Below are 72089 nucleotides of genomic sequence, written 5' to 3'. Positions count from 1 at the left end.
GGCTCTGCAAAGGCACTTCTTCTCTGATGTTAAAGGAAACAATGTAAAAATATGCCCACTAAATAAATCATCAGGGATTTTCAGAATAAATCACATCCTTCTGTCTTAAAACTTGTAATACAGCTCAAAATGTTCACCTTAACTCAGTTTCTTTTGTTCAACAATTTTTCCATACAAGGAGGCATATGTAAAGAAGGCAAGTCAGGAGGAGACACTCTATCAGAAGAAATTCCAGTGAACAGAGGTAAGAAGCTTGTATTTTGACTTTTGACATGGCACTTTCAGAATGTTAATCTTCATTTCAGAAAGGCATTTGGCCATTATCCACAGCATTCTGCTGGAGAAGCTGCTGGCTCATGGCCTAGACAGGTGAACTCTTGACTGGGTTAAAAAATGTACTGTGTCCAGCTCTGGAGCCCCCAGCACAAGAAGGACATAGATCTGTTGGAACGTGTCCAGAGGAGAGCCACAAAAATGCTCCGAGGGCTGGAGCAGCTCTGCTGTGAGGACAGGCTGAGAGAGTTGGGGTTGTTCAGCCTGGAGAAGAGGAGGCTCCAGGGGGACCTTACAGCAACCTTCCAGTATCTGAGAGGGGCCTGCAAGAAATCAGGGAAAGGTCTCTTATTCACAAGGGTTTGTAATGACAGGACGAGGGGTAATGGCTTCAAGCTAGAAAAGGGCAGATTTAGGTTAGACGTTAGGAAAAAGTTCTTCAATATGAGGGTGACAGATCACTGGAATAGGTTGCCCAGAGAGGTGGTGGAGGCCCCATCCCTGGAGACATTCAAGATCAGGATGGATGAAGCTTTAGGTAGCGTGATCTGGTTGGAGATGTCCCTGCTTGTGGCAGTGGGGTTGGACTAAATAAACTTTGGAGGTCCCTTCCAGCCCAGACATTTTATGATTCTATGATCAAAAAACTCAAAGTCCTGTGAGTGACACCAGGCTTGGAGCCAGGTATTGATCTGCTGGCTCCTCCTGTTTTTCCTCTCATCATACCCTGTAGCTGGGAGGATAAAGAGCAGCAACAGCTATGCTCCTGGTCCCTTGACCAGTTGTCCCAGGGTCCTGAGGCCTCTCTTCATTTCTTCTTACTTGTTGTGAGTTCATCGCTGCCTAGCTGAAATAATGGACAATAATCTGGGGCTGTACCAGACTGGAGGCAGTGTGCTGATTTGGCTTCTCTTCTAGGATGAATTTTCAGTAACATTTGCCTTCAGCTTACACGCACGTGAGCACACAGCAGTGGAGGGAAGCAGAAGCTGTCAAAACAGGCTCTTAAGGATCACGTCTGAAGTTAGAACTTGCAGCAAGTTGCATTTGTAGAAAATGAAAACGCCCCAAACTCAAGAACTCCCGACAAGTTCATCTACTGTACTAAACTCTAAGGTTGAAATGCATCCTACCAAATAGCAGTCACTGAAGTCATAGCTGTGGGCTCTAGGCCCCTGCTGCAGTAAGTGGAGAGGGAAAGCGACACCTCCAGAGACTAGTTTATGGCTGAGGCAGGATGAATCACCCACTCTTGTCTCAGAACCAAAGGGTGACAGCTCTTTTAGCTTCCTGATTAGTCCAATGCCCGTAGTTAGAAGACTTTAATCTAGGCTATAAACATTTGTGGCATGTAGCTATAATAAGACACAAGTCCTCAAATAGAACCAGCATGGCATAGACTCCTTAACAGTTTGCATAGCCACTGCTGTGAGGAGGACACTTCTTATCCCCAGATGACTCCTCCAGCCATCCCCTTATGTGCAAATGTAAGGAGGAGTGTCAGTTTCTCCAAAGTGAGAGTGTTTTCAAATGTCAAGAAACTTTATTTTTTAACGTGTTAAACTGTATAAAATCCCCAGATGATATACCTCATAAATGAAATGACACTCATTAGTAGGAAGGTAATGAGAGAGCATTTACAGAGGTTATATCCCAAGGTCCAGGCACTGCTATCGAAAATGTGAGAGAGGGGTAAAACCTGCAGTCTGCTTTGTTCTGCGAGCCCTGGCATGCATAGTTGTCAATTAACTCTAGCAAGGGCAACTGCAGATTGTCAAAATGAGGAGAAACATGTTAAGGGAATATGAACTTTGTCTTTCCTTTCAGTCCCCTTTGCCTACAGTCAGTGTCCCTGGGCTGGCACAAACTCAATACTACTACACCAACCTGCCCTTGCAGTGCCGTGGCTCCAACCAGCTTTCCCTGTGTTATGGCCACACACACTGGCAAACTCTGATTCAAGTGCTTTTTCCAGGGGAAAAAAAAAAAATCTGCAAAAGCAGAGAATAGCACTTCTTGACCTTACAGTACTGGAAATGTAAGTCTGTTATGGGCTTTTTGAGCACCTGCTTGCAAAGGCGTGGAGAGCTGTGTAAGGACGTAAAACAGACTGTTGAACCAGAATGCTGACTGTGACAGCAGGAGTGGAAGCTATTGTACTGACTTCACCGTAAAGGATCCAAAAGGCAAATTGGTGTTCTAGGTTACTTAAGCTTGAATAGAAGTATACAAGAAGAATATACTCTAAACTCATCTGTGTTGATAAAGTCCTTCCCTTGACTTTAATAAGCATCTATATTGCGCTGGAAGTTGAACCTTGAACTGAAACCTTGGCATGCAAGCAGCTGAGACATCAAAAGCATGAATTTACAGTTTGTCACAATATCAAGGAAATACTACTGATGAAACTATGCTGTGTACTAAATAATAATGTACTTAGTGAAACACAGATGTCTCTTGAAAGAAAAGACCTATTGAAAACCAGCAACACGTTGAACAAGGGTCATCCATTTGCACAGCTTTTAAGAGCTGGCACTTACACCTAACAGCTCCAGGCTCTCTTGGAACATGACAGAATTCAAAATGCTTGAGGCAAATCCAACTGAAGGCACATACAGTCAAATCAGTGCTCACTGCAAGAGAAACATCTGTGTCTATATACTGATTGAAGGAGCTGGATAGAGAGTGAACAAGGTGACTAGCTGAGGAGATGTGGTGACTGAAATAAAACTGATGAGAAGTCAAAAAAGATTAAAAAAGAATACAATAGCACTGATGTCAGCTGTCACAAAAGGAAAAAAAAAACAAACAAAAACATGAACAAGTGTGTGTAATGAAAACCAATTATGTTGCAAGTAATAGAATTTGAACATTCTGCCTGTTTGAAGCTGATCAGACCATTGTAGAGAAAAATAACAGACAGGGTGGCAGGAAGGACTTTCTTCTTTGTTTCCTCACCAAACTTAAATTTTACTGATCTGCTCTTTTCCTAGTTTTATTTTTTTGTCCAGTGTTCTTAAATATGTGCATAAATTGTACATCAGCTACCCTTGAATTTTCCACTAGCCTAATTACTCTTAGATTTTTGCTCATGTTTAGCCTAAACTTTTCCTTCCTTTGCTTATGGCCATTACTTCTTTTTCTGTTCTGTTCCGAGACTTGGCGTCATTTCCTTCCTTCATTTACATTGTTACCTTGAAGATATTTACAAACTATGTTCATTTTACTCCTGAGGTTTCTCTTTTACCCCGTCTTGCTCTTTTCTGTTCCTTTCTTTTTTCTTCTCTTTCACTAATTTGTATGCTCATCATCTCTTTTTATTACCAGTACAGTTAAGAATTTTGACTATTTTTACATGTGATCTTCTTCTCACATGCATAAGACTAATAGTTTAGTAGCAGAACAGAACTTAAATGCTGTGAGGGACATTTCCACTAAAATTCCACACAATATTCTCTCTTTTGTCACACTGTTTTGTGCTTTTAATGTCCATCAGCAGCAAATTTCTCGTATTGGTAAGCCAGCTGCCACAGTTATGCAAAAAAACCCAAAAAAGCAAACAAACCGAAACACCTAAACCTAAACTGTAGTCTTCTAGTCTTCCTTTTTGTCAAGTAGGAATTTATATTCCCAATTCTTTAATTTCTCACTGGTGCCTACCTCATTTGCAGGCTGTCCAGACTTGCGCAGGATCTGTAGATGGTGTGCTATGTAAGTGAGTCTGGTGTGTGCATTTGAGCAAGCAGGCAGAGACTGTGCTCCACAATTAAAGTGCAAGAATGGCATTCAGTGTGCATGCCCTGCGTGTCCTGCTCTGGGTGCTTTGCCATTTCAGAAGTGCCAGGCTAGGTTACAGCTCTGTGCAAGCACATTGCCCTGCGTGTGGATGTCTAACAGGATTTTCAGAAGTGACGAGGTGGGCAGAGCTCCTAATCCTTAATTTCCTGATTTTACCAGTTTACACCTGAATTCCTTTGGAGATCTGCTACTTGTTCCTGGTAAGTTTGCTCGGGTGGAAACTGCCATTTTCTGCATACAGTGCTGAGAACAGCAGAGCTTTGCCCTTGCCATTTTCTCAGCAGTACCAACCTGGAAATGCCTAACAGCAGCAAATCAAAACCAGAGCCATGCCAAGGTGCCATGCAGTGAGAATTAAGATGAAGTAGAAGGAGCCAAGAAAAAGACACCATGCAATCAGTTCATCTGATGACAAGGGAATGAAGAACCGGCAATCAAAACCATCTTCCTTAGCAGTTCAAGGTGAGACATTGTCTTTCCTTTCTGTGCAAAGAGAATGATTAAAAATATTCCTAAATAAAGAAATAGGCTGGATTTATGAAAAGTGTAAGAATATACTTCTTGCAATCTCTGGCCTTGTATTTGTTTATAAATATTATCATATCTAAATATTATCACACAGCAGGGCCAGATGCAATGTGAGAACGTGCCTGTGCTGGCAATACGGTGCCAGGGAAGGGGAATCTCGAATCTGTCAGAACAAGTGATGTGTACAGGAATCTGCAAGCTTGAGAAGATACAGCTCCTTCATCCTGAGCCCCCTGTTGTCACTGGCTGCTGTCAACCAGAGGATTTGGTTTCAGTGTTGCCAGAAACCCTAGGCAATCTCACAGAAGGCGGGTGAGAAGATGACAGCCCTCCGATGGTGCAGCCGGTCCCCCGACCCGCACGGCTGTGTGAGAGCGCTGGACTTGCTTCCATCGATTTGTCTCTGAGAGCTCTTTCTGCCACATAAATCTCATCGAAAATCTTTAAAGATCTTGCCCCAGAGGGCCACTGTGTTTTCTTTCTCAGTAGAAAGGAGAGCCAGGAATTCATTTCTCAAAGTTTTAACTAGAGTGGTCCATTTATGAGGCAGGCTTGGCTGCATCTCTATTTTACATTTCGAAACGTTTTAAAACAGTGCTGCACTTCATGATTCACCTTCACATCTAAGCAGCACCACAAAGAGCTCTCCCTGTCTCCTCTCCCTTTCTTAGTTTGAGAGGCTTGAATAAAGAAAACCACTTTTCCTTTATGTCATTTTAGATGGGGGAATTTGAAGGAGCATTGTGTTTGTTGCAGCTCAAGCCTTAAGTACAATAGGCACAGCATTATAAAGATACTATATGTGCCACTCTAGTTAGAAAGTGATTGACAGTGCTTCCCTGATGAAATTTTTCTTTTAGAGTAACTAAAATTATTTTTGAAATAAATATTTTAAGTGAAGAATTGTCTTTCAACTGAGTCAGAGCTAAGGGAGCTCAAAATACAAATTCATCCTAATTTTCTATAGAATTATCAACAAGTCTGAGTCATAAATTGTGTCTTTATGCCTGCTAGACTAATTTCTTCTATCATATATAGAGGTAAATATGAGTAAACACAAGAAGATTGACATTTGTTTCCCAGAAAAAAAATATTTTTTTAAAAGCTTCATTTCCTTCTTCTCTTTTTTACTTCTAAACAAACTAAATACGAGACCTCTTACAATCAATGTATGCCAAAGTGTCATTTATTGATTTAAACTGTGTGGCCCAGTCCAACTTAAATATAATTACCGCACAGCAGAACAAAGCTAACTTCATAAAACCATGACTTGGCAAGCAACATCTGATTAGACAAGTACCCTCCCACTGTTGCAGAACGATTGGCAACAAAGGAGGGTGTCGCATTAATCCAGGACGTAACAGGAAATTAAACAGGCCATTATTTTGTCATTTACTGTGGAGGGATACACCAGGACATTTGAATGGAGCCAATTTCAAAGAAGCGAGCGCTGCAGCCGTCCTCAAGTGGAAGTAACTTTGTGAACGTGGCATTAATCGTGTTAATGAACCCTGGCCTAGAGTATATTCACATGTTCATCAGTTCTTTCCGAAGGTTCTTTGTCTAAGTATTCTTATTCTGACTTTATAGTACATTACTTGGGGTTGCTACAGCAAATGAATGAGAAATCCAGTAAAGCAGGAGGGTTTCTGAGGTCCTGGAACACATGGTGTCCAACAGTACTTGTGATAATTTTGTCATGAGTATAAACTTATACCTGTAGCATACCAGCATGTCTTGACAAGTGTGGAAGTGTTTTTTCAAGTAACAGTTCAGACTGATGAGAATTTGAATCCCTGTCCCAGACTTGAAGGAAATAAACTACCAGCCTTGCCCAGATTTCTGCATATTTTTCATTTTCTGCACCAGAACTAGTGCACTTAGTTTCAGTGAACCGACAGATTGAATAATCATAAAATATAAAAAAATTCCAAGTCAGTTTCTGAGCCCCTGTCAGGTTCTAGAAACCAACTCCATGTTTGGGTTTTTTTGAAAAGTTTTTAGATTTCTGAATTCCCCTTGCTCACCATTTGCATACTATCAGTATTAAAGGTTCTGGTTTATGGGAGAGATGTAAATACATCCACTAACCCTCTCTGACAGTCCAAGTTGTATTTCTGTCAGGAACATCTCTCCAGCTGACCCATAGTACTCCTTTACATTTCCTTCAGTGTCAACCCCTTTTGTCCTTAGATGAGACAAATACAGATGCTTGTCTCCCTTTTCCATGGCTGGTACTATGGGGATGGAAGGGCTGGCCTGTGTTTTCACAGGAAAAAGGTCTTCCTAAAGCTGGTTCCTAGTCCTTCCTTTCAGTGTTGGAGGAATGACATTCGTGTCTCCCTATCCCATACTCAACATCCCTCACATCAAATAAACAATGTGCCTGTTTGCCAAGGAGCATTGGAAGAGTTCTGGTGGCCTCTAACTCACTGTTATGCCAGAGATTGGGCAGTGGGAAGGCAATCTAAGCAGAACATATTTTTCCTGGAGCAATTAAAATATCTTCTGGAGTTAGCATTTTCTCCCTTCATCACAATACTAGCTCCAGTGATGCCAGGAGTAGTGCTTGTGCTGGCAGTACTGCCCATACAGGAAAGGTCTTTGGGATTGTACCAGTCATTGAAAGGTATCTAGGGAGTGCCCAGAGCTATGTGCACCAGTGAAATGTGAGTAGTCCACTCAAACTTGTTCTGCCAATGACCAGGCCCAACAAAAATGATACCTCCAGCAGGAAGACGAACCAATACACAGACTGTATTGTATACAAGAAGGACAGTCCATGAATGACCGCTGGGGGTACAAACAGATCAATCAGCTGGTACATAATCGATGCCATCCCCAACAATCTCACAAAGGACATAACTCAACCCACAACAGGTGGTACAAACAGAGACCTGAGGTTGCCCACAGTTGGCATGGGAAACAGCCAGACCAGCAGGCTGAACACATAAGAGAAAGATGACCACATAGTGACTCTCACCCGATCGACCCACGTTCACAAAGGTCTTGAGCAGACCGGGGCCCAGCTCCAGGGAGAGTCAGGAGGTCTGCCCTGAACCAGACAGCTCTGTGGAGTGCACTCCACACACAGACACTCCTGACTCCCTGCAAGTGGTCCCAGCTTTTATCCCCCAGCAGACACCTGACCTTTGTCAACTCAGTGCAGGACCCCTGGGGCTCATTTCCCTTCTGGCTCTCCCTGCAGGGCCGGCCGCACCCTGGGGGGAAGCTCTAAGGCAAACTCACCCCCTCTGTATGAAGGGCTGTGGGAACCACCCATATGTCAACTTTAATTTGCGGCTTGGGGTTCAGACCCCAGCATTTCAGTAGCGTAAATGTTTATGAACGTATTTGGGCTATGCAGTGCATAAACGTGAGGAGGTGGAAGAACAAGACCTGAATGAAATAAAAGTTTGCAGTTCATCTTTGGTTCAGGTGGTCTAGAGAATGGGTATGCAGGAAGGGTGGCCAGAGCTGGCACAAGAGAAGCACTGTCTACAGCAGAGACATGACCTTCCAGTTGAGAAGAACTGAAAGAGAGAAAGGAGACAGCTGACAGGATTTGATGATGTCTCAGCTGACATGCAGTGAGAGGTCTTTTAGTTTTGCAAGGTAATTGTTAATGGGCAATAAAATGAAATGCTGACGTCTTGGCATAAAGTTTTATATATTGTGATCCTCCTGCCAGAGATATTTGTTCAAATGTGGTTCTTTTATTTCATAGTCCTCAGGAGCAACATCTGTAATCTGAGTCCCTTTGTCCTCTGCTGCACTTCATGCTGGTCATCAAACAGTTAATCTGCATTGTCTTTCAGGAGTCCTGTTTCACTCCTGCCAGAATCAATGATAAAATTCTGACTGCGCAAGTGAGTGAGCCCATGGGCCAGATGGATATTTGGTAACAAAACATTTTAAAGGCTCTTTCTGCAATAAAGAGCTGTATGAAGTATTTGCTCTACAGACAAGTACCAGTCTCTTGTCTCAAGGGTGTTTGCAATCAATATTATATTACAGGTTTATTAAATACCAAGATATTAGAATGGTGAATCTCAAAGTGTCGTTTAGGCTCTTCTTTGTTACCCAAAAACAACTGTAAAAATTGTGTAGAGAAATGTTGACAACACCACAAAACCACCAAATCAAAATAGTATCATAATTACTATTTCTGAACGTGCAAGCTTGGTAAGGGGGAAACATTCATCCTTGCATCATACCTGACAGATGCTGTAGGTGGGCAGATTATTATAATCTTGTGAGCTAAATATTTTGCCCACTTATCCTGCACTCTTTGCAAATAGACAGTAGAACGTGTGGAATAATTTCTATGTGTAGCCCCTTAGACTAGCATCCAGAGTGTGCATAAAAGGTGGGCGCCATTCAAAAAGCTGGTGGCATCCATAGGAAGCCAAATAGAAAATCTGAAATCTGTTCTCTTCATAGATATGTAATAAGGGATGCTTGATAGGGGAAACTCTGGATTTGATGGATTTGACACCGTGACAAAAAAATGGATGAGCAAGTGGATGAAGGCCATGTGAAGAGGCATGGCTAACTCAGCCATAATTTGGAGCAGTAGCAGGTAGCTAGGCCCTCTTGTCACTGGATTCCTTTCATCCCTTTAGGCTTTCTGTCTTGGACAATGGGTATTAGGTTCGTGTCCACATGAACATGAAAGTTAAAGTCTGGGACTGGTGTGAGAAGGAGAAGGCAGGGAGAACCTGGCTCTCTGCTCTTAACTATAAAAGTGCTGAGCCATCAAAATGCCCAGCAGTAGCAAAACAAAGGTGCTCCTAGGTCTGGTTTTTTTTTGGTTCTGACAAGGACAACTTGGTACGTGGAGGGAGAAACATACATGAAATGTGTACCAGGGTGAAAAATACACCCCCTGTGAGCCAACAATGGGCAGATTTATAGAAATGCTGTCCCAGGATGAGCTGTTTGGACCCTCACTTTCTCCTTCTGCCTCTAAACTGGCTTCCTCACTCTTTCACTTACTAGAGCTCTTTTATTCAGTCCTCTTTTCAATGTCTTACTACCAAAGTTTAGGTTTGTTCTTTGGGAGTGTTTTTTTATTATTATTATTTTTTATTTTATTTTATGAAAGGAGGTTTGAGAGTTTTGTTTGTTCTAGAAAGCTGGAGCTATAATTGGGAAATGGGTTAAGCTTGCTTCCAATTAAGATAATTGACGTGAAATACCCAATTGCATCCTGAGAGAGAGAGAGAGAAATAAGTTCCCCAGCTGAGCTGTAGATGAGAGCAGCGTTGTCTAACAATATAGGTAGAAGCAGATGTTTAGAAAAACATGTAAAGCAATCAGGAGGGGATTTATTAATTTGTTTATTAATTAAGATGCATGCATGAGCAGACAGACAGCAAAGTTCTGAGTTAAGAAAGGCAAAGTTCCAGCAGGAGGTACAAGGAAAGCTGTATAAAGTTGATCCTTAGAATTTTTTCTCTGCGTGTGGTGTTTTTTTTTTTTTTTTTCTCTTGTTGTTGTTTTTGATTTTGTTTATTGTTTGTGTAGTTTTGTTGTTTTGTTTTGTTTTGTTTTGTTTTGTTTTGTTTTGTTTTGTTTTGTTTTGTTTTGTTTTGTTTTGTTTTGTTTTGTTTTGTTTTGTTTTGTTTTGTTTTTTAAATAAAAGAGGAACCACCCCAAAACTTTTTGGAATCAGACAGAATCACAGAATCACTAGGGTTGGAAAGGACCTTGAAGTCCAAGCATTATGTAACTCTACCAGGTCACTTCTACACCAGGTCCCTGAGCACCGTAGATGGCTTTTAAATACATCCAGGGATGATGATTCAACCACTTCCTTGGGAAGCCTGTTCCAGTCCTTGATAATCCTTTTAGTGTGGCTTTTCCTAATGTCTAACCTAAACCTCTCCTGGCATAACTTAATACCATTTCCTCCTGTCCTGTCAGTTGTGGCAGGTAAGAAAATGCCAAAACCTGCCTCCCTACAATCTCCTGTCAGGTAGAAGGCTTATTCTCAAGACCCTTCACCAGCTTTGTTGCCCTTCTCTGCACCCTCTCCAAAACCTCAATGTCCTCCTTGTCCTGTGGTGCCCCAAACCGAACGCAGTGCTCAAGGTGCAGAGTACAGTGGGCAGTGGGATGGTCACTTCTCCAGTCCTGCTGACTCCACTGTTCCTAAAATAAGCCAAGATGCCATTGGCCTTCTTGGCCCCCTGGGCTCACTGCTGGCTCATGGTCAGTCTCTGTCCGTCAACACCCCCAGGTCCCTTTCTGCCCAGCAGCTTTCCAGCCACTCTTCCCCAAGTCTATAGCTTAGCATGGGGTAATATACAGCTCAGCACGTCCCCTTGCACACAGCCTTCCTGGCTCTGTTCCCCTGATCCTGGTAAGTTTTTTTTCTCTTGTTTTATCAAGGTTTAGGGTCAGGGCTGTCCACTAGACCTGTAACAGACACTCTCCCTTAACCCCTCTCCCTTCACAATGGGGAAGAGAAAGGGAATAAAGGAGAGAGATTTATGGATTAGAAAACAAAACTAAAACAAATTTCATGAAATTAATAGTAATGAAATTGAATATATACAAATATATAAAAAACTGATATCAAAACCAAGCCCCTTGATGGCAATTGCATCACCATCACCACTGATGCTGTGGAGCAGGCAGTGGTGAAGTCCCAGACTGGACCCAGGGGCAGACAGGAACTGGATTCAGGAACACACAGATTGGAATTGAAGGCAGAACAGACTGAGTCCTCTTCAGACACCAGCCACTGAAGGAGAGGCTTGACCCTTTTGATCCCTCAGCTTTATACTGAATATGACAGATATGGGATGGAACCCCTCATTGGTCAGTTCAGGGTCACCTGCCTTGTCTGCTCCTCCCAGCAGGTGTGAGCTTTGACTTTCTGCACCCCCAACTTGCTATGCATGTTTTAGCAGTGCCCTTTGTCAGCAGACCAATCCCTGGTGGTAACTCTAAGCATGGAGCATCATCACTGCTAGAAGCAGACATGGTCTGTGAAAACATGCTACTAACTTCAGAAAGTGCAGTTAGTTAGAAGAGACTGAGCTGAAAAGTAAAATCACTGAAAAGAATATGTTCTGTCCTAACTCAAACCAGGACATGCTTAAATAAAGTAAGATATATGGTAAGGTCCTATTAGGCCATGAGTATCTCCACAGCTAGCAAAAATATACCTGGTTTTGTTCACCCTCTGGTTTGCCAAGGTTAAAAACTGCATCATGAGTGTTAGGGGAATTCTGAAATAGTGACTGACAATGCTTATATTTGCTTGCTAAATTGTGGAGAATAAGGAAAGTGCAATCAGCTTTTCTGACTGGAGGGGCAGAGATGCTGGGGGGTCTGTTGTGGGGACAGCCAGCTGCTGAGAACCTGTTAGCTGGTGCAGTCTGTTTGTAGAAAAGAAAGCGCAGACTGTGTATCTGCTAGATAGCTGTCAGTGCTAAAAAGAGGGAAAGATGTACTAGTGCTGTTAAGAAAGGGGCAACACTTCAAAAACTTTGGGTAAGAATATGTACTTCTATGGGGTTTTTTTTAGATGTCTGTACCTTATCCAACAAATTTGTATTTCATTTACAGCATCAAAAGTGACATTATCTGAGATTAGAACTCGAAAGACCAACACTGAATTCACTTGAACGCTCATGGAAGTGATCATTCCTGCAATTTTTATGTAAGTACTAAAGAACATATTTGTATTACTCTTTTCTTTGGTTTCCTTGTTTTAGCTGTCCCTGAAATTCAACAAGGACTAGTTGAACTTCTTTAAAATAAGAGATTGTAGGCTTTAATGGCTTGCCTAGCTAACTTGTCTCTGTGATGACTCTGGTAGTATTAATGAGAGATGAATATTGGGGGAGGGGTTGTGGTTTCTGTGTCGCTTGTTGAAGCAGAGTTATTTTACACAGATAAACCTGGTAAGTTCATATCTGAGAATCAAATACCTTTTCTGGCTGAAATGTTAGCCATGAGCTGACTGTTCCTTGTGATTGAGGTGGTCTTTGATATAGTAAATCAAACCAGAAGATAAGAAATATGGCAGGTTCCTCTTTCTCAGAATCACAGAGACACAGAATGTTAGGGGTTGGAAGGGACTTTCACATAATTAAAAGTGGTAGAGTTCTTCTGTTCCGCTTCTGGCACTCAGAGTCTCAGTACTCATGAAGGTTGCAGAGCCTGGGCCATCTCTCAGCACGTGGACAACCAGCGTCCCTGCTGCTGCTACTGTCTTTTTTCCGGAAGATGAAAAGCTCAAGTTGATGTTTTGTGAAATCTTGTAGGGCTGCTCTAATGCAGAAAGTATCAGAACCAAAAGATGGGGTAACTGCAGCCCCTCTGTGCTTGCACCTGCAAGTGTGTGTCCTTACTGGAGGGTGTGGAGGGGAAGTAGGTACGTCTTCCATGTGTAGTGCTTAGTTTCTGTGATCTGGTATTCAGATAATGAGATGGTTAAAAATAAACACTTGTAATTACTATGTAGACCTATGTATTTATAGCCTTTTAGATATTGAATATCTAAAAAACAGTGGTTTCTTGGTCTATTCTTACAGAAGTTTTCTTCTTGAGGTCCACTAAAGGCTGCAGGTGGATGTTAAGGCTAATTCCTCTCACTGGTTACAGAAGTTACTCAGTTCTTTTGTAAACCACATATGGGTTTCAGTGTTAAACTGGTTGCTTTTTGTGGTTCATTCTAATGCTTTTAATGAAGCACAGCTTTGCTGTGACCTTTCCTACTCTTTTCTTTGTCACTCTATTTAGGAGAAATTTAGACAGAATGGAATTTCTGGACATGCAGACAGATCTTTTTTTACGGAAGTGTTAAAATGAATAATTTTCTCTCGAGGTTGTTCTCCTTCTGTAAAAAGGTATTGCAAGTGACATTTGGACTCTCCAGAAGCGAACTGAGATTTTAAGTCTTTTTTGGACCTGATACAATGAAAGGCAAATAACTGGACAATGCTGTTATAAATTATATGATCCTGATATGCTTCCAGGAAGGTATTCTGCATGCTTTACTTCAACAAAGCTCCTGCTGACTTCCTGGGAAACCCTGGTTAGTCCAAATCATGCTTGTGATCACAGACTAGTATCCTCATAGTAAGCATCACTAAATGATGCCTTCTGAAATTACAACATTCTTTTGGGAAGCCTTACTGATCACAGAGTAGTGACCCTACTGCCTTTACAGCATGTTGCAAGACAGACACTTATAAATGACATTTGAGTGACTGAGTCAATTTACTCCTGTGTCTTAAAGTGATCGCAGAATCTTTTTGAAGCCTTATCTTTATGCTAGTGTTGTAAATACAAAACACAGATTGAGAGAATTAGGGGGAAAAAAAAAAAAACAACTTAGAAAAAAACAATTTATTGAGTAGTGTCATATAAATAACTTGTTACAAAAAGCAATTTGCAAAAAGGCAAATTTACTCGGTGAGAAATCGTTGTTCAAATTGGTTTTGCATTAAATCCTTAAATTTCATTTCCCACTGCCCCCCACCCCCCAAAAAGAAGCCAGTACAGTGAACAGGAAATATAAAGGAGAGAGTGCACACTTGCCATCTGACCATAACCAACTGCCCATCCACGCTGCAGAAGAGAGAATCATTCCAGCACGGGTCCCTTTGCAACACAAGGAAGCTCCTAGGTGTAAGCCTTGTGGGTGACAAAGATCTTCTCGCTCACAAATGTCTTTCTGTGCTGAGTAGTGACCAGCTCCATCCAGTGCTGAGGCTCCGGCACGAGAGATGTGTGGCTAGAACGTGCCAGCAAGTAAATCTTCCCAGGTGGTGGCATCAATTTCAATTTATGCTTGGAAGTATTTTTAATTTTTTTTTTTTAAAAAAAAGCAATAATGAAAAGCATTTATTTTAAGGGTTTAAAAATCACAAATTGCAATAGGCGTTTGCCAACTGATTTTGCTCAGTAACACAGTTAAGATGCACATAGCATTTATTATAAGGCCTTTCATTTAATTTTTCAAAGCAATGGAAGTAAGCACAGAATTCAAACAGTACAGTGATTCTGAAGAGTTTTTCGTGTGTCAAAATCCAGAACAAGTTTGCGTTTGCAGTGTTGTTTCTTTGTTGTGTTCACCTGAATGCTTAATAATTCTATACATTTATTTCTTTAATAAACACTAGTAATCTAATGTAAGAGATCATAGAAAACTAAAAGCTTGTAGAAAGTGTCTCCAGGTATATTTACATAAGTAGTGCAGTCTCATAGGAAAGGTCAAAAGCCCATGGGAGTGGAAAGGATTTCTCCATATGCTGGACTTACCCCTTACTTGTCAAATCAACTTTGTGAGAAATTTGAGCAGCTCCTTTTATTTTTTCTTTTCCTTCTGTTTGTTGGTTTTTTTTTTTTGTTGGTTTGGTGCTTTTTTAAAAAAAAGCAAAAGACACATGCATAAAAAAAAATAAAATAAGAGCAAGTCCTATAAAAACTCCTTTGAAATGCAGTAACTGTATGAAGAATATGACAGCTTTGTGGTTTTAAGTGCCACAGGCCTGCCCTGCATGTGACTGATTAACTCTCCCCTATCCCCATGCAATTCACTTTCTGTTCTTCCTGGAACTCCCAGTTCTCTGCCTTTCGTACTCCCTGTGACCTCAGCCATGGCTTTTGGATGCCTACTGATGAATTTTATGAACTGTTTGGTAAAGTGTTTAGTGTATGACAAAGGCAGGTCTGGGCTGAAAAGCATAATATTGCAAAATCATGGGCATGATCCAGATTGTTTCAGCTGTGCCTAAATAAAACTACTGAGGGGAGAGATTGGCATTAATCCATTGCGTTAGCTGCTGATGTTTTTTCCCTCCTTCTGGAGCAATACATCAGGGTGTAGACGTTAAATATGCTTTTGTTCCTCTGTCTTAAGTGCAGAAACGGTCTCCAAGAAAACAAGTCTTTCTGAAGACGAAAGTGAAAATAAAAAAATGTGACTTTGACGTTTATTGGAGGAGGTTGCTGTTTCACAGGTCTAGAGGGGCTGGAAAAATCCCTGCCTTTCACAGCTTAGACATAGCTCATACTCACTGGAAGCAGCATAATGACTGTTAATTTGTCAGCTTTCCTATGACAAGGGAGCTCAGACTGCAGCGTTAATTGAAACGCAAATGGACAGGGGCATCGAGTTGGGACTCTGGTCTTCAGAAACACTTCAATACTACTTATAGCCAAAGGAAACGTGGAAAGATTTAAAACAGATGCTGGCAGGAAGAGCTAACACTGTGTTCACACAGAGTTACCTGCCTAGAATCATTCTCTGTAATTCACCCTGCAGAAGGCCATCAAGATGGACCTGTTGCAGAAATTTAACACGTTTTAATAATAATCATGAGAAAAAGACATTAATTCCTACAGATTTTCATGGAAATAGCCTGGATTTTGCTTGAAAATTTGCTTGATCTGAAAAAGGTGGTATCTCTGTTTCTATCCATCCAAATCTCCCATTGGCTGTGGTAGATTCCTGGAAGAGTTAGAAGTGACTGGTCACTCTTCATCCTGCTCATCATGGATAAGTCTGGTTTTGAAACACGGCCAGCTTCCAGTGTTCATGATTTCCCTTTTTTTTAAAATTCATGCTGTACACGTGTAGGCACACATTCCCAAAGCTGTTGTTTCTCCTTACTCCACTTTTTTTTATGACTGTTCTGCTTTTTATGGTACTCTTCAGATAATCACTTGTTTTCTGTAGGATTTTTGTTCGTTTGTTTTGTGACAGAGAAATGAAAAGTTGTGCCTTCTAATGTAGCCTACTTCCAAAACTGGATCATCTGTAGGTTGCCTCTCCACATCTAACAGCTAGGAAATACCTGCCCGTAGAATGAAATAAGACCTGACAACTAACAACATTTTTAAAAAGTCAGAAAAATGTATCTTTTTCTTAGGACAAATGTAGAAAATACTGGTGTTGGTACAGGTGGAAAGTTCTTCTACTCAGAATCTTTCCCAGCAATTTTTTTTCCTATCAATAACTGAAAAACACAGACATCTTGTTTTCCTCGTGGTTAAATGCTTCTCTGTCTATGTCCGGTTTGGGAGCACATGCCAGCCCTGCGGTACTGTGGTAGAGCCCTGGGGAAACCCCCAAATTCCCTTGTCCAGAGCTCGCTGCGAGTATCTGCCTCAGCTCTCTTCCAAGTGATTGTCTACAGAGAGACGTCCTGGCACAACTGCATTGGAGGCACGTGCTGCTGTGTCTCCCCACACTAGTGCTGCTGTGAGATCAAATCAGTTTTAACCTAAAATAATCATTCTTCTGAAGTAAAAAAAAAAAAAAATAATATTTTTCTGGAATAAAGTGCTGTTTTAGGAGCTGGTATGAAAGAGCTATGCTAGAAACCTTATTCCATTTCAAGTGTAGCAGTGCTATTGTTCTGCAGTAACGAGGCTGGAAAAGTCTCCTATGTAAACACCTCCCTGTTTCATGTTAACTCCACTGGATTCCTTGGTATCCTTTGATAGAGAGATGCTTTTCCAAATTAACAGCCAATTCAGTTGCTCATCTCTCTACCTGGCTTAGCTGAACTTCCTAATATTTCTTCTCAAATAGATGTGGTTGTAAGAAAAGCAGGCTTAAAACATCCTTGAAGCCTGCTTCATAGTCCATAGTCTAACATCTCTAAGTAACAAATGTAGTGTTGGGTGAAAGCATTGTTAAATACACATTTCTATCATCTAGCACGCCAGCATGCAAAGAAATACTACTGCAAAGTTTTGTATTCACTGAAATATGGCACTTTCAATATTTAATATGCAGTACTGATTTTATAAATTGCACTTTGTGGTACTGCCAAACAAGAGGAAAAGACAGAATTGAACTCTCCTTGTTTGTGTGAGAGATGCTGTACCTGTCTAATTTGCAGGAAAAAAATAGACCTTAAAACTTAGATGCATAAGTAATAATTTGATGCAAGTTTGCCTTTAATTTTCTTAGAAGAATCAATCTGCTATTTAGGCACCATATTTGTGGTGACATAATTTCCTATGATATATATTTACACAACAGGCATAAGTAGCCGCTCTGCTATTTACTGTGTCACTGAATGGACAAGATAAAACCAGGTTTTCATTAAAAGAAAAAAAATACTGAAAAGAAAACAAACCAACCAACCTAAATCAAAACTTGAGCTTGAACTGCTACTAATAATCACTAAATTGGACAAAATCACTGTACAACCATAGGAAAGTAGTTACAAGACCAGCGATGCTCCTGTCTTGTTAGTCCACCCCAAAGAGTGGCCAATGCAAGCTGACCTGCAGGGTGGCTCAGCCCTTTCAGGGTGCAAGGTCTGTCTTCAGTCAAGCAACTGTGCCTCCATCTTCCTTGAGAGCTGGGTGTGGCTTGCAGAGCCAAATACGTGTGGTTTCACAGCCACCTCTGCACACAAATCTGTTTCACTGGGGCCCAAGGAGGAGAAGGGATAGTTCACTAGCTCGCTCTGGGGTCCAGCTGGGCTCTGAGCTTGAGGCAGTTTGCTCGAGGCAACCCCACACAGTGAAGGGTGAGGCACAGGCTGTGTGTCAAGGAGCCATTTGGAAGAGCCCCCTGAAGGGTATGCCACCTCCACTGACCATGAGGAGAGCAGCCCAAGGTGAGGGACCTGTGGCAGGCGGTGCTGAGCACCTGCTGCTCCTCCATGCATCTGAAGTCCAGATGGTCCCTCCTGTGTGCCAGAGTTTCAGACAGGTTTCCTCCTGGATGCTCTGATTTCAAGGAAGCCGTTAAGGGCTAGACTTTCAAAGGCTTTTATCACCTTAAATGACTGAGGGCCTCCCAGGAGGACATAATAAAGGCCTAGTCATGGCACTGCTGTTGTGATGGGTGTGACAGGTTCAGTCCCCCGAAGTGATGGAGTTGGGCACTTTGCTCTGCTGGACTGAAGCACTGTGGGAGGCCTCAGATGAGACTGGGGGTTCAGGAACCTTTGAAATTCTGGCTTCTCCTCTTTGAAACCCCATCCAATATATCATGCCAGGCACTGTCAAGTCATTAGCTACCTTGCCCCAAACCTATAAAAGTGCAGTGCTCTTCCCCCTGCGAAGGGTCCTTTCCAGTCCCAGCTGGGCACCACGGCGTGGCTGGCTCATCCTCCTCACTCTGAGCTGGTTTGCAAAACCTGAAATTATGTCATTGTGCTTGAAATGGAATCTTACTGCTCTCTTTATTTAAATCTCTAGGAGTAATGAGTTCCAGGGATTAATTTTTCATCCCTTCTAATTTTCCATTTAACTTTTTTCCCTTCTCTCTTAATTTTTAGAGTAAATTGGAGCTGTTGTTTAGTTTTCAAACTGATACAGATTTGGGCAAGGGGGAAAATATATCTGTGCCTGTAATTCTGATATTAAATACTGTTCCAAGATGAAATAAATGGGATTAGTTCTGTATGAGGTATATTAAAAAAAAAACAAAACAAAACAAAACAAACATATTTCTTTCCTTGCCACAGTTTCATGGACTGCATCCCTACTCTGGGACACAAGGTGGCTTTTAGCTCCTGGAATTGGATATGTCCCATGGCAGCCCCTTAGGTTTTTCTCCAGATAGCCTCTCCTAGATGGCTTGGATTTGAAAAGCAGCAATGTCATGCATTTAACAAGCCAACAGAAATACTGAGTGGTGCACAAGCTGTAGAGAAAATTGTGGCCTGAGACTGTGGCATCTTCTCCCACCTCACCCCTGGGCAAAAATTACTTAGCTTGACAAAGCAGATAAACACACACACAGAGACCTGTGATCAAAATTTTAGCTTTTGGTGAAGTCTTTAACAACCCTGGCTGAATAATTTATTTATAAAATGAGTTATAGTTACAAACCCTACTTTCCAGGCCACCTGGGATGATAATTGATTCTCACTTAATTGTGCATTCAGAGCTTGAATCTAGAAAAAAAAAAAACATCAAACAACTATTGCAAAGCATGAGAAGTTATCTCCTTCAACACAATGCCTCCATTTTGCATCTCTAAAGCATTTTCCAAATTATTTATATAGTTCTTGCAGCATCCTCATGAGGTAGGCATTATTTCTGCACTTTACAGATAGCAAAACTCGACCGAGTTATTTGGGAGGCCACCCTGGGCACCCAGTCAGGGAAGGTCAAGACATAAATAAGCGCTCTTTCCTCCTTTGCAGTTGCTCCTTTCGCCCCAACGGGTGGCAGTCACCTTGAGGCTACTACTCCCCTCTTGCACGTGAGAACAGGCAGATGCAGGTGGATATGAAAAGCCTGATTCCCACCTCCTCAGCACAGTGGCCATCACTGAAGTGATGTGCAGATGAAGGCTGACTGAATAAGTATGAAGAAAAGCACAGTTATGATCTGCTTCCTTCCTAATCTGGAGCTGGATTAGATGACTTTCCCCATATCACAAGGCAAGTCTGAGTTAGAACTGGGAAACCACCTAAGAATTAGATACTGGGGCTACTGACCACACACACATGCACACACGCACATCTCTCCAGCAATGCTAGGTCAGAAAAATATATACACAGCAGTCAATGAACTATATATATGTGTGTGTGTTAGTATGATTCAGTGCACTGGGGGCAATGGCGAGTTCTAGAAAACTAGATTTGAATGGCCATTAGGCCTTTCTACCCTCCTTATGAGTAAAATGCTTGTTTGATGTTTTTTCTCAGCTTATTCTACTTGTATAATAAACCTTCATTCCATCACCACTACTTTTGACTATAATACAAAGGGTAAACTATGGTACCTCATTACATTGGGATGTGCAATACACAATTGACAGAGCAGCTGTCTGAGCTGAGTAGTCTGAATACAAGTAAAAAGAGCAAGTGAGCTTAAACAGTAATATACTCCAATTTACAATATAAGCAGAACAAGTAAAAATATTGCTCCCCATCTGATCCTTTTTTTCCCCTCCACTACTGCCGTGCCTGTAAGATTGGCCTGGTAAACTGGATGCACTGAAAAATAAGAATTTTGCCTCTTGGAAGCTCATAAAATGATACTAGAAAAAGTTTTTCTGCCAGCTGATCCACACAGGCTGCAGTCCTTAGACAATTCAAATGGGTAGACTGGAGAACCGTTTCACACAGCTTGGAGAAACAGAAAGAGCGAGCCACTTCACGTATCTCAGTACTGTTTCTGGGAATGAGTAAGGGGGGGAAAAAAAACAAAAAGGAGAAAAAGGCAACATATTAAGAGTCTTTGTCACTGTCCATTGCACCATACATGTCTGCCAGTTTTTTAAACCGAGGCCCCCAGTCACTGAGGTAATCGTAGTCCTGATCTCCGTCCGTGGTCACTGACTCCAGGGAGCTGAGGGATTCGGCCACGGAGCCGTTACCTTCGTAGGCGTAGGTTGCTAACGAGTCGTACGGGGGTGCTGTTGGATCTGTATCATTTTCCTTCAACCTTTGGTTAATGAAATCTCTGACATCCGTGTTATCCCGTGCTGCCGCAGTCCGCCGTGGCATAAAAAGTGTTTCTGGCACGATGTCTCTGCGCAATTTATTATCGTCTATGGCTTCGGGATTCCTCAGCGTGCCGATATCAAATGCCTGGGTGTCTTCCTCTCCACCACCTTCATCATTGTAACTGACAATGTTGTCTCTGATGTCTTCCTTGGAAATAATCAAAGGCTCTTTCTTCCGCTGCCGTCTCAGTGCTGCAAACAGCACCACTGTAACTGGAAACAAAAAGAGCAGGGGAAGAGGAAGGGAAAGGTTAATCCCCAACTCCATGAAGACCCAGAAGAAACGCTGCACCTCTGCTCGAATTCAAAGTTCTAAAAGATGTTTTGCAAAACTGTAAACACGCCCGTCAGGTTTTCAGACTGTGCTTGCTCTGCCTGTGAGTACCTCAGGAGATGAAATGGCATGGATAGGCATAGAAGAAAGGAGATGTCAAGCTTGTGAGAAGCCAAGTGGAGTGTCTTTTTGTCAGTAGGCACATTTTTACCCAGTCACACAGCAATTTTGTTGCCTTGAGAACAGAACTAGTTTCCTGAGAGTTGGGAAGGAAGAAACACTTTCTCCAAAATAAGTAACATCAAATGTTATTTACCTTGAACCCCTGGGATGAGATGCAACTTATGATATGCACAACTCTGGTATCTACCCGCCTGTAATAAAAGGTTAGCAATGCTGCATTTCAGTGTAAGCAAGTCTATCCTCCTCTGGAAAAGAATTCAGAATACGGAGTGGATTTTCAGCCAGCACAAAGTATAAGCTTTATTAACTTACCTGGCATGATTTTACAATCTTGAAATCATCTTTAAAAAGTACATGGTTTAAATCGTAGACAATGAAGCATGGTAATGGCATTTTTTAATCTTTTCTTTTGGCAGTCCCTTCCTCATTTGTAATACTTTTAAGGGCAATGCCAAGGACTAAGGACATGTGCAAACCAAAATTTTAGCCCATTGAAACTTTCTTAGTTTCCTTTAACACACAAAAAAGAAGTTTTTGTTTGTTTGTTTGTTTGGTTGGCTTGTTTGTTTGTTTTAATTATGGGCGGGTCGTGCAGGACTGCTTTGAGCAAGATGCTATCTGTAGGTATTCTCTCAATTGACTACAGAGGGATCCCAAGGAGACAGGGTAAAACAGGAAAATGCTCCAACTCCTGCTCTGCCTTTACCACAGGAATCGTGCAAGTAGGGGAAAACATCTGTTAATATGAGTTGAAAGGAAATAAATGAGGTGGTGAAACTGAAGGAATTAGGAAGGCTGGTTCAGATGGTGAAAGTTTTAGGCTCTTACTCTAATGATGATGATGATTTACTCATGGTGTCACATAAGGGTCCTAATCTGAATGATGCTTCTTTGTGATGTTGTGCAAAAAATAATGCAATAAGAGAGAAGTCTCTTCCTTAAGAGCATAAAGCTGTGACACTATGTGGGAGGACTGGAGGAAGTTCTGTGAGAGAACAGAAAAATCTGGAGGAAATTTTGGAGAACTTGAAGAACACAGCAGTGATTTTGAATGGGCTTCGGAAATAGTGAACAGTACAACAATCTGAGAAAGTGTAGGAATGGTAGTTTTCACACTGAAAGGTTGTTGAAGTATCCTATAAACAAAAAAAGGTGTTACACACAATATGCGAGGATGAGACTTTGATAATTATGTCACATCTCTATACTTGGATTTTCTTATTTTCTGCAGAACTTATAGGCAAAAAAATAAATCAGAACTTTTATGTTGAAGTACATCATCTTTATTTGCATGTCAGTGTTTAGCAGTATCTGAGGCCTCCTGACATGCTGTTAGACTTACTCAAACTGCAAATAAACCCAGCAATTTATGGGCACTTTTTGTTGCTGCTAAACTTTAAGCTGTGGTTCAGGTCTGCCCAGAGTATTGTTTTTCACTCAGTAGTGGTTGCACATGCAAACCCTTCAACCAGCCTGAAAATAGAAAATTATATAGCTGAGTTAATTGAAAATCTGCTTATGGTGCATGGTGGCATGAGCAGTAATTGACATAAAGTGCTGCTTACCACACAGAATCAATTATTTTCGATTGACATAAAACAGGAAATCGTTTAATGTCAGATTGATATTAATGAGCACAGTTGTACTAATGAGTGCAAGACTATCTGCAACATTAGATTTCTTTTTCTGGTAAGGCACTTGATACAAAGTCAGCTCAGGCCGTAGAGGCAATGATACCATGTTTTGAAAAATGAATTTAGTGGTGAATTAAGGGTAAGATTGTCATTGTGGGAATCTGTTCTGAAAATGGGATAGTGCTTATTGGGGCAAGCTGTGACTATATTGTTAAAATCTGAGAATCACAACATGGTCTCTGACTCATCAGTGGAGACGGAAATTTTGTTAATAGTAAAGACCAGTAATGAATCCAGTGAAACACTGGAACAGGTTGCCCAGAGAGGTGGTAGAAGCCCCGTCCTTGGAAACACTCAAGATTAGGTTGGATGAGGGGCTGAGCAACCTCGTCTAGTTAAAGATGTCCCTGCACACTGTGAGGGGGTTTGGACTAGGTGACCTCTTCAAAGTCCCTTCAAGCCCAAAATGTTCTATGATCCTGGAACAGGTTTGCCCAGGGAAGTTGTGGATGCTCCATCACAGGTGTTCAAGATCAGGCTGGATGGGGAGCAACCTGATCTAGTGGGAGGTGTCCCTGCCAAGGCAGGGGGTTGGAGCTAGGTGATCTTTAAGGTCCCTTGCAACACAAGCCATTCTATGATTCTACGAGCAGGATGATTTTGCAGTGGTGATAAGCATGTCCAAGGAAGCTACGAGTATGCTAGAAAGAAGTGGAATTCCTGAGGAAACATATTCTCCCTGCTTGACTCTACTACTATAAAATCAGACTGACTCCCTTCCTTCCTGGCCAGATAGGTGACTAAAAACATCTCCCTGAGAACTGCCTGTGTTGTATTATACAGTTCTCCACAGATATACAGACTATGGCTAATGGCGAGGGAACGAGTGTCTCTGCTGCACAAGAGGAGTGGAACCTGAGTGAGAGGAATGTCAGAGATGTTGCAAACTGTCCTTACTTTAATAAAAAAAGAAATAATTTTGACCACCTGTAATTGCTGTAGCCAGAGATCTGTACATCCTTCACGCTCAGGATCCAACCTCTTCATATTCACCAGTGCCTGAAAGGGACAACCCTGCAGCTTTTGAGAGAGTGCTTTAGTAGCCACCCCATTTCAGCATCCTTTTTCAACAGAACTGAGACTTGTTTCTGCTCAATTTAGACATGGGACGTTAGCTGTTTAAGTTATCTGGCCACCTTCTATGGTCAACAGAAAGAGACAGACAACTGCAGAAGGTGAATACCATTAAGGGGATAGATAACTAAGATGAAATGGGATGCATTCTACACACTGTATCTGTAGCAGAGGCAGAAATACAATAATATAAACTCAGGATAAGACAAGGATGTCTTTGCTTCACTTCTGTCCTAGCCTTGTATAATCACTTACAGCAATGCAAAATAATGTGAAAGGAACAAAATGCCTCTGAGCTACTTACCGAGTAGTATAATGATACAGAGAAGAATGGCAATAAGAGCCCCAGTGCTAAGGCCAGTGGGGTGAATCAAGGCTTCTGCATTGCAGGACAGCATCTTTCCTCGGTGGTCACAAGCACATACTCGAATGGTCACTGTTTCAGTGCTGCTCTGGATAGGGTACTCATTGTCTGATATAACCACTGGCAGGAAGTAGGTACTCATTTCATGCCGGTTATATCTGACTTTTCGGGTGAAAATCCCTGCTGTGTTGTCTGGAAACAAAAAGCACACATTAAATCTTCATCTGAAGACTGAAAGCAAGGATGAGATAATAACAAAAAATCTTCCTAGAAATTCACCTCTGTTGTCATGTAGTGTAAAGTTTGAGTTGCTGGCTGCCTCGGGAGCTAAGGAGAAAGAAAACTGATGTCCGCTGTAGGAGTCATCTTTATCAACAGCACTTAATGTTTGTATCAGCTGAAACAATAAGAAAAAAAAATATTCAAAATCTTACTGTGTTATTTTTTTTCTTCTGCTTTAAGGCAGCTGCTGCTGCTATGGTGAGCTTAAGAAAAGTGATCCATGTGTTGCTGATGTTGTTTAAGATCACCCTGGTATTTTATCCCCTACCATCCACCAGTAAAATAATGAATTGGAAAGGTAGCAGGAAAGTCGTGTTGAATTCAAGAGCGGGCGTGGGTTGATGCCACTCCAGACGAGTAGGAAACCTTTGCATCTGACAAGCAATAAAGATGAAAGGTGAGGCAGTCCAAGCTGACTGCATATTTATCTACCCAAATCTCATGTCACAGGAAGTGTTTGGCTGAATCTTCCAAATTACCTGCTACTTTGAACCTTCTAGTAAGGGGACTAGTAGGGTGAGAGTTAGCTGGCAGGAAATAGTTGTATCACAGACAGGACCTGTAACAGTTACAGACCTAAAGCTGGTTTTGAAGGAGACAGTAGGGGTGCCTGAGTAAAGCAGAGAATCACAGAATGAAAATGAATCAGGGATAACAAGGTGCAGTACAGAAAACAACAGCCTAAAAGATACTGCCATATTAGCTGCAAGAACACTAAGTGTAACCAGGCACTGTGCAGCCATTGCTTAGTTTAATTTTGCAAAACTGACAGTTTGATACGATGCAAAGTATGCCTCTGAAATGATGAAGTGATGCAAGAGTAGTAGCAAAAGTCAATTAAATTGGAATATTTTTTAGCACAAGCAGACAACACACCTGTTCTGCCTTTGCATTTTCACAGACGAAGGTCTCATAAAACATGGCAAACTCTGGAGCGTTGTCATTTACATCCAAAACCTTAATGAACACTGGGACACGGCTGCTTTGTTTTGGGTTGTCTGAAATGACAAAACCAGAAAGCACAGAGATTATATTTAGCCAAGTCACTTAGTGTAGGAGAATTAAAGGAGAGACTTAGGGGCTCCTTGCTGTAATTATTCTCACTCGCCACACTCCAATTCTATCCTGCTGCTTTCTGGGAAACACGGTACAGAGTGAATGCCACAGAATCATGCTGTGTTATCTTTACTCAGGTTCTGTGTAACCTACACACAGCTTACTCCTGTTAAGATTGGGGAGAAGTCCAGAAATTACAAGCTCCTTTGAATGGAATCATACTCCAAGTATGATTATGTATATATGTATGATATATATATATGTATAAAAATAAATATAACACTTGAAATAAATGAAACCTATTTATTAGCCTAATAAAAACAGTTTTGTGGCCAAAAAGTTTCTAGAACATATTCCCTTCCCTAACTCTGAAACAGGAAGACTGAAGAGTCATGAAGATGCAACTGAGTGTTTTTTTCCTCTCTACCTGTTACATACAATATTCTGTCCCCTACAAATAGTGTGATGTGACAGCTCCTTAAGCTCCCATGATTACCATTATTTTATATAAATAGTAACTGCAGCTGTGACCACATATACTTTCTAATATGTTATGAATTGATTTGGCTGATATTCTAGAATTAACAGTAAAGTGTTATACAGCACTATACAGAATCTGCAAATCCCCACATGTAAACATGGATTTTTTTTCCCTATAAGGATTGTATAGCGCCAAGAGATTGAATTTGACAATGATATTCCTAGGCATAAAATACTGGTGAAAACATTGGCATCTTTCTAGATAAAAACAGAAAAATTTGGGAAAGAACCACATTGTATAGACCATTTCTTTTCCTTTTTGGACTATTGTTCCTCTTGAACTATTCCTTTTTCTGTTGAGGGGAAACAGATTTCAGTTTTGAAGACACACAAAATAAAGAAGAAAGGCAATAGGCAGGAACCTTGCCTAGGAGCCACCAATGGTGCAATAGGCAAGATTCTGAGGCAAAAATTCACATAACAACTATTAACTCCTAAAAGGTACAAGATAAGAGACATTGGCAGGACTTGGTCTGTGTCCTCTGTGCTCCATATCACACAAAAAAGGATCCAGGCCAGGTCACCCAGACATACCCACCTCACTGCCTGCGAGTATGTGAATGTCGGAGTGTGACAGAGTGAAGTCTATGGTTGTGACTGAAATCAGTTTCATTTAAAATAAATACCTTCCTGCTCCCTTTCATGAGGGCTTACACTGAGTTTTGCTACATTATTTTCCTACCCATGTTAGTATACTTTATTAATGCATTATAACCTATGTTTCAAGTGAAAAAAATAATGTAATAAAATATAGCAGACGCTGTATGCCTCCACAAGCATTCATTACGGTAGCTTGTTGAGTTAGGCTTTAATAAAAGTCCTATTACTGTATTTACCATACTTTTATAAATTTAAAAACGCCTTCTCCAAAATTGGCACTGTATATTTGTATTATAGAGTTTAGTCATTTGGAGAAAGTATTGTGCTTTAAAGCTCCACAGTCTCATTGAAGTTAATATGATTCCCTTAGGCATAAGCTACTTTCTAATATAAACCATTGGGCTAAATTCGTTCCATCTATAAAATAATGGTTTATGTATAGTATAGACTAGGCTGAATTCTATGCTAAAATACATCAGTACTAATGTTGAGTATTTATTACAGGCAAAAATCAAAGGTACTCATTTGAAGTCACAGGACTGTTGGAAAGACTATTTTGTAAGGGCACACCTTTCTAACAAATATATTCAAATATATTGGCCAATGTGTTTCTTTTCCTCTCAAGAATGACAATTGTTTTCTTTCCTGCTTTTTGAACCACGAACATTTTCATTTTACTTCTAGGTGCTTAAGTTTCTCACAATTTAAAATGATACTTTAATAAACAGAAGCTTCATAAAAACTCTGTGGTCTATTGTCGAGGGCTTTTAAACTGATTTCATGGAAATGGAAGTTGAAATATATGTATACATCTTTAAGTCTTTTTTTGTCATCTTTCAAATTATTTTTTCAACTTAATTGGTGTAGGTTAATTTGTTTGCATTATCCTTTAATTACTGCTGGGTTGCATCTCCAAAAAAAAGCTCCAAGGACTCAACAAACTGCCTAAATCTATTCATCTCTGTAGTGGTATGTTTTCTGTTAAGCCATCAACTTCTGTTAAAGATGTTTTTGTTTTCTGAATACAGCCTCAAAGTCCTGCTTTGATTTACCCTTAAGTGCTAAGAAAAGTTAAGAAAAGTAAAGTTAAAATACTCTGGGAATTCTCTGGTAAATCAGCTGTAATTCTGCAGCTGTGAATGAGCAGCTCTGTGTACGGAGTCGTATTGCCAGTTTGCCTTCTGACTATGGCAGATGTACTGACCCAGTGTTTCACCAACTATTTGTTTGCAAAATTCACAGTACAATTCTCCAAGCTGCTGAGCAACTGCTGCTCATGCTGCTGAAAAAGAAGAACATTAAAAAATAGAGCTATCTACAATTACTGACAATTCTAGACAATTGAAGGCAAAACAACTTCTGTATACTCTTTATTTTTTTTTACTGTAAAATGAAATCAAGAACAGTCATCACTGAAGGATATTTCTCTTTATGATTGTATCTTTTTGTTTTATTATTTGTTTTATATCAAAGTGAGCACCTGTACATCTGAATGCAGATTCTGTCTGTAACTTGACTAGATATTTCTTTTAGATTACTTCAGTGAAATATACCTGGAGTTTGATGCAATGGTACATCACTTAGAGCAATCAGTGATTAGCTGGCATTTAGTTGATAGGGACTTTAGCTAGACTTGATAGAAATTACTGGTTTTAGGTAGGAACATTAAGCTGTGGAGCTTTGCAGTCTAGTCTGCTAAGACTTAAATTAGCGAAATAGTCTGGATCAGACCAAAGCTTGTTTAAACAGTAGCTACAATTTAACCATGAAAATTGGCTTTGGAAGGCACCAATCCCAGTTATACCAAATTTGGTCTAGGCTCAGTGAAGCACAGCCTGGGAAGTAATTTGTTGCAGCCTGGAAGGACACAAGCTGAAGAGGAATGGTAATTAAGACAGAAGTCTGCGTCAGGCACAGAAGGTTTAGCTGAAAGGGTTTGACCCAGTAGAAATCTGTCCTTAGGGGAGGAAGCAAGAAACTAAATGAGTATGTCATATAGATGCTAAGCTGGTTTTCAGACAGTACAAAAATTTCTATTCTATATATTATTTTATCTCTGCTGGGATCAATGCAAGTGTGCTTCCTAAATATTCTTGCTATTCGTTCCGTTTTAGGTGTTGATTTTTCCCCTTCCCCTCTACCCAGGAGCTCAGTCTGTAATGTACAACTCTTGACCCTAGATCACTCCTTCAAAGACAGAATAGAAACAATCACCTGACTAACAGTCATCCAGAAGCCTGTGTTTGTTATGCTGAAACCACACACCTAGCATCAAAAGGTGCAAACTTCCAAGGGAGAAAAAACTATTAAGAAACATAATTCCTGTAGTTTCTAGACCACTACTCTTTTACATAACCCCATCTGCTTGCCTCAGTAGCATTGTTTCTTATCAGTTTTCAGTTTTTAAAAAGGCCTACAGAATAAAGAAAACTGGAGTCAAGTACACCTTAGTCACACTCTTCTCACCATTCAGCTGCTGATTGAGCCATATACACACACACAACGTAAGAAAGTACGGCTTATAATGTCTCAAAATATGATTTTTTTTTTAAAAAAAACCAGCCTCTGCATTGCACAAAGTCTTTGTGATGGTTACAGAACTGGTGTTTCTGTGTGATCTATCTACCATCCCACTGTCCTCCACAATCACAGGCACTGTGACTTTTCAAAAACAAATAAAATTGCATTCCCTAATATCTGAGCATGTCATATGCTTATAGTTAATGTATTAAGATACAGAGGATTGTTTATTAAGGCCTCCTAGCACGCATGTCCTTATCTAGATCCCTGGCCTTTCAGCTCCAAAAAAAATCATGATTAGTATCACAAGAATGCTTCTTCTGAGCAATTCTTAACTAAGTGACAGACAGATTTACAACTACAGCTCTGAATTTCAAAGGATGCTGAAGAAGCGAAAAATAGAAATCTTTAAAGCTGATCAAAACCTGGGCACCTAGCTCAGCCCAGCTACCTTAGTCTGACTTGAAAACACCCAGCCTGTGCTATACTCAGTCTGGACCAGACTGAAGTCAGCCACGGAATGCACTCTGGCTTTAAACCATCTTGTTTGCTGCATGCAATTTCAGAATGCAACACTCATGCTCAAAATGAAAAATGGCTACTATTGATTAGAACACAGAATTGTTACCTTTCCTCCATGCTCAGCTATAGTTACCTCTGCATGAACTGCACTCCCAGTAAACAGAAAACTGCAGAGCACCTCTTGCAGAGCTTCCGCTTCTTCATTAATATTGACTGGACCGTCCATATAACCTGACATCTGTCCAGCTGTGCTTTCCATACACTCAGCTAGATGGCTAGATGCATTACATCAGGGACAGCAGTGGTATTTAGGTTTGACTTACTGATCTCTGCTGCTATTACTGTAATGTTGTGCCATAGCAGTGTTTCCCGGTCAAGGGGTTTTGAAGTAAATATCGAACCGTTTCCTGAATTGATGTTGAAAACTCTGTCCATATCGGTGTGTCGATCTACAGAGTACCTGCAGATACAGAGACAGGGGTTAGGAGAATGCTTCCCTTTCAATTTCTACATTCTTAAACCATTTTCCAAGACTAGACATCAAACAGCTAGTAAATGGGGTTGCCTTTTGTTTTCGGTGCGGGTTTCAGTCTTTACTTATTCACACAAAGAGCTACTTCTGAGCTACTGGATAATGACATGTTGGAGGCTTGATTTAGAAGGTGGAGCATTGTCACTGAATAAATGAATTACTGCAGAATTTACATACCTCTGAGAATCATCAAAGCTTTGTTTTTAGTGAGAAATGTGAAGTCTGTGTCCTGAAAGATATGAAGTTTATTTTAAGGCTGAGTTGGCTTTTCCACTATAAACCCCTGTTTTTATGATTTTATATCTCAACTGTTCTGAGTCATTTCAGATATAAAATTTGATAGCTAGGGTGCATTTCTGCTGTTCACTTCCCAGCATTTAAAAAGACTGCCCCCCAAAATCAATTCAGCATGGAACAGAGATTCATTCTTCCACAGTACATACCAGGTAAAGGTTTGCTGTAGTTCATTTAAACTAACATGCTCAGCCCTGCTTGGTGGTATCTGGATGTGAAAATGAATGCTAGGAAGCTCTGGAGGAGCTCGGCATCGAAATCTCATCTTTTGCTCTTTCTGGTGAACTGAATTTAACTTTAAGAGCGGAACTCTCCAGTTCATCGGGGAGGTGCTACCACCCTGATCCAAATGGTTTCATCTTTCACAGAGAGAAAATTTTTGCATAAATTACAGAGGTTTTGATGGAAGTACGTCTCTAGTGTTGCTAAAGCAAGAACACAATTGCATTATTCTTCTCTTGTTTCAAGCCTGAATGTTTGCTGGTGTAGGATCCAGGGCAGAGCCTTAGGATGTCCAGCATGCTCCCTTGGTCTCCTTGTAAGTCATGTTGGCAGAGACAAAGGCAGCTACTGACGTCCCTTGTGTCCAGACAAGGATAAAGATATGTCTGAGCTGGTATGCAGTCAAATAAAAACTGGGCTGGGAGAATGACTGGCAGAGTTTACTGCCACTACAGAACTGAGAGGAATGCACAGGCTGAAGGAAAATTTCCATACTTGCTCTGCCCTAGGAGCAGCTGCATGACATGTCCCTTATTCTGGAGATTTCTCAGTACCTGTAGTGTTTCTTAATTTCTGAGAAAGATCTTGTGTAGAAGGAGGGAATAGAAGAGTTCAGCGGAAACATGTGAATCTGACAAACTTTTAATTAACTTGCTAATGAACTCGTAACAGCATTTATTTTTCTTTGCAAGTCAAAAAAAAAAAAAAACAAAACACTAGACTGGTTTTATTTCAAAATAAGATTTTTAGAATAGCCTGCCTTCCTAAAAAATATATAGCAAGTATTTATTATTCACACTACATTGTTTTTCTTTTTTCACATTCAATTCCTATGGGAACAACCGAACAAGATTCAAAAGTACTCCTACAAAAAGCTAACTTTTTTGGGGCAGGACTTGCACAGGTACACCTTGGTAGTTTTTCAGGAGTTGATTTAGTTTTTATTTGTTGCTGTCACTACCAGTGCTGCAATTTCAGCTGCAGAAAGCCAGCTAAGCCAGTTCCTTGATGCAGCACTGTAAGGTTCCCAGCACCTTGAGAAGAATGTGAGAGGGTTTGCAGTGGGCAGCGCTGGCTGGCGGGGCAGCTCCAGCACACCGGGCTGTCTTCTCCAAGTCTAAACAGTACATGGAAATTTGTTGACTTAGCTGAAATGTTTGTTGGAAACAAGTTTATACAAACCAGTCTGACTCTCTTCTATTTTGACAAAGTAAGTATTTGATATGGTAAACATTTCATTTTAACTTCCATTCACTCGTTCAGGCTTTTATATGATATTATGTTGGTAGCTTGCGAATTCAATTATTTTTCCAATATTCTGTAACTCATTTCCATATCCTTCAGCTGAAATACTTTGGTATTTCCATTTTGCAGTAAATCTAGATTTTGCATTCCTATTTGAAATGAAATACCAGGATTTTTCATAGATTAGCTGTTCCAGCCAAATGTAATAGTATGTTTCAGGGTCTTATTCAGCAAGATATTTAAGGAAGCAACTAGCTTTAGGTATGAGTTGTCCATCTGTTGTTTGTTTGTTTGATTTTTTTTTCTTCAATTATGCTTTCACTTACACTTCATATTATGAATGGACTTAAAATATCTTACTGCCTTAGCACACTTTAATGCCTTGGCATACTGTAATCACTCTCTATACTTTGTAAGATTTCCCAATTTCAAGCTGTGGTATGGTATCTGGAAGAAATGAAAAAAGAAAGTGTTCTGGACTTTTTCTGAGGTTACCAAAACTATAGCAGTGAGGACTTTTTCCTCAAGATATTAAGGATTTAAAAATAATTCTAAAATAGGTCCTTGTAAAACCATAAGTATATTCAGTCACTTGTACAGTGGAAAGTTAAAACGCACAAAAAAAAACCCAAACAACCAGAGAACAGCTTCTTAATGGAACGTTAATTTTATTTCTTCATATCCACAAGAAAATACATACAAGGTCAATGCAGTTAACGTATATTCTAATTATACCATTAACCCTGGTCTAGGAGGATAATTTTAATAAGCTAGACTGTCACATCTGTTTCTCAGTCTGTGTAATCCAGTCTCTTTTGATCAAGCACTGTTAATTATGTTGAATTGGTGGGGATTCTGACTTACGGATCATAACCTAGTAAGAATTAAGCAGACAACATCAAACTCATTTTTAGATTTATTTAATGAAATTACTGGTGTGTATTTGTCAGATTTCAGGATTTCATCGCTTTCAAACTTTGAGGAATTGACAAGCTTGGAAGTTCAAAGGTATCTATGTGGATTCCACTCTCTCCTTGTACATAACAGGAAGAAGGGGAGGGTGAAAGAGAGAGTTTAACACATGCAAATATGTTGTCAGTAAAATACACAAACAAAATTAAGCCTTACATTTGTTTGCAGATCATTTTCATCTGGGATACTTTAGTAAATCAAATCACAGCAGGGAGACAGTTCCAGTGACTGATGAACTTCATTATGCCTCTGAGGAGTTACTACAGCAAAAAAACTCAACTAGCAATTTAAAAAGATCTGATGTACAATACAGCAGTGCCAGTTGCAGTATTATTTTTTTTCAGTATGCAGCAGTTCATAATATTTCTGTTTAGATTAGACACAAGCAGAATGTAAAACTTTTCTTTTATAACCCAGCTGGACAGTGGAGTGCTCCTCAGGAGTGTATTAGAGTCGCTGTGCATGGATGCACAGTCAAGTACAGCCAAACATTTATGGGTGTACTTTTGTATTTTCTCAGTCTCATGTCAGAGAAAAGCTTATTTATAAGGGCTCGACTGACTAAATGAATCTCTACCAATACACGGGTCATGAACAATTATACAGTCTTACAACCAGGGCAGGCATCTACTTTGTATTTTGCTATTGCTTCGTTGTCTTCTGATGTTCAGCAGCTTGCTGTCTAATGTAACCGCAAGTCAGGAAGATTTGTGGGTCAGGAAGGGATGTGTGTGTGAATTTTTCATAATGCATTTTCATAATGATATTGTGAAGGTTTCCTTTAATGGAAGATCAAAGGGGCTTTCATCTAACAGAGTTATGGCTCAGTTTGTTTAAAAAGATAAATCTTCGCTCAAGCAGAGGAGAAAATGGAAGGTTTTCATTGTAATATCAAATGTCTAAAGATTTTAACTGTCAAGAAAAATTGACAAGCAAGTGACAAGACATATATATACAGTCTAATTGCATCTTCCCCGAAGCTCAGAGTGAGAATCGGATTTAGCATCTCTATTGCATGATAGAAAAAAAAAGAATCACCCTGTCAAAAAGATGCAGACTCAACCCGTGCCCCTATATTCTAGGATATACCCAAGATATTAGTACCATAAAGTGACATTTACTGCAAGCTAACTTCTTTCAGGATACTGCTCTCTGCTGATTTCCTTCTGCTCTTACTGATTTTCATGTTTTTTCTTGCTGTGTTTATTTCTATTACTTTAACCTCTTCCTCATTTTTCTTTTTTGTCTCCTTTCATCTTGATGTTGCATGCTATTAGCGTATGAAGGAGACAAGTTTTCTGCTGCACTGCATCCATTTTGACACCTCTGCTAAATTTTGCTCAATAATTATCTTACACTTTAATATGCAAAGTACCTATGCTGTATTAAAGAACTGCCCTTTGAAAGACAGGTAAGTTTTAGCACACACATTCAATTAATAGAAAAGAGCCAGCAGGCAGTATTCAACAATGAACAGCATAATCCCTATCCACTGTAAATCACTTATAATTAGGAGCTGGTGCTGGGGCAAAATGCAAATGATTGTAGTTATCACCACAGGGAAGCAGAGGAAAGTAGGGAAGCACTCCTCTCTCTCCAGTGCCATTAGATAGAAAAAAGCAGGTTCATGTGAAGACTGTAAGGGGCCTGGGTGGCAACCCAATGGATTTTTCATCTCATGCTAGCACGAAGACATGCCACAGGCGTTCATCCTGTCCCTGGGCTGCACCCAAGTCAGCAAAATATTATGTCGCTCTTTAAGTTACTATGCTCTGCTCCATGTAATTGCTGCATGTCATGATATAAATGAAAGTAAACTTTAATTAAAATTAGAAGGCTTGGTCTTGAACAAGAATTCATGTGCAGGGCATTGCATGTAAACTGAAGACAGGCTTTCTGCCAGAAATGTCTTAGTTTAGTTTCTTCATCTAGGAAATTAAGATTGGAATATTTACCCCTCTCACAAGATCAGCTGAAAGCTTGAAACTTACTCATGTGTCAGAGGCATTGTAAGATATCTTGGTACTTGTTTGTAAAAGTACAAGTATTGACGGATTGGATTTTTATGGAACTTGCATTGTTTTATTTTGATCTTTTTGATCTATTGCATTTCTAAGGTGGCCAACCCAAAGACATGCTGAAAATTGGCCTGGTTTTAACATTGCTGTATTTTTAATTTCCTGCTCTTACTGCCTTGTTAAACCACACAACTATTTAAAAGTTCTTTTACACTCTATCCAATATGACTTAAGTGCTCCAGTATATTTTCAAATGTACTGAAAGAGCGTACCTGTTAATTTACAAAAAATGAAGGCTTAGGTTTAGCTACTCCAACCATAACATTTACTCCACTTCCTTTAAAATTAGTTCATTGATGTGTGGCAAGTGTAGCTTATGAAGTCCACGAGACTGATTCTTACCTTCCTAACCTTACACTGATACAAATGCAACCAGTCTGTGTGGGCACATTAGCTGCTTGTAAGTCATTTCCGCTTGCAGTTTAGAGAAGGTGAATATAACCCCCGTTAAGCAGGTCTGAACGGATGGGAGAAGAAATGGGATGGGAAAGAAGATGTGCTGCTGCATCACCCCCCTATCACACAGCACTGGATGTACTGCACTGGACTGGAAAAAGTTGAAGACTAAAGAACACTAATATCTTCTTACTGCTCTTTTTTTTTTTTTTTCAGCGAATTCTTCCACAGTAGAAATAGCCACAAACATTAGTTACCGAAGAGGATAGCTGTAATTCAAGCTGCAAGAGCCATGCAAACACAAACACACATACCTAGAAATGCCCAAGCATGAGAGATGATTTACCATCTACAGTACTTCATATTTAAACATACCTAACAATTTCATTGTTACAAGTGATTTTTTTTTTTGGGTTGCTGACGTGAAAAAAGGAAAATTAAAGCTGTAAAAAAATTAAGCACAAGCTGAAATAGTCTATGCTTACTTGACAGGGTTCTTGGCAGCATCTGGATCTTGAGCAGTTACTGTTCCTATTACACTGTTTATTGGAACATCTTCTTTCACTTCCATTATGTATGCTGGTCTGCTGAACATGGGGGGTTCGTCTACATCCTCTACCTGAATTCTGACTGTAGCTGAGTCCTTGAATGGCCCCAGGTAGAGGAATCGAGGGTCCACGTGAGTATTGGTGGCTTCCACCTTCAAAGTATACAGGTTTTTATTTTCAAAATCCAGCCCCTGGGAAAAGGAAGAAGAAAAAAAAAAAGCTGGAGAGATCTGTGGGGATTGCTGTGGCTTGCAGGCAGACAAGCCAAATGAACGAGGGGCTTGTGCTAGGTAACAGGATCCTGAACCGGAACTGAAATGCCAGCAGAAAGGAGCAAGACAGGGCTTTATGCCACTGAAAATACGTTACAGAAAAAAAGCCCAAACACTTTTTCAGGGAATTCTATGCCCAGATCTCCTAAACACAAATTAATCTTTCCTTCTCAAAAAGCCTTAACTCTTCCTACCAGTTTTTTTCCTGGCATTTTTGGCATTTTGATGTTTTCTTGTGTATTCTTTGCCTGTAAGCACCACATACTAAAGTGGGGAAGATTTTCTAGGAGCTGCTTGTTTAAATATTGGCATTCCACCACTGAAATCAAGCGTGGTGACACGTAGTGCCTGGACAACCAGGACTACCCATCAAAGAATATATTATTTTATGATAAGCTATGACTTTATCACACTCTGTTAAAAGTATGAAGAAGGAGCATTTAGCAACTCTTTGCTCCAGTACCTAGGGGAATGTGGGGAGAGAGTAGTCACCCTGTTTTTCCATTATGTAGTAAAAGATTCACAGCTTCTGTCAGCAAGAGACAGAAATGCAGACAGAGTTAGACTGATATCATAATCAGCCCCTGGAAGGCATCTCCTAAAAAACAAGTAATGACAGGTGTCGTACTGATATCAACAAGCAAGTGCATGTTTGGAAAAATCTACACAATGTCTATCTAGTGATGACTGAACTTGAACTGATAGAGGATGATATCTGTAACCTTATCAAGCTTGCTTGATAACCCACTGTAAACAATATTTCTCAAACCTCTTCTGACAGCCAATGTGCAACCTAGTATTCCAATGTGATCCAGCAAGGCACTGTGATTTTTTTCTAAAGCAGAAGTATGCTGAAAGGTTTATTAATTACATTTTTACAAAATATGGGTCAAAAGAAATTTGTCTGTGTACTTTAATACATTATAACTATATAATTCGACACTTTATGATAGTGGAAAGTAGGCATTTTGATACCGATTATCTCTGTGGTCTTAACATAGAACATTCTAGTAAGTGAGCAAATCCTGTAAGCATCATAGGGAGAAAATCACAGTTAGATGGTGGTGCCTCTTTGATTTTTTTCTGTGGATATGTTCAGACTGTCAAATTTTTTCTCAATTCCATCCCAGTCTCTAGGTTATTTACTCTCTCAGGTCCTTCAAAGTATGTGCATTGGTTCAGTAAAGGAGGGTATAAGAAGCACCCCAATTGCTTGTGTAAAAGAAACTTTACATAGCTAATGTAGAGATTCCTAATAGATAGCATTTAAATTAATAAACAACATATGTTGCACTAAAAATGAAAAACAAGTATGTGCTAGATAAGGTTTTGACTGGCATTTCAGAGGCTGAGTTAAAGTGTGTTAAGATATGTACCTTTTTGACAGTTATAATTCCTTCCTGTGTGTCCTTGTCTGTGGTAATTCCAAACATGTCGTATCCATCCCCCTCAGTAATGCTGTATTCGATCTCTGCGTTTTCAGCCACATCAGCATCATTAGCTTTTATCCTGCCAACTGGAGAGTCAGGTGGCATAGACTCAGGAGCTCTGAACTGGTACGTGCCTACAGCAGACAGAGAAGGAGATTTCGTTGATCAGTTTCATGGTACTTTGGTCACTGTCTCCAGCCCACTGTCCACCTTGGGCATCCACAGATGAGTTAGTGAGTCAGTGTGCCTTCAGGCCCTCCTGGGGGAACAGCCTTCAGCTTCTGCCTTACTTTCATGTGGATAAAAGGAACTTATTTTTCTCTTTTCTGTTGTTTAAGGGTTGACATTTTGTTTTCCTACAAACACATATCTTCAGCAACGTATGTCCCTTTCTAGATAATATCAAGGTCATATTGGCTGCCCATATCAAAATCATATATGAAAAATGTCTTGAGGTCAAAGGACAAGTATTAAGAACTGACAGAGGCCAATGCAGCTTAGTAACACTAAAAACCATATCCAGCCCAAATGCCTATTAATAATATGCTACGTTGAATTCTCTGCTGATAAAAACCTGCTTGGGGAATGCTGGCATTATGAAGCTGTATCTTTGGCTTTTAGATTGAAGACACTTATGTCCAAGGATGTATAATTAACTCATTGGAGGCAGAGTGTTATATTTTCTCTTAAGTTACTCTAATTTAAATGGAAACGCTTTGCCCACAGCTAGGAACAGACTTTGAACTTAAATGACAAGTTGCTTCCAATAACTTTCCCAGTGACTTAACTGCCAAGGCTTGCTGATTTGTCTGATATTATCTGCAATTATTTTCTCTAACAGTTGCTCTTGACTTTGACACACACTGACACTGTGATGCACACACATCACATACAGAACAGTGGTTAGGCAAAGCAAAAAAGAAGAAAAAGAGAGAAAGAGAGAAGGAAGGAAGGAAGGAGGTAAAGAGAGGGAAAGAGAAGTGGATGAAAGCTGAATCATTTTGAATCATTTTGGGCCATGAATGGTCATCAACAGAAATTACTTTCCAAAAGATCTTGCTCAACTGATTCCTTTAAATATCACACAGATATCTACAAAATAATCTCAGATAAGGGAAGGAAATAGGCAGAAATGTCTGATATATTTATGTATGTTCCTTTGTTTCTGTATGCAAAGAATATAAGAAAATTCATAAAGGCAAATGCTTCCTGGGGTTAAATACTCATTTTGATAGAATTGCTCTTATTTTATGTGCTTAAATAAATATATTTCAAAACTTAAATATGTTAGATCAGAACAGATATCTTAAAACACAGTCAACCCCAAGGTCTAGTAGAAATAATAATGAACAGGAAATTAGATGATATTGGTCAATGCTATTTAGCAGATAGGAAAAATAGAAGTTGTTTCTGTACATTAATTCACCTCTCAGACTGCCTACTGAAACAGGAGTGAAAATCTTGAAGATTTTTTTCCTAGTTATTGCAATTAACCTTATGATGCTATTGCTTGCCTGCCTGGGTGTTCTCTTTTTCTTTATTTAAGGAATTTTGATACTCAGCAAGTGCACAACAGCAAAAGCAATATCTGAGGTGAAAAAAAAAACAAGCCAATTTTTGTCCATTTTAATGTAAAGACATAGAACGTAGACATTCCATACTCTGGGGGAAGCGAGGCGGGTTGTCGTTTACGTCAGTCAGAGTGATGTTCACTGTGGTGGTTCCTGATAATCCACCCATTTGGCCTCCCATGTCCTTAGCCTGGATGACCACTTGGTATTGCTCTCTGTTTTCACGGTCCATGTTTAACAAAGCGGTTTTAATAATGCCTGAAAACACAAAAATTAAAAAGGAGGCATTCACAAGCAGGCAGTGACTTTGATGGAAATTCTTATTCCAGAAACCCCACAGCCTAAAGAACAAAACAATCTCTGTGTAATAAGTAAACTTTGCCCAGTACAAATATTTACTGTTATGAGATGGCTCATTAAATTACAGCCTTGTCATACCATATCTCAGGCTGCTGCCTATGTGACAGGCACAATATTAGTGGCATCTCCAGAAAGATGTTCTACTTATTTGTGAGCAGTGTCACCTTACGTAACTATTTACCTCCCTTTCAGTTCCATACTAAAATCTCTCACCAAACTAGAAAAAGGCTCTTTGCTCATTATAATGTACTCCATTTATTGTCTCCTGTTCTGTGAATATTTTTATTTTGACAGATGCAGTAAAAAAAAAAAAAAGCTAATTTCAGCAAGATATCATTAAAGAAGCAGTGCAACAAAATTAAATGGGAGAAGAGGAATTAATTAAGAAAACTATGAGCATCCAAGCATGCTCAAGTAATATATTTTTATTTACATATTGATTGAAAAGATTTTGCCAGTCACGTCCTTCTTCAAAGACACAAATAACAGTTATGAGGCCAATTCCTGTTGAAATTCAGTCATTCAGACTCACCATGAAGCAAAATATTTGCATTCTCACTGGGTCTCTTACGGCTAAGAACTGGCTCCTTTGTAGGCAAAAAGGGTGAAATTCAAGCACTGCAATCTGTGGCAAAATTCACAGCAGCTTTGACAGAGACATTTAATTCTAGGAGTTTTGCAATTGATTTCCATGGCAGGAAGATCAAGCCTGTGGTTTACCTCTGTGCCCCATACAACCCTCTTGCCAAAAGGCTACTGCTGGTGAACTCCCAGCTACATTATGCTTATTATAACTCCAAACAGAACAGCCCATAGTGTACCGTCCAAGTCAGAAGGAGTGCATCAGTGCAAAAATCCTTGCTTCTGTTATCTAATCCCTTATGCTTGAAGGGAAGCTCCCTTTGATCTTGGCTCTCCCTCTTTTCAGAATTATGTACATTTTTTCACCTCAGGTTTTTCTTTGAGACATCCATCTAATCTCTCCCTCCTTTTCCCTGCCTGAGTCTTTAAGGTTTATATAAGTAACAAAGCTAAAACCTGATTAATTATCTGGGATAATCCATTCTTTTCCTGTAAGGATGCTGTGGAGAAGAGATTTCTCTAGCTTCCAGCAACCTATCACAGTGGATGTTCCCATTTAAGAAGTTTCTTGAGATCCTTTGTTTCTTGGTGGAGAATTTTGTTATAAATCGTGGGAAGGAACTATCTATGTAGTCAGATAGTCGATGGTACAGCAGATTCAGTCAGCCACAATTCTGTGTTTTACATGCACAGGTTCCAAAGCTGTCTGTTATTCAGATGGTAAAAAATTCCAGTCACTGTGTATAATTTAAATGTCTTCCAAAAACAGAACTTTGAAGTTTGGCATTCTATTTGTGATCTTCTAGTGTAGTGCAACAGCCAGTTTTACCTCTTCTATCATTATTCTTAATTAAGATTTCTTTCATAAAATTAGCATTAAAGTGATATGTTGCAGATGTGCAGAAATTATAATTGCTTTAAACAAGTTTTGAAGAAGCAGAAGAAAAATCCCACCTGAACAAACCCTCAGTCTTAATTTAGCCATTATGAAGATCTATGAGGATTACACACTTTTTTTCCATACCCACCTGTTTCTCATTTTCATCTAAAAGCCAACCTATTTGGTTCAATTTAAGCATCCACAGCAGTCTCTGTACCCACTGCTTGTTAAAAATGATTGAAAACTGGTTCACATCCAGTACTAATTGTATCTATTAGACTTTGCTGGTAAGATTAAAATAACGTAGGTGTCATGTTTACAGATGTATTGCTCTATTAAGTTTGTCAGCATTTGCACTAAATAAGATGTAATCTCTTGAGGTTTTTGTCTAATATGTCATAGCTTGGCTTAGCATGTCACTTTGAATTACAGATATTGTCATCAAATGACAGATGAGGTCCCCTGACCTGTCTCAGATTCAACAGAGAAATATGGTTGTCCCTGGAGAATGCTGTAGACAACTTTAGCGCTGTTCCCATAGGTAGGATCATCAGCATCAGTTGCAGTGACTTGCACAACAAAGGTACCTGTAATGACAAATTAAAGAAAATAAAAATCCAGAGTTTTTTTTCATGGCCAAGACAGTTTATGATGTAGAAAATGTCTAGTTAATTTTCAGGCCAAATTTGTGGTGAAAAGTCAGAAATATTCAGACTTTGTAGAAGTTTCTCTCTTCATAAACAACATGTCCCCAAACACTGACACTTTTAAGGTTCAGCTGGACACAGTGCTGGACTACCTTATCTAGATTGTGTTTTTGGCAAGAAAGTTTGGACCAGATGATCCTTGAGGTCCCTTCCAACCTAGTACTCCATGATTCTATGGTTCTGTGATAAAGGTTATAGATACAAAACCAAAATGATAGCTGGCCTATTCTCTGTTCATTAAAATATAGAGTTATTGGTTGGATATGTAGATCCTTCATCCTATTTCTTATGAAGAAACCAGAAATGCACCATTCCTTGGACATCGAAGGCATGCAGAATTTGAATTTAGGTCAAGAATACACTTTTACAAATTTACTCATGCTTGTAAGGTGTTTGACATAGGAATGTAAATGTGTTTTTTCTGGGAAAGAAATTATGTTGAATGAGACGAGAGAGTATGCCCCAAAGTCTTTATTTTCATATTCCTTGAGATTTATATTAATCTCATTCTTGATTATTATTAATTAATGCTTCTCCACTTGGGTAATATTTCAGATTAGAAATTTAATTCTTGCAGTTCAACCATCCATTGCTCTCTGACAAAGAAATCCAAATGACCTCCTTAAGAATCAAAGAATCAAAACCTGTCAGCTTCTCCAGAAAGACTGAATCTTAAAAATCATATTTCAACAAAGTTCTTTTATTTTCTTCTACTGATTGATTCTTGCAACTTGATACATTTTAAATCAATAGAAAGATTTCAATGGACTTCAGTGGATTTTAAAGCTCTTCTCTGTTGCATGAAAAAAACGACAAAGGTCATAGGAAGTTAATGGTGTATCTCAAAATCACTGATAAGTTGACTCTGGTGACAACTTTCACTCCTGAAGTGTATATAACCACTTTGGCACCTGCCTTTTTTCCATTTTTGTTACCTTACTGAACTAAAGAAGGGTTGCTGAACAGACGTAGGGCTGGTATGGACACACTTAGGTGACCATAGATTGCCATATTCATACACTTGTACTAAATCACATTAACAATGCACATTAAACTCTTTACACAGATTAGCTGAGCTCACTTTCACTGTGACCTAAACTAGATTGTATTAACTTGCTTTTTTTCTTTTAGTACAACAAAGGGAGTGGGTTCCACTCAGCTGAAAACTTCTGATTTTAACAAAACATCGTCTCTCTTTTCCTCTCTTTTTTATAAAATGGCTGAGATGCTTTTACTCCAGACTCAACCAGCAGCTGTCTGTATTCAGTGCCTATAAACTTTGGGCCATTCATTAACTCCACAGAAAGAACTCAGACCAGATACTGAAATCAAGCATTAGTTAGCACCTACCAACATCTGACATTTCAGGAATGCTGGCATTGTAAACATCCTTTGTAAACATTGGCTCATTGTCATTGATATCATGGATCTTAATGATGAACTCAGATTCTGGTTCCACAGGTCTTCCAGTCCTTCTGTTTATAGCCTGGGCACGGAGTATGTACACAGGCTTTTCTTCTCTGTCTAGTCTCTTTGTGGCCTGGATGTCACCAGTGTTTTCATTGATAATGAAGAGGTCTCCTGCTCCATCTCCAGAAAGGATGTACTTAAGTGATCCATCTCCTTTATCCTGGTCTGAATGCAGCTGGTAGTGACATGGGAATAAAGAGAAAGGAAAATAAATAATTGGAATGCAATTCTAGATACTTTTAACTGGTACCATGATATATGCTTTCCTATTATTAATCCCCAGCCAAAAGGCTGTACATTGCTCTTGAGGAATGAGGCGATACCACCCTAGACACAGTGGTTGACAGAGTTGTGTTTTGATATCAGAACTGAAATGGGCTGCAATATTATAAGAAATTGCCTATGGAAAACCATTGGCTGAAGACTGAATCAGAGCTAAATGCTAGAGGCTTAAGTAGAACCCTAGGAACATCTAAAACAACGAGATCCTACAGTGAAAAGCCACTGGATTCAGGAATTGCAGTATGCAAAGAATTAGAATCATCAGAGAATCACAGAATGGCTTAGGTTGGAAAGGACCCTAGAGATCATCTAATCCAACCTCCTTGCCATGGGCAGGGACACCTCTCAACTGGACTAGGTTGCTCAAGGACTAATCCAACCTGGCCTTAAACACCTCCAGGGAGGGGCATCCACAGCCTCTCTGGGCAATCTAGTCCAGAGTCTCGCCACCCTCGTACTGAAGAATGACTTCCTAAGATCTAGTCTAAACCTACCCTCCTTCAGTTTAAAACCATTTCCCCTTGTCCTGCCACTGCACACTCTTGTGAAACGTCCCTCTCCAGCCTTCCTGGAGGTTCCCTTCAGGAACTGGATCACAAAGGGGTGAGGCCAGCCACTTTAAATTCCGTGTGCTCTGCTCTACGCCCTGCGCACACTATGGCACGTACCACACAGTGCACAACACAATAACATACTAAACACATCCACGAATAACAAACACAAACGTGCATTCACAGGTGTGGCACACTAAGAGCAGAGGCAGGCAAGCACACTAGAGCATTACAGCACTAGCAATGAAGGGATCAGTTGCCTTATTCAAAGGGACATGGGCCAAGCTGAAACATGGAGGAGGAAGGGGAAATAAGAGAACGGTGGTAATTAGCATACAAAACATGAGCTGCCCAAACCATCATCTTTTTTTCCCCAGGAGATTTCCACATCTCTTGAAATGCTGCTTAGCACACACACAAGGTATTAGCAATTAAATCACACTCTTGTGGCTGTTCCTTTGATGAAGGCTTATTTATCCACCTGGCCTTAAATTCAAGGCTAATCAACTACAATCTATTTCACTGTTACATTAGAGAAAACAAAAATTTTAAAAATGAAATGTTAAAATGGCTTGTAAAGTCAGGGAACAGGTGATGAAATTAATAGGGAAAAAATTAATCTATTAGGTAGCAGATCCCTGGAAAATGTTGATTTCATAGAAAAGACATATTTATGGTGGAGGAGAGCTGGACTTTCTCAAACAGCTCTTTGCTTCTCTTTTCCTGCATACAAATTAGAAAAAAAAACAAAAAAACAAAAAAAAACCAAAAAACTAGTTGACTATGCAGGAAAGTACTTAGCATTGCTGGATGACATGCTTTGTAGAAGAGAAAGATTTGCAAGCTGAAACAGTACATAAAATGTTTGCATAGACTTTACCAATGCCTGGCTATGTCCTTACCATGCTGGAAGGGCAGCCTCCAGCTTGACCAATGGTCATATGGCATATATGGTCAACCTTTTGGGCTTCCTCCAGCTTTCTGCCCAGATCAGTGCTATGCTGGCAGCCTACTGACAACCCACTTGGTGGCACAGTGCTCCACAATGTGCACTTGTGCCTGTGGTCCCTACAGAATGCAATAAGCTTGCCTTTAAGGGCAAAACTCTCTGTCACTGTTCATAACAAAAGTCTCCTACGATACAAAATATGAGAAATGTAGCATGGTTAATCATCAACAGATACACTGAGGCACTCCTCTTAATTTTCTCTTTCAGGGACAGAATGGGTATTCCATGCAACTTTGCTCAGAGCCCTTTCTCCTGACAATGAGAATACCAATAAACAGTTTCTATATAGAATTTTTCATAAGCAGATTTCAAAACTCTTCACAAAAGCAGCCCATACCATTTGCTTTCGCTTTTTTTTTGCATAACAAAGCATAGGAACTTGAAGTTTTTCAGAAGGCTAGTCTTGGAACCTGGAATAGAGTTCAGGTCTCCTGAGTCCCATTCAGTTGGCCAATACACTCAGCCAGAGGGCCTAGGGTGATTTACTAGCATAACCTCAGCCTCAGCCTCAGCCAAATATCTATTAGACTTCCTTATTAAGAAGTCAGACTAGAAGTTTACTGTAGAAACCAATTTCACTAGGATATTTGAGTATAATTTTCCACAAAGGCAACCTGCAATAGAAAAGGCATATAAATAATTTTGTCTTCAAGACTGTGTATTTTTTATTATTGTTTCACATCAGAAATTAAACTTTTGTTCACCTTGAAAGCTTCTTTAACTTTGTCTGTGTCATACTGTGACAAAAAAAAGCCCTCAGTAACAGACTAATTTGTATGAATGATGGAATAGTGCTGTTGTGAGACTTGTTACAGGCTGAACTTCCAAACTCATTTTTATAATAATTTTAATTAAACCTCATTTAAATGAATGAGGCATCAAAAAAGTTCAAGCTAGAAAAGGTGTTGAAACCACTGGGAATTGTCTTCCATAATACTCTGCCTACACAGATGACCTAAAGAGTTAAAAATGGAAACTTATGTGATTTTTTTTCAAGTCTGTAGTTTATGAAATTTCCACTCCTCAAAAATTATTCCACCTGTGAGAGACTGACTGTGACTTTGGATATCAAGACAAAATATATCTCAGTGTTATAACTCATCAGTGTGGAGAATTAAGTGATCTTCATCAAAAGTTCTATCTCTAGCCCTTCAGCAAAAGCACTAACTTTTGAAAATAAACATTCCCTAGGCCTTTATCACAACAGCGGCATCAACTGCTTAATAGCTGGGCCAAAATAATTTGGATTTTCCTCCCTTCTTTTCAGGAAAAAAAAATGGTTTTATATATTAGAAAAAACAAGCAGATCTCTAGAAAAAAATCTCATAGATGATAAATCTGTAACATTCACTTGTGAGGAAAATACCTGAAAAAAAATGATTTATTATTTTAGATTACTTTATCTGCCCTTGACCACTTGCTTTGTAGAAAAGTTTTATCCAGGCAAAGACAATAATCTGTTTTATTTTTTATTTAAGTGTCAGTTTATCTTGGAAGCAATATTTTATCTGTGTGACCTATAAAAGGGGAGGAAATGCTACTGTAATGAGGTTTAAAAAAATAAATCGGGAATAAAACTAAAGGAGAAATAAATAGCGCAAGTTGAGTCCAAAAGAGGGGCCTGGAGGGGAGATGCACTTAAAAATACAGTTGATGGTTTTATATATAAAACTTAACACCATTTTTAGGTTATGAGGATGAAATGAGTAGTAATAACAAGCTCCTCTTTTCCTTTTAAGTTGAAGTTACTTTTTACCACCCAGACACCTCATTGAAAGGAAGTTTGCTGTGATATGTGGACAAATTACACTACAGATGCTTTTAGCAGCCTGAATTCTAGGCAATGCAAGATGTTATAGCTTCACTCTGTGTGCTAACCTATGTTGCCAAAGAATGCCCATTGCAGTCTACAGAAAGCTGGTCCTGGGGTGGATAAATGGGCCGTGGCAGACAGTCACGGGGCAGTGCTAAGCAGTGTCAGCTGGGCTGTGGCGTATTAACATTCCTCAATTCAAAGTTACTTCAGCCACAGGTTTTTAGGACTCCACTTAAAGGTAATTTTTTTTAATTTCCTTAGGAACTTCGTGTTACTCAACGGCATTCATTTCCATTGGTGACTGAACTTGGCAATAACTCAAAGGTAAGTAAAACTATAAAGAAGTAAGTCTATGCAATAAAAAGTAAATGCATCAGTAATTGCACTGTATTAATATTATAGTAAATTGATTCATTCAGAATCTAATCTGGGCACTTTCGTGAAATTGTCCATCATTCACTGGCTGAGGGTAAGGAAGAATGACAAATTAAAGATTTTACTATGCCCTAGGCATACTTTTACTCATTTTACTTTAATACCACTGTTAAGTGAACCATCTGGTTTGCTTTTAATGACTTGCAATCAGATAAAAACTGTCCAGCCCTTGTCTTTCTTCTCTGTTCCACCCCCTAAATGTTCTCACCCAAAACTTTCAAATATGGCTTCCTGAAAACAGGGAAGGCTTCTTGCCTCCAGGAAGAGGCATTTAAAGTGTATGCAGGACTGCAGCATTAGCTACCTGTATTTGACATTCTGCTTGTTGTCACATACAAAATTACTTCAAAAGGAGACAGGATTTTTTCAAACTAGACAAAATTTAGAGTAATCTTCTCTGCAGTGATGCTGGCAGAGCCCTCTGAAAGCACAATGGTGATGGCAGTGGGGTGTCTTCAGTACAACAAAAAGGAAAGGACTGAGGAGTGGAGGAAAGCCAGTGTCACTCCAGTCTTTAAAAAGGGCAAGAAGGAAGATACAGGAAACTATAGACCAGTCAGCCTCACCTCCATCCCTGGAAAAATCATGGAGTGCTTCATTCTGAGCAAACGGAAGAAAAGAAGGTTCTCAGGACTAGTCAGCATGGATGTACCAAGGGGAAAACATGCTTGACTAATCTGATAGCATTCTATGATGTGGTGACTGAATGGGTAGATGCAGGGAGACCAACTGATGTACTCTACCTTGACCTTAGCAAGGCGTTTGATACATAACATCCTCCTGAGCAAGCTCAGGAAATAGGAGCTAGAGGAACAGGCAGTGAGGTGGGTCGAGAACTGGCTGCACAATAGAGCACAACGAGTGGTGATCAATGGTGCCAAGTCCAGCTGGAGACCTGTAACTAGTGGAGTCCCCCAGGGATCAGTGCTGGGTCCAGTCCTGTTTGACATCTTCATTAACAAGCTGGATGATGGTGCAGAGTGTCTGCTCAGCAATTTTGCTGATGACAGGAGACTGGGAGGTTTGGCTGACACACCTGAAGGCTTTCTATTGGCAAGACAAATGATTGGGGGACTGGAACACCTGCCTTATGAGGAGAGGCTGAGAGACCTGGGGCTGTTTAGTTTGGAGAAGAGAAGACTTAGGGGGGATCTAATTAATGTGTATAAATAGTTGAAGGCTGGGGGTCAAGAAGAAAAGGGCAACCTCTTTTCACTTGTGCCCTGTGATAGGACAAGGGGCAATGGATACAAGCTGGAGCACAGGAAGTTCCACCTCAACATGAGGAAGAACTTCTTTACTGTAAGGGCTCCAGAGCCCCGGAACAGGCTCCCCAGGGAGGTTGTGGAGTCTCCTACCTTGGAGACTTTTAAGACCCGTCCGGACGCGTTCCTGTGTGACCTGCCTTAGACTAGATGGTCCTGCTCTGGCAGGGGGGTTGGACTCGATGATCTCTGGAGGTGCCTTCCAACCCCTAACATTCTGTGATTCTGTGAAAAGGCAAGTGAAAGCTGCTCCTGAAGTATTTGTACCATGAGTCTCCAATACAAAGTATTGTTTCATTTTAAAACAACGCTCCAGGAAATTTTTACCACAGTTTTAAAATTTGAATTGGACCCATGCTACACAAATAGGAATTACTTTGGCAAATGATATAGGAAGAATTTAAGGGCATCTTTCATGTGCTTTTGCAATAAGACTATAAACTGAAATGGCATGAAACCAGCACATCTAATTGGCATGAAGCTGTACAATCCATTATTGCCCACCTCTGGCATTATAAAGTCATGAGCTATACTCCAAAATGTCAGCAGCGCTTACAAAAGAAGCAGTGTTACTGTGTTTGAACAGAGGAGACCCATGTGGGTCAGGGCAGGACCTACCAGCCAGCACTGATCCCATCACCCCAGCCAGGAACGTGGCAGCAGGGCAGCTCCAGACCCAGGCACTGGGCATCTCCCTGGGGACAGGGATGGGCCAAGGATGGGCTGGGAAGTGGGTGGGCCCTCTAGGCAGGTTTTCCACCCACTGTTCAGACCAAGTTCTGTTGCCTATTGTGAATATTCCCTATTTGTTGAATTTCAGAGTAGTTACTGAACCTCTGCAAAGAAAACAGTCAATAGACCTTGGGATATACAGTCTGAACCACCAATCTACAATTACTCATAAACAAGCTGCCTGTTTTGTCTCATAATTTGTTGGTATTTATAAGAAAAACTTGCTATTCTGGGGTTGCTGTGGTCACTTTTCTGTTTCCTAACACAATAATGAAATAGAGACCAATTATTAAAACAGTAAGTATGTGGTTGATGGGTGGCTAATGAAGAGAATTACAGGTTTACTCTTGGCAGTATTCATAGCACATGATTCTGCTCCAGATTGAATAGATACAAACATCAGAGTCCTGTTAATAATGCACAAATTCAACCATGTGCATTGCTTGAGGTTACACAGTGCCATGCCACAGCATTCAGAAAAAACTAAAGCACTTAAAATGAAATTGCTAATATTACAATATTGCACCCAGATTCTGTTTTAGAATAATAGCAACCTTGTGCTCTTCCCTGTCTCTTCTGGTACTCTGTATCCCCATAGCATCAATCCATTTCTTCATTAACAACATCAAATAAACAGCACCAAAGTTTTTGCTCTACTTGGTGACTTTGTCAAAAGGAAAACGGCATTATTTTTGCACATTAGGTAATATGTATTTATGTATATTTTGCTGAAGTTTAAGTATAGACTTATGTGTCCCAAAGCACAAAAAAATACCACCCAAAATATATGTTCCAGATGTACATATATGCTATATCATGTATCATCATTATTTCAAGCCATGACAGATCCTTTCTTCTAAAAGGATATTCTACAGGATCCACAGCAAGACTGAGGATCACCAGAAATCACAGATTTCCTATGGACATGTGTTCCATGGTCTTATGGCCTCATTACACTAAACTCTGGTTCCTTTCATGGTCCACATAACCTCCATCTGACTCTCCCCTAAGGCAAGGCATTCTGCTCTCCCTCATATTACTTAGCTCACTACATGTTATTTTATTCTTCCTGTTCCAGCCTGTTTCCTCAAAATCTCTTGACTGCAAAATGCTGCTACTTCTTGTGTTCCCTAAATCCTGGCTGGAGAAGAGACAGCATGGTCCGTGGTTGGTGGTGGCTGATATGTATATTTATGAAACAGCCAACAGACCACTCAGTCAAGCCACAACGTAGGTTTATTTGCCTTATGCAGCTACTGTTCTTTCAAACTGTATATGAAACTAATGGATTTCATGCCTTTAGTCCTCCATAAAATTAAATTGAAAGCAGTTAATCGATTTAAAAATTATTTAGAGGTAGCTAATGGAGAGCGAGACTAGAGTGCTGAAGCTAGTTATCTGCTCAGGTCAGATACCTGGAATGTTACGTTAAAACTTAAGTATCTACCCTTAGGGACCACTATTTTAAAAATGTAGCTTGAATTTCTGTTAAAAATGGGAGGACAGACACTAAAAAAAGAATCTGGAAGACAACAGTAGAAAGATACTACGGTGTCTCCAACTTTTCTTGTCGTTTACAAAAGCTAGAAAAGGTGATTCCTTTCCATTCTTATATAAAGTATTTTGAAGATTAGATGAAGTTTTACACTTTACATCCTGAAAAGGGCTGGAGAGCTGGAGTATGAAGATTCAAGCACTATCATTTTCAAAGAAAATTAAACAACAAAAATATGTGTGACAAGATTAAAAAAGAAATGCAAACAGACCCAGCCTTATCACACCACCATACCATGATTCTGGACTTACAGCTGTCAGAAACTGCACATCCACACAGGGGTTGTTATACTGCTACAAAAGGCACTTAAGTTAGATTCTCTCATTTTTGTACCTCCTTACTAACCAAGATCTGCTGTCCTAAGCAATTATCAGTCTTCATTTTTCTTTACTTTCTTGAACTTACAGATGTCATGGTTTATAGAACACTTAAATTAGTTAACTACAGAAAGTGATTAATACACTACAGTAAGTATAGTTACTATACTACAGTTAACACAGTAAATCTGAATATGGCCCAGTGTGACTGATTTTTGAGTGTTCCTGTTTGTTAATGCAGTTTTAACATTCTTGCTTTACACTATGCCTAGTGAAGAACAGGAACACAGTTCCTATTTGAAGAAATCATTGCTCTGGTGATTAGAAAGAATCTTATTTTTCCAGATTAGATGTGCTGTTCTTGTGCCAGCATTGTTTTTCTGTTTTAAGACCCTCCTCCCACATACGCACATTTTTCCTCATCCAACATTTATAGATAGAAATCCCATATGCTTTCATTATTCTTCTTTGCTAGGCTACCAGCCTATATACAACCATCACTCGTAAAATAGGCACTTCTGAGTCCTCAGCTGGAATCCTGTTTACAACCTCTGTCTCTTGTTTTCAACACAAGTGGATTCCAAAAAGAGCCAGTGAACAAAAGGCCAGATATGAAGGGCTGATGATCCTAGTCATTTTTCTGTAATTGCTGCATTTCTGTTGGCTTTTCCTCTGTATGAATGGACTCAGGTCTTTGAACAATGATGTTAATGTTTTCCTATCTCTATTAGAAATGAATGCAAACATTTGCCATTTTCATTGTCATAGCAAACTAACTTTTTCCTGTCATTCCATGACTGACTAAAACACTCAAGTTTTTCTCCTTCTATTGCTGCTTCTAATTTATGACCATTTATTCTGTATTGGATTTTAAAAAAAGAACTCTTACTTCAAGAACATTGTGTTTTTATCCTGTTTCTATTCCTTCTATTTTGAAGAGTATCCTGTTCTTCCTGTAGAAATAATATTCAGTACTAAAATCAGGCATGCAAACATTACCTTTGTAGTAAATTAATGAAATAGAGTGGTGAAGAATTGCTGATCTTACACAAGATTTCTGCATTTGGGGGTGTTGTGTTTCTTTGGAGCTCTTAGAAAATAGACTATGCCCTATTTGCATTGTGCTTACTTTTTGGGGTTTTGTTTATAAGAGGTTATGTAGCTGAACCAGAAATACTTTAAACCTTGGATCATTCAGCTTTGGGATCCTATTAATATAATAATACATAATAGATTATGTTTTTATGTAAGACCATATTGGCAAGCTACTTTTTGTTTAAGGAAAACATATTGGTATTGATTTTGTGGAATCAGGTATGCTAGAAGAAAAATCCAGTTAAAACCAAAAATGACTGTAAAGGATACAGGGATCCAGTATTTGGACTATGAAAATGTAAACAGAGTGTTTTATTTAAGATAACTAACTCTGAGTGTACCAGGGAAAGGGTAAAACACTAATGGCTCCTAAGGGCCCTCTTTAACCTAAGTACTGCTTCTTAGCTCTGACCTTGAGGTTTTTACCAGAACAGCTCTATGAAATTCAAAAAAAAATGAGAAAAATGCTAAAACTGCATGTACTGCAAAAAGAGGAAAAAAGCTAGATGAGAGATAGAAGTGTTCAGTAACAGCAGTAGCATCTGCAAAAAAAGGATTGTCCTGACATCAAAAACTACAGGAGGAATTAAAAAACACCTAGGAAAAAAACAAACAAAAAAACCCAACCAACCAAACAAAAAACCTCCAGGGTGATGCTATCTTTTTCTTTCTTGAGAGTATCAAAATGTTAGTGATCTTTCTCATTTACTCTCAAAAGTAGCAGTGCAAATTTATTCGAGAAGCTAAAAAACAGGTTTCGTGCTGCTGAACAACTTCAGGACATGAACGGACCAAAAAGCACTAAGAACATTTCAAGATTCAGAAGCAACCAGGTACTCAAAACGCAAACTGAGAATAAAAAGATGGTGGAATGGATTTCAAAAGAAACAGAGAAAACACAGAAACAGCACTATAACAACAGTAAAGGTTGTTGGAATGTAAAAAAAAAAAAAGAAAGAAAAGGAGTAAGAAGTACAACATAAAAAGCCCTGGAATAAGAATTTGTCATTTGACCAGGGGCAAGAGGCAGTGCACTTTCACTTTGGACCTCCAGGGAAGCTGGAGGGCTCCTTTCATTGCCTTTTGTGAGGGCTGTATGTGAGTCTGCATTGCCTGAGATAGACAGAGACGACAGTTTGGGTGATGTTGTGATCCTTGGTTTATGGAACAGGCTGCCCAAACAGTAGTCAGGAAAAAATTGTTCTATTTTAAATGTATGAAGCTAAGAATAAACATCCATACCCTGGTGACTCACACCTTTATTACACCCCCTTCAAAATCACAAATGGGTTTTCTAACCTGAAGTGCAAGCATGCAGCCACAGCTAATCAGCTTTGCAAAAAAATCAATTGGAAAGTGCCAATCCTTTCAACGGTGCCTAGGGCCTATCAACTCTTTTCCCTCTTGGGTTCCCCAACTGCTTCTGCTCTTCGTTGTGATTATACAGGGACAACAGCACAAGAGCATGTGTCCTGCACTGCAGTACTTCACACCAGAGAGGTCCCTTATTCTGTTGGCCCTTATCTCTAGGAGTAACTCTATCAGATCTTAATGAATATTAAGCAAAGCTGCAAACCAGGTAAAGGTGTCTCCATGTTCTCCTGAGCCGAGTGCTGGTCAGCTCTTCCGTGGTGATGAAGTTTTATGCTCCCCTTCCTATTATTTCAAAGCACAGCTACAGCAGGTATTCACAAGTTTGCATTCAGAAAGACAAACAGGTCTTTAATTTATAAGGCACGAGAGATGATGGTGCCAAGTCTGATTTCTACACATATGGGCCCTTGAAATATCTGTTCTGCTATCAAACTTCTTGCTTTTCTTTGAACTACTGTGTAACAGTAAGAAAGGTGGCCAGTATTCCTTTTAGACTGTAAGGAATGTAGAATAATTCTGCCTCTGAGTAATAACTCACTTCTCACTTAAAAAAAAAAAAAAAAAAATTTGGTCGTAAACTGAATTTTCCCAGTTTTACTTACAGCAGTTGGGTTTCATTATGACTCTGTCTGAGAGATTAAAGACCCTTCTCCAGCTTAACAGTATTAACAAAAGAGCACTGTACAGACTTGCACAACAACCCTCACAAAAGCATGGAGATCTAGTTGTTCTGTTAAAGAAGGCCAAGGCAGTTTAAAAACCCCACAGGTTTATGCTTTTTTGGTCCATCTATTTCAATGATGTCATGCTGACCACCATTCCTTTTTTTGCCAGTGTTTTTAAACTCTGTGGTAGCAACACTACCAGGTAGACATGAGGAGTGGTTTTAATTGAGGCATCAGCATTCACTTACTAAAATATGAATGACTTAGTCACCCCTAGACTTGTCATACCCTAGCTCAGGTACTAAGAGAACTCTCTTGCATGAATAGCTGAGCCGCAGATTAGGAGAGAATAAAAATTATTTTCTTACCTACTGTATACATTTCAGTGATCAGGAATGAAAATTTAAGCCTTTGAATTCTTGAGAGCCATAAAGACCTGTACCAGTAATTTTGTTTTAGAGACAGACTTTCACATCCACCATCACTGAATAGTCAGTGACTGGATTCAAGTATGAATCTTAAAGACCAAACTAGTGTGATGATTGGTATAAAAAAAAATAGAAGGAGTGAAACACATTTAAGCGTGTCTGACAAAACACGAGGTAGGCAAGGGAAAGACAGGCTTGTCGGGTTTTTAGCCACAAAGGACTGGCTGGTTTCAAGATTGTCTCTGTCACAGTCATCCTGTCTGATGTCAGGCTGATCACTGATGCTTCTCTGCTCTCCCTGCAGTAAAATGGGCGTTGTTAACAATGCCCATTTCTGTATGTAGAGATTATAACGTAATTTGAGAGCTATGGGTGTAATTTGTTCTGTTAGTTTGTGGAAAGATTGAGGGCTTTTTAACTCGAGTAGAAATTAGCAATACTATGGCCTTGCCACAGCCTGTTGCATTTAGAGACGGGGCTGAAGGGGTCACCTATTCCTAATCCAGCTGCAATGCTAGAAAATCTAGGTGCTCTCAGGTATTTGTTATTATCCATCAGCTGAAGGTTACTGTCACCACAGGTTAGCTAAGGGATAGGGTAGATAATGGAGTTTCTGCACTCTAGGACTGCCTATATTAGCTCAAATAACATTTTGAGGTATCTTAAGAATTTATGCTAAAGTGAAAAGGAATATATGTGCTTTTATTTTTACCAGGTGAGCTGGGAGTTAAGGAAGATTAAGTGCCTTGTAATTATTTTCAATGGAAATACAATGAGCCCCTGAAGGGATGCACGCCTGCCTGGGAAATCTCTCCTCTAACCTCCCATTTTTCAATAAGAATTGTGTATACAATTTGAAAGCACCAACTTTTGTTATAGGGTTTTTTGTTTGTTTGTTTTGTTTTGTTTGTGTTTTTTTTTTTTTTTTTCCAATCAGAGCAAATTAGTTCCTATATCTTGACACCCTTATGTATCTAAAAGACAGGTATCTATGGCATAATTAATATACCTCAACTGCTTAAGATCACTAATCAATATATAAATTATGTCCTATTTTCCTTTTTTTGCAAGAAAAGATAGTAATTGAGCCAAAAAGGCCCAGATATATATCTCATCTTTTAAAAATTACACAGGGGAAAAAAAAAAAAAAAAAGAGGTTTTTTTTTTGTATCCAGCAGAATAGTTTTGTGGGTTTGATCTAAATATTTTTCAGTTAATTTGAAGGTCTCCAACTGACTATAATGGGACTTCTGCGCTGCATGAATCAAAAAGGGAGCTCACAAAGTGTTAGATGACAGCAAGTATTCTACTGAGATTAGTAGAAAATATCTTTTTCAGAAAAGAGTATATTCAAGAAGCGTGCACTTCTATCACCAATAATTCTAGTATATGTCTCAATCTCCAAATTATACAATGTGTACAGTTAGCAAAATTACTCTGTATTATGTGCCCCGCTTTGATTGCCTTTGATTTCTCAGGGAATTTACCCAGAGACAATTGCTTGTTCTTTCTTGGTGGTCAGAATTACCAATTTAATCACTGAGAAGATGTTTTCTTTGGACTTGTGAACTTTCAAAAATCCCTCAAAATTATATGGTAGGTAAATATAGCACCTCAATTAAGGCATATGAACAAATTAATTTCTAATTCAGAGAAAACCTCTGTTCTCTTGTTGGAGTAGGGAAGAATATATCTTAACAAAACAAGAAAAAAAAACCCTTGGCCTAATATCCAGAAATGTTTTTACTGGGATAGCTGAATAAAACATCAGGCTTCTTCAGCAAGTAACAGCTTCTGACTACTCCCTGATGGATGTGCTTGAAAGCAAATGCTCATCCTTTGCTTACTGACAAAGGTGACCCTTTGATATTCAGAGCACTTGATGCTGACAATCAAACCCTGAAATATGTGTGTGAATTTTATATGCTATATAAAAGTGTGTGTGGTAGAGAGGAAAGTAGGGAGATGCAGAAGGGAATATACAAACAAACACTAAAACAAATGAGAACCCACATTCAGATTTAAATGAAGACTTAAGAAGGAAATTAATTCACATCCACAGGTTTAGTTAATCTATTTGCATGCCTGGATCATCTAGTTCCACAGTTCAGAAGCGGGGGAAAGGAAAAAATATCTCCATGCTGTCATGTTCCCAACTTTGTTTCTAAACAAAATTTTATGTTGTGTAAACAGATAATTAAGGATTTGTGTGAGACAGCAGGTACAGTCTAAAAGGCTGTACATTTAATCTCAGCAGGACCTGCTTGAGGAAGACAGCTCAAGTAGGAATATGTTTACAGGAAACCTTAGCCAGAGCTACCATTGAGTAGATTCTTCTTTCAAATGAGTATTGCTGAAAAGTCCATCAGTCAGGATGTGAGGGGACAGCTCCCATGACTGGAGTGCTGCAACAGAAGGATGTAGGTCCTTTAGAAAGGCCAGTCTAGGAAGGCAGGGAGGTAGATTAGCAAAAGATAGCTCAGGCAGATGGGAGTTTTGCTTTGGAACAAGTGAAATATCCGTCAAGAACTTGTGGATAAGAGGACAGACCAACACAAGACATCTCTGTAGGCACGTGTTAAAGACTGCCTGCTCAAAGAGATGAAGTAGATGAAGCCTTCTATAGACAGATGAAGGAAACTTTATGATTGCAGGGCATAGTACTCATGGGGGACTTTAATCATTCTGATGTTTGCTGGAAGGGCAATATGACTGTGTGCAAGCAACCCAGGTTTCTGTAGGATGTCATAAGACAATTTCTTGACCCAGGTGATTGATGAGCTGACCAAAGGATGCATTATGTTGGAGTAATTACTTATAAATAAAGAACTGCTCAGTGATCTGGAAGTGCAATTCACCTACAGGCCCCAAAGATCTTCAAACCTAGCAGAAAATCCTGGTGGAGTGAAGCATTATCCACAGTGAAGAAACCCCAATAAATTACGAGCCTTTTAAGCAAATTGGACAAACTCAGTTCTGTGGGGCAACACTGGATGCATCTAAGGATGCTGATTGCATATTTTCTTTTTATAGTGTCTGGAAAGTCATAGTCATTGGGGCAGTTTCTTAAATTCTGAAAATGGGAAAAGTCACACCCATTCTAAAGAAGGGCAAGAACAATCTAGGAACTAGAGACTGGCCAGCTGTACCTTAGTTCCAGGGAAGGTTATAAAGCAAATCCATTCGGAAGCTAAATCCAGCTACATAAGGAAGAAGAAGGTGATTTGGCACAAGCAACATGTATTTAGTAGCGAAAATTAATGCTTATCTGACCCAACTGCCTTCTGTGATGGCACAGATGGCACTGTGGACAAGTAGAGAGCAGTGGATATTGCATGACTTTAGCATGGCCTTTGACACAATCTTCCATAGTGCCCTGACAGAGAAATGAGTGAGATATGGACTGGAAAAGTGTCTAACAAGGTGGGTGGAAAATTGGCTGGATAGTCAAGCTCAAAAGGTTGTGATCTGTGGTATGAAGTTTGACTGGTAGCTGATTACTACTGATGTTCCTCAGGTGTTGATACTGGGGGGTCAGCATTGCATAATGTCTTCATTAATGACTCAAATTATGGAATGGATCCTCAACAGTTTGGCAAATTATAAAAAAATGGAGATTGCTTGGGTGAAGTTTTCTCAGTATTTAAAAGATAGAGCTGCTCTCTGGAGGGATCTCAACAGCCTGTGGCAATGGACTGGTGGAAAGCTCATGAAGTTCAGCACAAAGTCCTGCATCTGTGCTGGAATAATCCCTTTCAGTAGTACAGGCTGGGTAGAAAACAGTTCTTCAGTGAAGTGTCTGGGCATTCCAGTAGACAAGAAATTGAACATGAATCAGCAGTGTGTCCTTACTGACAAGAAAGTCAACTGTTTTGTTTTAGCTAAAGTAGATTGAGACTGTTGATTAGAGGCCATTGATCATTCTCCTCATCTCAGAGTTTGTGAGAATATAACTGGAGTACAGTATCTAGTTTTACCCCTCCTTTGTACAAGAAAGACATTAACATGGTGCAGTGAGTTTACAGAAGGGTCACCAGGAGGTTTAGAGGGTCTGGAGTATATGATGTGTGAAGAGAGGAGAGAGAAATGGCTTTGTTTAGAAAGAAAAGAAGGCTTATTGTTGTGTACAGAAACCTACCAGGAGGGTGTGGAGAAGGCAGTGTGAGGGAAGGCAGTGACAGGATGAGAGGCAATAGACACAAACTGCAATGAGGGAAATTCTGATTAGATATTAGGAGGGGAGAAGAAAGAGAGAGAGTTAAGCCCTGTGAGAAGTGCCAGAGAAGCTGTGGAATCTCCATCACTGGAAATACACAAAACTTGACCAGACACTGCCTTGAGCAACCCGCTGTAAGGGGACCTGCTTTGAGGAGGGAGTCAGACCAGACAGCCTCTCAGGGCTTCTTCCAGCCTGAATTATTCTGTGACCCTATCTGGCAGGAGCAATACTCAGTCCCAGGCTTCAGGTAATGGTTCAACTTCAACAGTGCCTGTCTAGGAATGTGCGCTCATTTTCACTGGAGAGCCTGGAACTATTTTGGTGAGAGTACTTGTGTCTACGCTCTCCCAATTATATCCTATCTAGTATTCATGAAATAAAAGAATTCTCTCCAGAGCACATATAATTGGAGTGATCCCCTCAGTCTAAATAATCTAAAAGGAAGTTTTCATAAAATATTTTCTGAAGGTAGAATAATAGATGTTTGCATGAGGTGAGTTTATCAGGTGAATGGTGTAGGTCCTGACAGCCTTTGTTACTTAGAAGTAGCACAGGTTCACACCAGTTTACCATGAATATACATGCAAAGGTTTGCATCCACGGGGCATTCATTCTTTGCCTGCAACCGCCTTGGCAGTTATTATTCTCTTTGTATACAGGAAATTTTGTGAGGAATTTGAGAAGTCACAAGCAGCATAAACTCTGCTTTAAGCAATTGACTTGAAATGTGTAAAACCACAGGAAAAAAAAAAAAAACATGGAATGGAAAGAAACTATGAACGCTTTTACACCTCTGTTTGCATGCCCTTTAAATCCTCTGCTGGTGCCCTGATCAGCTTGATTGCAAGGGCTGCTAGGTGGGAGGAAGCATGTCATAGAGCCAACGGTACAGTTATACTGTTTGGTTCCATCTTTTAGGGAGAACTTAACCTTCCATTAGTGATAACACGATGCTGAACACTAGTTATACAAATGACTTAACTTGATGTTGCCTTCCAACATGAAGATATAGTATGGGCAAAGCTGACAAACATGCTGAGGATGACTGAATGATCAGTATGTGAGCCTGTGTGGGACAGTAAAACCTTCTTTGTTCCAATAGACATCCAAAGGTGAAATACTGCTTGACGTTTCACAAAGAAACAAAACAACAAGTGGGGCCAGACAGATGATATTCCTATACAGAGAGGCCATTCCAGCTGAGCTCTTCTGGAGCCCGGCTCTGTACAACACGGCGTACGCAAGCTGGAGATGGAAGGACTGCAGACTTCATTGATTGACATGACACCAAAATAAACAACTCTGAAAACAGTGGGAAAGATAGTTCTAGCATAAACATTTGCTGATCTGTTTTTCCCACTCTCCTTTAATGTGTGTTTTTAATTTCCAGCTCACTCAGTATTTTATCTCTTTACAACGTTTGTTGTTCTGGGCGGGGTATTTTTTTGTGAAATTACAAAACAATAAAGGATTGATATTTTTCCTTTCTCCTTTTCTTTTGCAGGGTGATTCTTCCCTTTCCTTCATCTGCCATCTCAGACTTTCATAACTACAAGCTTCACTGAATCCTGAAGTACTTGCAAAGTGCATGCTGAGGTTTGTTTCACCCCACTAATGGTGAAAGCAAGCCACAGTCTGCATTAGCACATACGGATCAACAGTAGGTACTCACATCACAACACATTATCAGCTTGTGTTTTGAAATGTTACACTGACTGGCCACAGTTCTTAATCTGCTGCTGCCCCACTGTGAACCTATGTCCACCAGTGGGAGAAATGTCAGCAAAAGGGAGACATAAGTTTCATGTAATAAAGACTTATCTCTAAGATTTATGGTTTAATTTTTTGGTGAGCCAACTGTAAACAACAAATAGTGGGGTAACAACAGTTCTTTGCCTTGAGCCTGAAAGAGAGCTTTTTTTTTTCCCTTAGCCATTGCTCGCCTGCAAGTTCTATATTCATGATACTGAAGCTTTATAGTGAGGACTTTACCATGCTATACAAACAAATAAGAAAGTGGTAATCACAGCTCCGAAGACCAATGATCTAAGTAATCCAGAATAAAGCATGAACATCACCTGTAGTCTCTCCTTGGGGTAGAAAATTTACGTTTTCTGTTGCTAGAAGACTAGGGGCACAAAATTCAGAAAGACCTGCAGACTGCTAACAAGAGTAGGACAGGATGATCTGTGAAAAGATGTGGTCCAAAGTGGAAGCCCTGGTATGAGCGAGTTATTAGCATACAGAAAACAAGATTGTTTAGTTCAGGATACAAAAAATGAAAAATGAGAATTAACAGAAATACTGGCCTGCGGGTCCCAGAATTTGCTTGCTTCTCTGGGTGGAATGGGAGGAAGTGGAGGAGGTTGTGCACCATCAGACTGTAAGCACCATCATGAGTCACAACGCAGGAAATGTGGCATGTTTGTAAGGTTCTTATATTGTGTAATATATTTGGATGCAAGGCTGATGCCAAATAGATTCGCAAATACGATGACCATAAACATTAACCACGATATATTTCTTGCTTTTTCATTCATCATCTTCATGAAGAATATTCTTGACCATACCACTCATTTCTCACTATCTCCTTTCTCAGCCCCCATGTGATGGTTTAAAATCTGCAAGCTGTTTCTGGATTGTTGTCTTGGGCCTCTAACCGCCCAGCTGTCCCTCATTTCAGAGTTATCTCTATTCCACAGAGAAGTTCTATCAGGGACAGTAAATCTTTCCAAGAGGATATAAGACTAGTGTGTATATTGTGTGCAATTCAATATAGGAAAGAAGGGCACTTGGGAAAGTCAAGTGGTGGGACATAAAATATGAATGACAGATGAGGAATAAAGTAAGTGCAGATGCGCCACGGCATTTGTTCTGCCTTTTAACAGAGTGACAAGTATTCAGCCTATTGAAGTAGGAGGTGAGCTAATAATTGAAATGTAAGGAGGGGGGTAAAATATCTCTTTACTTTTTTAAATCTTGGTTTAGAAATTTCTGACTTTTAGCTGTGCATAAAGTCATTTAACCTCCCTGTACATCAGTTTCCTCATGTGTTAAAGCCTGGTCTTAATGCCTCTTTTCAGTAGAGTAAAACAGCATTGCAATGAACTGATATCGACACATGTAAAGGACCCAGTGACTTTCTTGTGAGGATCAAGGCGGGAGTGCCATGAATGGCCCACAAAAGCCCTATGCCCTGCTAAGAGAGAAGTTCCTCTGCAGAGAGTGGTGCAGACAGCCATTAGTGCTCCCTGAGGACCATAGCTCCTGCAGTGTGCTGGAGGGAGCCTGAGTATGGAAAGACATAAAACCTCAGTCCTCCTCCTTCTCCATGGTAAAGGGTGTGGAGGTCCTCTGAGAGGCACAGCATAAAGTCAAATTTCATATGGACATTTAGCAGTGGAAGACCACTGTGGACTTGCCAGGGACTGGGGTCCATCCCAGAACCTTGTGTACACTGTGGGCGGTGCTGCAACCCACAGAACACCTCAGATTGACTGATGCAACCTAGAGATGACTGATAGCTGTCTTCACTTTTGCTGTGAGCCACTTCAAGCCCAGAAATTGTTCAGGACTGAGAGGTCATTCAGACACTTAAAAGTCTGTCTCTTGGGCTGCCACTTCTTCTGGAAGTAGAGTGCAGAATCTAGACCTGGAAAAAGGATATTTTGAGTATCCAAAAAAAAAAAAAACACAAACCCACAAAAAAACCCCAAACAGCCCAAGACTGTTTTAAGTAATTAGAAGTCACGAGCTGAATCTTTAGTTTTAGGCCTCATAAAGATAACACATAGTCACTGTGTTTGGAATAGGAACCTGAAGGCACAAGGTGTACAGCATAGTGCAAGTTACAAGGTAAACAAAAATACTGAGCAAGTGTTTACGAATAGATCTGCATAAAGGATGATAAAAGTGCATATGAATCAGTTTAGTTTGACTTTTCACATCTTGTTTTTTAGGACAAAACAAGTTTTAATGATAAGTATATAATACTAGTGTACCAAAGAGATGATAAAGTGAAGGTTACTTTTACTAGTTATCATGTCATCCTATTAAAATGTGACACCATTTAACCATTGGAGTAATATGATTCATTACTGTCTCAAATGCTGAAAAAAGCACAGACTGTATTACAGTGATAATAATTTTCCTTGCTTAAATACCTCCTTGTGTGTGCTCACAGACAGGTATTTTTGTCTCACTATGTCACTTAGTCCCACTGCTTTCGATGGCTTCGAGAGATTCTACCTTTTGTTTGATTTGTTGCTGGTGAAATACACTGCAAGGAACTGTTCTGCTTGCCTTCAGAATAGTTGTAGCCAGAAGTAAAATCTGGCAAAAGGAAGAAAAACAGTACTGAAACTATACTGTGATACCACTTAGTTCATCCTCTCCCCTGCCAAAGGAGGATCAACAGTACCTTAAACCACTCCTGACAGGGGAATTTATCTTTCCCAGTGGCTCTTTCAACACCAAACAAAAGGATTCTGGTTTTGCCTACAGTAATGCAGTATCCCTTCAGCTTTGCCAAGCCACATAACAGCAGGACCTTGACTTTATTTTCCTTGAAAAATAGAGTTGTCAGCAGAGGATGATTGTTTATGATAGGTTGTACAGGTAGTAACATCAGATAGCTTCCAGGCGAGCTTACTGCTTGAACTATATGAACATCAATAAGACACAGAAAAAAAAAAAAGTATGCCTGGAAATTTCCTTTGAGTTCCACAGTTGTGCCTGTTGTTATCAGGAAAGCAAGTTGCTCCTTTCCACTGCAGGCTGCCAGAAGCTGTTTCTGGGTTAATGAGTAAGATTTAAGATTTGTTCAGATCTTTCTTTAGACTAAAAGAAAGTGGCATTCTATCCCTTAACATAACAATGATTTGTAGGTTTGTGCTCTAGCAAGACCACTCAGTGATGGATGCCAGTACATGGATTTTATGTAGCCAATGGGACAGCCTTGCAAAGACATCAAGCGCATACAAATGGTAACTATACCTTTGAGTATAATCTTGGAACAGGACAGATTTTTTTCTCTCTTTTGCCCAGGAATATCTGAAAGCCTCTAGGGAATATAGCATATATTTCTATATGCAGCAGCACTACCACTACCCGTGATTTAGAGACGCATTCACCCCAGCCCTTTAAAGTTGTACTAAGCAGCCACAGGTACAACTAGATCTCTTTTAAAATCCAACTCAAATGTTGCAGATTTTGGCTAGGTGGTTGTGATGGGCACATCTGCACTTTGATGCTCATGTAATCCTTTTATTTTATTTTAGGATTGAGTCCCTGCCAAGTGCCATAATTTCTGAACCAGAAGATATCTTCAGGTTAAAATGTCACTGTGCCGATCAATCACACTTCAGTGAATAGCTGTGGTTCACAAGTTATTCAGCAGTGCAATGAATAATTCCAGTCTAGAACTTTTCTGCACATTCCTTACATTATTATGTCTGAAACTAACCAAGACAGGAGGTGTGAATTTCTACGCTTTTTAAAAGGTTTTATTTCATGGATATACAGGAATGAAGTTCAGGAAAACAAGAACTGGATAATAAAATTATGGATCTGGTGTCAGAGCCACAGTATACAATGAAGTTGTATTGATAACACTAGGAGCTTCTTGTTGGCAGTCCAGTGTGATGGAGCACTGTATTTGGGCTGACAGTAAAATGTGTAGCATATGAAACAGGGGACCACTTTTTACTAGCCAACAGTACCCATGGGTACTAAAAAAAGGCTACTTTGTTTTGTCTGTGCTTATGCAATTACCTCATGCAGGATGGAAAGCATTAGGTTCATAGGACATAGAGCATGCAAGGTATGGAGCACAGCAGTGCTCTGGTCCATGACCTGGACAACACTTTAGCATTGTCTTCAGTGCTGCCTGGAGCACTAGCTGCAGAAAGATTACCTTCATTTTTTATTATCTCAGACCTGAACACATCCCCCTTCACTTTTCTTCCCCTTCTGTCTAAAACTATTGTGATATAAATGTAGGTTTTGGAGCATAAATATTTACAGGACTTTACAACTGTAATTTGGGCAGTTTACAGAAATAATGCTGTTAGAAACTTTCGCAACAGAGTTCTTATATATCAGATTTTGATATAAACAATTGAAATAAACATGTTAAATGAAAAGACAAAAGTAAAAAACAGCTGGAGTAGAATTTTTTCCTTGTAGCTTATATATAAATTTTCTTTTTATAATTATGATGTTAATGCCCATCACCTTTAACCAATAAACACAAACCCCCCCAGAAGATCCAGATCTGACATAAACACAGTTCCCCTTTACATATATATATATTGCTATTGTTTTAGAATATTTTCCTGTTCATATTTCTTTATAAGATAATAGACTATAACCAAACATTCTTACAACTTTCAGTTCATATTTAAGGTTAACAATTAGTCCTCTGAGAAAAAATATGCTTCATAAACATGTTCATTATCCTCATTTGCCCACACCAATCAAGTTTAATTGCCGAGTTAAATTGCCTGGTTACCTCAATTTGGAGACATTCAGCTGTTTCTATCATTTATACTCACACCAATACTCAACTTTAATAATAAATGGCTGCTCTTCCATGCCTCTTGGCTAATTGTTCAATTACAAGGGTGTAAGTAGTTCTGGCATTTGAAAGACATGTGAAAGGCCACTTGTGAACAGCCCAGGAACACAGAATCAATGACATTTATAAAATATGTGTTGTTTCTATGCTTTGTAACAGTCAGTGTATTAAAGTACCAAGAGGCAGAAGAACAACTTTTAAAAATAAGATTCACAGTCTTTTTTTTTTTTTTTTCTCTCTCAGCGACTCCAGTTCAAACTTTCTCGGTTTTCTGGTCTAACTAGACCATTTTTAACTATCTCTCAGCAAACTCCTCCTGCAGGAATAACTGCTCCATCATCAGTCCCTCTGAAGCCAGTAGTTTCTGCTCTAATTCTGCAGTGGGGGACTTGAGGCTGAGCAGGTTTCATGTTAAAATTCACAGTGAAAATGACAGGCTGTAGGACTCACCTCAGGACCACATACTCTATCTTTGGAGAAAGAGAGCCCCACTATGCTGACACACTCTCCCTCTCCTACTCCCCCCTTCCCCCCAAAGAGACTGTGAAACAGGAAAATGCATGAAGGACTGCTGCCTTTCCATTTGCTTTGTTTTTTTATTTTTTTTTCATTTGTTTGTTTGCTTTTTTTCTAAGACTCCACATTTGTTAGCTGCTGTTGTTATTTTTTTGTTCTGGTTTGTGGTTTTGGTTTTTTTTTTTTTTTCCTTCACTATGCTCATCTTCTGTTTTTATTTGTGCTTTCTTTAGGTAACCTTTTTTCACCCAACTCCTATTCTCTACCCCCATTTGATGTCCTTTTCCCTCCTCTATCTTGATTCATTTTCATCAAGTTTCCTCTCCTTCCACCTGTCTTTCTAGTTCTTTCCTTTTACTCTTCTGTCTTTTTTTCTTATCCTCTTATCTTCCTTCTCTACATCTCTTTTCTGAGGATTCTCTGCCTTTGGGTTTTTCCTACAGATTGGGCTCAATGGTACCCTTCTTTGAATGCTGATTACTCTGGTCAGAGCTCTATGAGCATTATAGCAGCTGAGTAGCTCTTCATTTCAATCATGCCTCGTAGTCATCTAGCAGGAAAGGAGCGTCGCATCCAGCTTTGACTGACAGCTGATTGGCAGGCAAGAAAAGCAGCCATCACCTCTCACGGGACTGCTGGGAAGCTTGCAGAGGGAGATAAAGTGTCAAACCGCTGTGATCTGCAGCCTTTGCTGAGAGGGTTGAGACATCAGACACAATCCCATTTTAGTTTGGAAAACTAAGCTTTGTTGTTTCTGCTTTGAATGTCATCATCCGTAGCATAATTTCTGCATTCTGCAAGGGAGACTCCCATGGGCTACGGCACCTTGGGCAGTATGGGCTCTCTCCAGGCTAACCACAGGTACACTGGCTCTACAATGCACATAAAGGTGGTTACCTGCATGAGGGTCTGCTGCTCAGGGAGATGGATATTCTCAGAGTTACACTGTGATTTTTTTAATTTTTTTTTTTAATTTTATTACTGTTTTTTACAGACCCTTTTCGAACTGTCAGCATGGTTTGAGCTTAGAAATTTTCAGCTGCCTGTTGCTGCTTAGTGTGTGATCAGTGCACTGCAACTCTTTGTAATAGCGTGGCTTGTGGTATTAAGGTCATGTCACAGAGTCGTCAGTGGTACCACAAAACCTCATCAGAAAGTGGCTGCAGCATTGCTGTGTGCAGTGGGGAATAAAAAGGGAACTGATTGTCTTTTGCTGGGTAGAGAGAATTCTGACCACAATATGGATACTGTGAAACCTAAATATCTTGGACTAAAACCTCTTCTGGTTTATACAGTTTCACTCTAGAAAAATCAATGAGCATGAAGAAAATGCATGTTGCATTTTAAAGCTAAAAATCTGACTTAGACAACCTTATAATCAAGCTGCATTATTTCTAGACAAAAATACAAAGGAAAATGTTTAATGTAATTGTGCATGATTTGCCATAATGAAGAACTTCCTGTTGTTGATTACAATTTGAAGCTGAAGTGTATTAATCTTTCTGCTGAATTACTCCTCAGCAGAAGCTGGGCAGACAGGAAGGTGAACTAAAAGTTGTAGCAGGCATTCTTCTTACCTACTTGCTATTGCTGGCTTTCCAGTACATCTAAAATAAAAACATATGTGCATATGAAAGAACCTTACCTTGCCAACATATTGGTAGTCAGAGCCTGTGTATTCCTCCAACAGAAAGAACTGATTCCACATCCAGCTCCTTTTGGAACGATGGAGGTCTCGTCTGCTGTTTCCAGACAATACCAACACCTTCTCCTTTTCTGGAAAGCCACTAGTCCTTTTGGGTAACGGAGTTAAGGAACTTTGGTGGGGCTGACCAGCCCAAAACAGCAGCCAGAAGCAATGGTAAGTTCTCATCATGGCAACGCAAGGAGGTCCAAATAATGACTTTTTGTCTTGCCCTCAAACTAACCTACTTTACTGCACAGAATCCGATCTCATGTTGTCTTCGCTCTGTAAATAGTCTTTGCAGTCTCAAAGGATCTCTGAAAAGAAAAATAACAAGTACCTTTAAAAATACTAAAAAAGTTAACATTCATCACTACTGCAAATAAGCCCAAAAAGTAGAATAGTAACAATGATTGTTGAAAAGCTGGGCTGTTCCTGGTTCAAAATGTTGCAAGTGGTCTTTCAAATAATCTGAGTCTATACTGAATAGAAGGAAGGAGCCCCAGTGTTTGTGTTTTGGGAGTAGGAGGGAAGAGTTCCCCTTTAACTTCATTTACTTCCATTCATTGACTAAGGCAAACAGGCATTTCTCCTTTTACTGCCTGAACTTGGGGAAGTAACTGATTAGCTTCTGACTGGAGATCTTGATGAGGTTACCTTATTTACATCGAAGAAGGTCTAGCAAGAGTGCACACTGTCCTCCCAGGAGGCATTCTGTTGCTATAGTTATGGGCTGAAGAGCCTGGACTTGGATAACTCAAGGATTTTCCTCTCACATTTAAGCAGTTTTGCATTTGACTTCATTTAGGAAGAGTCAGGTAAAGAGGTTAGTGTAACAAATGTGTGTATTTGTCAATATCTCTCCACACTAGACCTTTCTGGTACTGCATAGGAAGTTAAGTGGACATTTTGGCTTTCTCAGTTACCTCCTGCTAGAATTTTGTACTCAATTTTGGAACTTTAAATATATAGTTAAAAATGTAGATGCTTTCATTAATAACCTATCAGACCAAAACCATTCAGCTAGTTCCTATCTACATGTAGGTTCTTATTAGCTACAGCTTTTTACTATTATTATTAGACATCTGTGCACCTACAAAATAATTATGAAAATGATCTCTCTCTCTGAAGATTGCATGATTTTCATCATGAAGAAAGCTATACATACAATACCACAGTGTAGTGCAAATAGTTCTTCTGTTTTTAAAAGAATTGAAAGCTTCTATTCAGGAAGAAGAAATGGTACTATGTGTCTCAGGTAACCAATCATGCAAAATGCCTACTGAACAATTTTGGAGCATTTTATAATGTACAGAAACCAGAATTAGTTGACAGAAACACTCCACCGCATACGTTTTTCATAAACACCATGTTAAATTTTTAGTCCAAACATCCATAATCTTAAAGAAGGATAATATGATTAATCTTCATTTGGTTTCACACAGATGATCTTTGGAAAAGTGGGGTTTTTTTTGATATTCTGATCAAAACCCAATTATTCTGAATCAGCTCAAAATTCAACACAGCAGCTCTCAGTATTTGTAAATAAAGGTTGTGGACTGACAGCCTGGAATGACTATACTAAATTGAAAAGAGCTTTTTTTTATTTTGTGAGCATTTCACACAACACTACTTGGACCATATTCTATATCAAAGGCCATTTCCCCCCCCTATATTATGTGTGTTTGTTTTTTTAAAGGTGTAAATCAGGCAGAATTTAGCCTTTGAGCTACACTGATGGAGTTAAAGCATTTACAATGCCTTGGGCTAGCCACTCTTCTGGTTGCGATTGTTCTTAGTAATAAATTGTTTAAAATAACCTCCAGTCTCTTACAGTTCCTCTTAGTAAATCATTTTCTATAAAGAAATACCACTTACTTAGCTCTTAGATGGATAGCAGGTAATGGAACAGGGCTGTTCAAACAATATTGTTTTACAGCTTCACAAGCTAAAATACTGCAAAAAGGTAACTTCTGGGCTACAAGGAGTCAGGTTTCTAGAATTAGGGGGAAGAATGGAAAAGGTACCACACATTCTGAGCCAGTATAGTTTCCTCTAGAGAAGACGGAAGGTTTCTAGTTAGCTCTCATTAATGCCAGTGAACTTTCTGTAAGTAAAACCAACTCCACCCTGCAGACCATGGGAGCTGTGTCCGCCTAAGTCTTTGAGTGTTGTGAAATAGGCACAGACTGGGAGGCATATACACATATAGAATCATAGCAGGGTTGAGGCTGGAAGGGACCTCTAGAGGTCATCTGGTCCAACCTCCCTGCACAAGAAGGGACATCTCACCTAATTACACATACATGTGGACATACACACAGAGATACAACAGCAAGAACAGAGTCGCTACTCACCACAAGCCGACCTGCACAGAGAAGGAAGAGAAGAAGCCAGTGTGACTAAGCTTTGTAAGGTATTCAGCAATTGCCTTCAGGGCGATTCACGGACCACCAGCAAGCAAATGGGCAGATCACTAGAGGTGGGACACAGGCAGATTGAGGCACTGGGCTAGGGAGAGCTGAGGTGGTTTTAACTCTCTCCCAGTTTACAGCCTCTTCTGTACCCTTCTGACCTGTGTAGGGTCTTGTCCTTTACGGCTCTGCCAGCACCAACTCTAACCCCCAGCTCTGAGTGGAGTCTGTTCTGGTGGGCACCTTCCCTCCTGTAATACAAAAGAGGAGATTGTCTCACACACTATTTTTGCCTTCCATTTTCTTGCCAGGTTGCTTTGAGGGAAGGTTGGGGCCTGCCCAGGTGAGTCAGTTAATGCCCTGGGCAGTGGCCACCAGCCGTGGCAAAGTGGCCATGTAACAAAGAGCACGCCCACCATGATCTGTGCTTGCGGTGCAGATGTGGAAAGACAGGTGAGACGGCAGCTCTGGCTGTGTGCAAGTGGCTCTCCTTATTGGAGACGTGAAGTCTGAGGCAGGGAGCACAGCACATGAGCAAACCTATCATTTTGCCATTAGTGAAGGCTGCAAGGATTGCTGAGGCGTGAGGGAGTGAAAAATCACCATTTGACAGGCTTCCCCCATGCTCGTCTCATTACCCCCATGGCCAAACCCCACAGTGGGTCTCTGTACCTCTGCTTCTGCACGGAGCAGTCCCTGAGTAGTGCTGCGTGGAGCAGCATTACCTAGACAAGACTTGTGCCAGACTTTTAAAGGATCAGTCCTTCAAATGCCAATTGCCAGGAAGCAATTATTCCTGTGGGGAAATTTTCTGCACTTGAAGTCAGCTATATTTCACAGCTCTGATGTCATGGGAGAGGTTTTATAGTGGCTTGTGCTGAAATATAGCTCATGAGAATGATATCATAGCTGTGAAATACAGCCTTTTACTCTTCTCTGCAGAGATGTGTCTAAAATGCTGAAATAAGGGCATGATCCTGTAATGTCCCTCCTCACTGGGTAGTCTTCATGAAGCAGCAAAGCAGCTAAGCCCCAGCAGCTTCCCTGTGAGTGACAGGAGAGAAGACAAACCTCTACACACCTTGGTTCAGGCATGCAATTGGGGTAAGCACCAACAGAAGTCCAGGATGTCTTTGCCCTATAGGTGCTGATAACTGAACAGTTACAGTGATAACTTTATCAGCACCTGTAGCCCTAGTGATAAACAGCTGAGTGACTACAAAGGACAGGAGCTCTATATTCTGAACTGAGCCTTTAGTAACGAGTGAGCTCCCGTGGCTCTTAAATGCCTTTTTTTGCTCCAGTCCCAATGTCTCCTGCTCCAGAGCTCTCTGGAATGCAACAGTTTTTCCTCATGCAATCTCCTTTAGTTTAAAAACAGGTCATCCACCAGGAATATTCTTCTTTAAATGGAGATGTGCAAATATAAGGGATG

At 39.9% G+C, this 72089-nt stretch overlaps 1 protein-coding gene across 1 annotated transcript; it reads right to left on the bottom strand.

Annotated features, from left to right (window-relative positions):
• Nucleotides 1-20503: 20503 nt before the first annotated feature.
• On the bottom strand, nt 20504-68561 carry LOC103777177 (cadherin-6). The gene is made up of 11 exons (XM_008944719.1): nt 68202-68561; nt 43601-43895; nt 42011-42130; nt 39812-39979; nt 38097-38284; nt 36386-36639; nt 30485-30621; nt 25800-25921; nt 24921-25038; nt 24582-24833; nt 20504-21265 (listed from the first exon to the last, which is right to left on the bottom strand). Exons 1-11 carry the CDS (start codon nt 68430-68432, stop codon nt 20775-20777), a joined length of 2376 nt encoding a protein of 791 aa, XP_008942967.1. The 5' UTR covers nt 68433-68561; the 3' UTR covers nt 20504-20774.
• Nucleotides 68562-72089: the final 3528 nt, after the last annotated feature.

The sequence above is a fragment of the Merops nubicus genome, unplaced genomic scaffold (assembly GCF_000691845.1).
Source record: "Merops nubicus isolate BGI_N331 unplaced genomic scaffold, ASM69184v1 scaffold8297, whole genome shotgun sequence".
Lineage (NCBI taxonomy): Eukaryota > Metazoa > Chordata > Aves > Coraciiformes > Meropidae > Merops > Merops nubicus.
This window is presented reverse-complemented; position numbering and strand designations above follow the sequence as displayed.

Coding starts and splice junctions, on each gene's coding strand:
- LOC103777177 (XM_008944719.1), bottom strand. CDS start 68,432: ATGATGAGAACTTACCATTGCTTCTGGCTGCTGTTTTGGGCTGGTCAG. Junction 38,285..39,811: donor CCCGCCTCGCTTCCCCCAGA/GTATGGAATGTC, acceptor TGTCTGCTGTAG/GCACGTACCAGTTCAGAGCT. Junction 36,640..38,096: donor GAATTATAACTGTCAAAAAG/GTACATATCTTA, acceptor TCCTTTTCCCAG/GGGCTGGATTTTGAAAATAA.